The sequence below is a fragment of the Rhinolophus ferrumequinum genome, chromosome 4, assembly GCF_004115265.2.
Source record: "Rhinolophus ferrumequinum isolate MPI-CBG mRhiFer1 chromosome 4, mRhiFer1_v1.p, whole genome shotgun sequence".
NCBI lineage: Eukaryota > Metazoa > Chordata > Mammalia > Chiroptera > Rhinolophidae > Rhinolophus > Rhinolophus ferrumequinum.
In genome coordinates this window covers 41,193,859-41,252,510 of record NC_046287.1, presented here as the reverse complement: position 1 = coordinate 41,252,510, position 58,652 = coordinate 41,193,859, and the positions used below count along the sequence as shown (strand labels likewise).

The 58,652-nt window shown below is 38.5% G+C and overlaps 1 protein-coding gene and 2 non-coding genes across 6 annotated transcripts; 2 read left to right on the top strand and 1 right to left on the bottom strand.

Annotated features, from left to right (window-relative positions):
* Positions 1-2,911: 2,911 nt before the first annotated feature.
* On the top strand, positions 2,912-24,096 carry TGDS (TDP-glucose 4,6-dehydratase). 4 transcript variants are annotated; one of them, XM_033105067.1, is made up of 13 exons: positions 2,912-3,122; positions 5,241-5,307; positions 6,318-6,386; positions 7,643-7,733; positions 13,422-13,564; positions 15,827-15,925; positions 16,926-16,985; positions 18,316-18,359; positions 18,966-19,131; positions 20,522-20,580; positions 21,209-21,306; positions 21,555-21,590; positions 22,500-24,093. In XM_033105067.1, exons 1-13 carry the CDS (start codon positions 3,037-3,039, stop codon positions 22,583-22,585), a joined length of 1,104 nt encoding a protein of 367 aa, XP_032960958.1. In that variant the 5' UTR covers positions 2,912-3,036; the 3' UTR covers positions 22,586-24,093. The 4 variants fall into 4 exon arrangements, with proteins under 4 accessions (XP_032960958.1, XP_032960960.1, XP_032960959.1 ...); XM_033105070.1 differs by having other exon boundaries at positions 3,024-3,198; XM_033105069.1 differs by lacking the exon at positions 16,926-16,985 and having other exon boundaries at positions 22,500-24,096.
* LOC117021836 (U6 spliceosomal RNA) lies at positions 14,203-14,309 on the bottom strand. Its single transcript, XR_004422924.1, has one exon. It is a non-coding gene; the product is annotated as a U6 spliceosomal RNA (small nuclear RNA).
* Positions 24,097-43,620: 19,524 nt separating the features above from the next.
* On the top strand, positions 43,621-43,693 carry TRNAF-GAA (transfer RNA phenylalanine (anticodon GAA)). The gene has a single exon. It is a non-coding gene; the product is annotated as a tRNA-Phe (tRNA).
* Positions 43,694-58,652: the final 14,959 nt, after the last annotated feature.

Below are 58,652 nucleotides of genomic sequence, written 5' to 3'. Positions count from 1 at the left end.
CCCTTGCCTGCTTGGGAAGGGGAGTTGTTTGAAGAAGGGAACTTGTTTGAAGAAGGGAGCTGGCGCCTTCTAATGAAATTCGTCTACCAGGTTTGTTCTGCTTGCCCATCCTAAACAAATTACCAAAGTAACCCACTCTTTATCTATCAGATCTGCTCCATTTGTCAGGCCAAAATGAATTTTATGATTAATCTCAGGGCCTTGTTACATTGTCTTGGAGCGAAGGAGTGATTTCAAAACCTGAAGTTTTAGGATATGACTGTCTTTGTTTATTCCACCAGGGACCTCCCTGTCTATCTAGGGACATGCTAACTCTCCTGTATCAATAGCGACCCCAGATCCCTTACACTGCTACATCCAATCAACTCTATACAACAGATGTTTGTTAGCGCCTCTTCTGGGCTGGGATGGTAGGAAGCAGCAACCACTATCCTATCCAGGTCAACATGATATCATCTTACTTGGCCTATCTCAATTGACTTGGTACAGTCTCAATTTTCTCCAGTTGGCTACACACAACACTTCTCTACCGTAGAGCCACAGAAAGTTTTGGGAAAAGCAATTTGACCGCATCGCTTTTCTATAAAGAGTCTCTATTGCCTTTAGTACACAACCCAAACTCTTTAGAATATAGCTTTCAAATCTCTCAAAGTTCCATCTCTTGACTTTTTCTTTTTCTTTTTCTTTTTTTTAATCTCCATCCTTACTTAGCCACTGTCAGTTTGCTGAACACTTCAAGTTCTCCCCTCTGGGCCTATTGCACTTGCAGTTCCCTCTAGCAGGAATACTTGTCTTCCTCTACTACTCAGCCTCCACATCATCTTCCTTTTTCTACTTTACTCTTTTTCCCCCAGGCTCTTTTAGAAGCCTTTCTCAAACCCCCAAGTTAGTGTTAAGATGCCCGTGGAATGGGAATCCCTTACTTCTCTACCCAAGCACTTACCACAGGTATTGTAAATGTCTATTGATTTATGTGAATCCCCTACTATACTATAAGCTCCAGCTGGTCTGTCCCCATGGAGTAGAAGCTTACCATTATTTCATGAATAAATGCATATGAATTATTTTCACTAGACAACCAACCACCTTTTATTACATATAAGCATATTCTCGCAACACACCTCACCTTTTAGAAAAAAGCCTTGGGGGAATGCTTCCTATCAGATAGCCAGAATTTCCTGGCAGACCAGGAATAAACTGGAGGTATTAATTAATATTATGAGATTTTTAAAAACACATTATACTTTAATTACAAAAGCAATTCATGCAGCTTAGAAAAAATTCACAGTCAAAATATATGAAGTATACTTTCCCTGCCTATACCTGATACCCAAAGGTAATCCTTGTCCATAGTTTAGGATGGATCCCTGCAGACATGCATTTACAACATATGTGGTATTTGCAAACCAAAAACAGAAATAAAATTTGTCCTGGAAAAAAATCAGAACATGGGCCTTGAATGCTGTGAGAACTATTCCTGTCTCTTCTCTCTTCTTGTTATCAACTTTGTTTTTCCCTCTCATTGAAGACAGGCCTTTTGAGTCCTTCGTTCATTTGAATGAATATGGCCACCAGCAAGTCCAAAATTTGTAGATCCTAGAGTTCAAGAAGAGCAACCAGACTATTCTAGAATATCAGTCCAACTCCAAATCCCAGGAGAAGGCTTCAATTGGCCTAGGCTGAGTCAGATGCCCATACTGTGGCCTGCCTGGAGTGGGTCAACTTGGGAAGATGATAAAGGGTGGGAAAGTCTGGTCAGATAAAATCGTAAGTATCTACTACAATAAATTGGTTTTCATTTCAATGTTGGTACATTCTTTTAAAAGGCTATATATCAGCCCATTGTATTTAAAAAGTACAACGATATTAGTAGACATTTATATTGTGTCCAGTTTTTCATTACTACAAGCAATATAGCAATGAACAAATTTGTGTTTTTCTGTAATTATCTATATTATACATCATGGAATTTGGGGATTGCAGGGTATTTACATTTGAACTTTGCCTATATATTACCAATTTGCCAACCAAAATGTTGTAACAAATGACACTTCTACATATACTGGGTATTCCCATTCTTTTTAGGTTAAAAAAATTCCTATAAGGTATTTATTCATTTATACAACAATATTTACTGATGGTTTATCCTGTGCCAGGCTTGGTCCTAGGGCTTTGGGATTATATCAGGAAAGAAAGTCCCTTGCCTCATGGAGCAGGACAATGAGCAGGGAATTTAACATAAATGTTGATAATTGCTATGGAGAAAAATAAAGAAGGGTAAATTGGTTTGGCAGGGCTGGGTTAGAGTTTGCCATTTTAATTAGGGTGATAAAGGAATAGGGTGACATTCAAACCGAGAACTGCAGTAAACTAGGCAGACATCTGGGGAATGAGCATCCAGGCCTAAGGGAAGTAGCTTGTCAGGCCAATTTAAGGAAAAGCAAGGACAGTAGTTGGGGTAGATTGAGCAAGAGGAAGAATAGCAGGAAAAGATCTAACGGTAGGCTCTAGGGAACATCTTTACGACGATTGCAAGCAGCTTGTGCTGTCTGTGATAACAATAAGAGCAACAGCAAAAGATCATTTTGCAATTAATTCTAACGTCCCATCTCTATACTTTGCAAGAGAACTCCCCAGGAGTTCTAGCTCAACGGGTGCATAATCTGTGGAGATCGCTGTAGTACAAGAATAAAAAGAAAGTAATCATTCACCATCTGCATATCTGAGTAAAGCCTAATTCATGCTGGTGACACCTGCCGGGAAAACGTTCCGGACCCCACTTTCCGAGACGCACCCATTCATTCACCCCCAGCGAGCCAGGCGTTGGCTGAGAAGACCAGGGCCCGAGCCTGCGCAGCCGAGGGATCCGCCCAGCCCCCCGATGGGCGGGGATAAATCGGCGACACTCGCGAAGCCGCCACGGCCCGCCCCTGTGAACTCGTCGGGAGAGGGGCGCGTCGCAAAAAGTCGCGGCGGAACCTCCCTGCGGTGTACAGAGTTGTCGCTTTACGGTTCCAGGCGCCGCCGGGCTGGGAGATGTCGGCTGCGGGCTCTGGGGAGCCCCTGGGTCCTCCCCGCAGCTTTGCGAAGCGGGTCCTGGTGACCGGGGGTGCTGGTTTCATGTAGGTAACAGCGTCGCCGGCCGAGTAGTGGCTCCCCCGAAACTCCAACCTTTTCCTGCGGCTCTGCTTGCCCGTGGTAACTTGGGACCAGCTTTGGGTGTCTAATAAGGGGAGGGTCTTAATGCACGACCGGGCGCATCCTACCTTCTCGCCCCCCCCTCGGCCTGCGGAGACCTAGTTCCTTTGAAACGGCGACTTTTTTTTTTATAAAACGCCTTCCTCCCAAAGCAAAAGCGCTGCGGTACTGTCCGCCCTCCTGTGTCGCCTGAGATGCGCGTCGCTCTTGTGATTGTGCCCACGGTGGCTGTAAGCTGCTCACCACCTGCCTCAACCCCCTCCCCAGCACGACACACAGGCCTTGTACATATAGGCGCCAAAGAACGACGTTTGCACTATGACAAGGCGTTTATTTATTCAGCTGACTTAAATATCCTCTCTTGGTACTAAACTTTGGGTGCTTCTTTTCCTTCTCGCACGTACCACATTCAGTCAGCAAGTCCTCACTCCCTACTTCCAAAGTATGTGCTCCAGGCCACGTCTCGCCGCCCCCCCTCCCGGCTCCACCCTTGCCCAGGTCACTGGCTTTTGCCTAGACTGCTACTGTAGCCTCCTGATTGGTCACACGGCCTTGCACTCTTGTTCCCGTTTGTTGCTCAGACAGAAGTCAGTGTTTATTAAGTAAAACGACTTAGAGTTTACTCCAGTGGTTCTTGTCAGGCTTAGAATTAAACCCAAACATTTTACTGTATCTTGAAGACTCTCAAGAGCCCAAGCATTACTTTTCCAATCTGATCTCCTGCCATCCTACCCCTTGCTTTTTCTGTGCCTGCTACACTTACCCTCTTGCAGTTCCTGGAACACAGGAGCCTCCTTTCTCCTGTCTTGATGGCTTTGCACTTACTTCCCCTTTGCTGAGGCTGTTTTCATCACTCAATTCAGATGTTTACTTAGACCTCACTTCAGAGGGGACTTATCTATCTAAAATAGCCCCTCTCCCTACTAACGCTTATCACTACCTAAAATTATTTTGTGTTTTTGTGGTTAGCTGCTAATTGCCTGCATCCCCACTTTAGAATGTAACCTGAATGAAGGCAGAGTTCACTCAGCATCTGGAAAAATGTCTGACTCATTTTATAAAGGTCTTTAGTAATTGTTTAAATGCATGAGTACCAATAAGAAACTCTCCCAATGTCTAATGGAAGAAGAGGAACATGGGACTCTTCCCCCCTACCCCCAGCCCATTATTAGATTAAGTCACCTCTTGAGTAGAGGTGATCAGATCTGATCACCTCTACTGATGTGACAGTACCACGCAGGCAAGGTTCATTTAATGAGCATGAGCCTAAAAGGGCAGTCCTGGTGTGAGAGTGCTGGTCCAGAAAGGGTACTCTTTGACAGTGCTGTGAAAGGGCTGTCAAGTACACCGTTTAAGTTCATAATTTGGTCAAGGGTTGCCTTTGTTCCTGGGAGCCCAGTGTTTTTGTGTATATGATAAAATCTGCCGGATCATCTCATTAAGATACACCTCTGGTTCCACTTCAGGGTCCTCGGAAACCCATCCAACTCAGGATGGTTTCAGCTGTTTGTTATTAGCCTTGGAAACCTAGGTTTAGTCTAAGACACCCCCTCGCCCCCGCATTTATACCATCAAATTCTTGTGCCAAGAGATAACAATTGCTGTAGGGTTACTATGAACATAGACAGCTCTATGCTCATACTAAATTAATTTTTACATAATTATACCGGTAGTCTCTGAAAAGGCACGTTATAGTTGCAGCCCATTTGCACTGACTACCACACATTGCATCCTGCACACGCAAAGCATGCATAGACAGCATCATTTGGTTAAGCTAATTTTTTCTTATATCCTGGACCAGTAAATTTTCTCTTCTCCACAGTGTAAAGGGAGTGTAAAGCTTTGTATATCAATATGGTTGAGAAAGTTTGTGAAAAGTGTGGTGTGTGTATATCCAGTATAGGTATGTTATTCCTCTTCTCTTCAAAAATGTGAAGGTATTTTTTAATAGTTTCCTAATACTTGACAACTTAGGGTAACAATCAAGAATTTAGGGAAAAGGTTAAATTTTCTACTAACAAGTTATACTTTTTTTTTTGCAGTGCATCACATGTGATTGTCTCTTTAGTAGAAGACTATCCAAACTATATGATCATAAATCTAGACAAGGTAAGTTTTAAAACATGAGCTGCATGCACTGAAACTTATTTATATTTTTAAAAAGTGTTAGAATCCTGCCATGCTGACATTTTCATTTTTTTATTTAATTTTAGCAACTTACGGGCCTGTATAGTCATGTGTTCATGCCATATTTAATTGTACATAAAATCTTTTGAAACTTTTTTATTTATTGTTCTAGCCCTTAAAGTAAAGATTTTAAGTACAGTATTTTTATTAAAAAAAAAAATTTCCACCCTAAATTTATTTAGTATAATCTTGTGAATATTAACCTTTTTTGGAGTCAGGATACTCTGATCATTTGATTTTATTATTTTATAAATACTGCGTCATGGAAAATTACATATTTTTAAAATAAAAATGCAATTAATTTAGTTTTGAGAATTTTTCTATAATAATTGGAGTCTCTGGAGTCTGAAAGCGGTGATTGGTAATCACTGATATTTTGACTTTAAACACATGATGCAGTCAGTTACCTTCATTTCATAAAAGGTAATAGTAAAAATGCATAGTCAAAGAATAACCCATAAGTCTTACAAATTTTTACCTGCCTTACCATCACGGACAGTCATTTTTTTCCCCATCTTTATACTGACTTATCAACAGTTAATTCAGGAAAAAGTGTAATGAGTTAAAATATGTGTAGCACTGGTGTAATTGTTTTCCATGACTAATTCCTTTCCAGTAAGAAATGGTAAATTTTTCTAGCCACCAGGAGCTGGAGGCAAATCGGGGCAGGAAAATTTTTTAAAGGAGAGGTTTATAAAAAGTGATTTATTTATTTTATTTTTTTTGTATTTTAAAAAAGTAACAAGCTTACATGTTTTTTACTTTTAAGATAACAAACCTCTAAAAACACAAAGGGCACACACTTTAAGAAGACGTGTTTTTGTATTACAATAAGATCATCTATAGTCTTTAAAATAAATTGATATAGGAAAAACTATTACTCATTCGTTGTGTTGTATCTCCACCCTCCCTCCGTCTTTACTTATTTTAAGCTGGATTACTGTGCAAGCTTGAAGAATCTTGAAACCATTTCTAACAAACAAAACTACAAATTTATACAGGTATGAAAGTTTCTTATAATTATATAATTGTTATATTGTACCTCTTTAGTGATTCAGACATTATATCTTCCTACTTTACAAACATGTGAAATATGGGTTTGGAAAACATGCTAATTAAAGATCTTTTCAGTTTCCTGTAGTACCACATGATGTAGAGAATACTACTTTTATATTGATACCATATATAAAGTTCCATGTGATTTTTGTTGCCTTGGCAGATCTATGAGTAGCTGATTGAACTTACATACATGGTTTGTGATTTTTAGGTCCTCACTATCTTTCTTAATAAGGCCTTGCTGGGATTTAAAAGACTGGTATAAAGTGGGGTGTGACTCAGGCCAGCAACAGCCAAAAGGGCTACCATACAGCCCATGGGATAGTTTTCTCCCATGAAAGTTGATTGATTGGCTCTGGAAGACCAATTCTTACTAACCACCCTTAGAAGAGTTTAAAGTATAAACCAGAGAGCCAGGTTATTAATTTGCAAATGGAAATTTTAATGTCAACTATTTGTTTTATGATTTGTGGGTTTTTTTAAAAAAGTAATTCTAGAAACTCTCTTTTTAACCACAAATCTCAAAGAATATACTAAGCAAATATTTCATAATTCTCTTCTTCCATATGAAAGTGTTTCCTTCTGTCACCAAAGAATTGTTGAGAATACATATTTTTAGAAATAAATATACGTATAACATCAAAAGTACTCGTAAGTTTACTTAGTTGTGATTAAATACATTTTTCAAAATGTCATTCCAGTTCTTGCACTTACTTTAAATATATTTCAGTAATGGTTATCTCAAACTTTTAAAAATATGTTTAAAATTTTTCCTGTTAACATAGTGACCTTAGATTGTCAAGAATGTTGTCACTTTTTTCCTTCCGGTTTCTGTAAGTCCTTTATATATTCTGGATTCAAGCCTTTTGCCACTACCTTTTTTCAATCTGTGGTTTGCCTTTTCACTTTCTTAATGATATCTTTTAATCTTAGTAGTAGTTGGGGCTCAATAAAATACTGTTTCAGACATTTATTTGCAAAAAAATATTTTGAATTGGATATCTTTTATTCTTGGATGCTGGAGAAATTCATCATTACTGTATTTGACCCCTTGGTTGAATTTTCAAGATATTCTCTATTAAACTTGGGGCGGGGATTAATTCTTCTTGCCGCTTTTCGTTGTTGTTCATATAGTAAAATGGTACTTACAAATGGGAATACTCAATCAAACTTAGTTTTTTCATGTTTGCTTCTGATATAGGGTGACATATGTGATTCTCACTTTGTGAAACTGCTTTTTGAAACAGAGAAAATAGATATTGTACTGCATTTTGCTGCACAAACACATGTAGGTAAGCATTGTTTTATGTTACAGTTATGATGGGCAAATTTTTATTTCCAGTGGCTGACTAGCCTAAATCGAAGTCCAGTAATGGAGTTGAATGGGGTTGGTACTTAATATATGTCTTTAAAAGAGCATATACCATGCTCTACCAAAAAAACAAGCCTGTGGTCACTCTGTCATCAAAATACTTGGATCTTTTTGGGTCACTTTTAGTCGTGTGGGTTGAAATGTAACCTTGGATGCTGTTTTAAAATTTTGAGTTTAACCAAATTCAGAATAGTGATTTCTGCTTTCTTCTGGGGAGATGAATGTATTTAAAATGTATTTTTTATGTTGTTTTGCTTAAGCTGGCTTTTTGCTACAAGGTGGAACATTATATTATTCTATGTATTGTTTTGTCCATCTGATACTTTGTTTAACATTTTATATTGTGAAATATAACATATATTCAGAAGAATTTAGAAGTTAAATGAATGCTGATACTGTGAATACCCATGTAACCGTCACGTAAACAAAAGATAGAATGTTGCTGAACACTCTTTAGTAGCAGTAGTATTACTACTGCCTTAACCTAATTTTTTGTTTAAAGATTTTTTATTGGGGAAGGGTTACAGGACTTTATTGGGGAACAATGTGTACTTCCAGGACTTTTTTCCAAGTCAAGTTGCTGTCCTTTCAATCTTAGTTGTGGAGGGTGCCATTCAGCTTCAAGTTGTCCTTTCAGTCTTAGTTGTGGAGGGCGCAGCTCAGCTCCAGGTCCAGTTGCTGTTGTTAGTTGCAGGGAGCACAGCCCACCATCCCTTGTGGGACTTGAGGAATTGAACTGGCAACCTTGTGGTTGAGAGCCCACTGGCCCATGTGAGAATTGCACCGGTAGCCTTCGGAGTTAGGAGCATGGAGCTCTAACCGCCTGAGCCACCGGGCTAGCCCTCTTAACCTAATTTCAAAGTTACAATTTCCCTTGGTGTTCTCTACAGTTTTACTGTCTATATATAGTATTTATCCCTAAACAGTATAAGTTAGTTTTACCTGTTTTTAAATTTTATAAAAATGTATATATAACGTGTAGGTTTTTTGGTGTTGCTTTTCATCCATATAGATTCATCCATGTAGTTATAGGTATGATTTGTTCATTGTGACATACAATATTCCATTCCAAGTATATACCACAATTTGTGCAACAGTTTTACTCTTGATGGACATTTGGATTGTTTACACTGTAAGCACTTATGAACAACACTACCATGCACATTCTTACACATGTGTCATGGTACACATAAGCATACATTTCTCTGAGTATATTACTAGAATCATAAGAGTTGCACACTTCAACATTGAGATAACGTCCAACTATTTTCTAAAGTGATTGTGCCAGTTTCTACTTCTCTAGGGGTGTCAGAGACCTGTTGCTCCAGATCTCACCAAAGCTTAGTTTTCTCAGACTTTTCCATTTTTGTCAGTCTGTGTGTAGCGCTATCTCATTGTGGTTTTAATTTGATTTCTCTGATTACTATTGAAGCCGTGTACCTTTTCTATGTGTATTGGCAATTTAGATTTCTTCTTTTGTAACATGCTGTTGAAATCTTTTGCTCTTTTTAAAATTGGGTTACTTACTTTTTTTCTCTATGATTTGTAACAGTTTTGTGTATATATATATATATATATATATATATATATATATATATATATATATATATATATATGCTGGATTCCAGTCCTTTGTTTTGTGTGTTACATATATCTTCTCCCACTCTGTGGCTTATCTTTTCATGTTTTTTTATAGTGTGTTTTGATGAACAGGTGTTCTTAATTTTCATGTAGTTGAATTTATATATTAGGTTGGTGCAAAAATAATTGCAGTTTTGCAATTATTTTTAACCTTTCAAACTGCAATTACTTTTCCACCAAACTAATATCTTTTCCTTTATATTATGGTTAATGGTTCTTGGGTCTTAAGAAATTCTCTGTTGTCCCAAGGTCATGAAGAAAACCTTGATAGTTTTCCTTTTCACATTTAGATTTGTAATGCATCTGAAATTGATTTTTATATACAGTATGAGATAGGAGTCCAATTTCTCATCTGGAGTCAGACATGCTACCCTTGCGCCACGAGGTCCCTGATAGGAATCCAATTTCATTTTTTTCTGTTTGAATACCAGTTGGACCTCTACCACTTATGGAAAAGTTCGCCAGTTTCCACTGCCCAATCACATATCAAGTATCTTTATATGAGTATCTGTTGAGTCTTTATCTGTTTGTTTCTACCTGTGCTGATTATACAATTTATGGATTACTAATGTAGTGCTTTGAAATCTGGTAGAGCAAATCCATCTACTTGGTTGATGATAAAATAGTTGTACACTCCTTCTAGCAATTATGAACTGCTTACCAACGTTTGCTATTGTTAATATTTTGTGGTTTTGTTTTATTTTTCTCTGATTACTAGTGAGGTTAAAAACCTTGTTTATTGGACTATCCTCCCCCTTTTCTAATTGGTATGTTTTCTTTGGAAAGTTTCTATTTAAGTCTCTTTACCATTTTCTAGTGGGCTGTCATTTTTATCCTCAGAGTTTTTGTAAGTCCTTTAGGTATTCTGGGTTCAAGCCTTTTGCCATTACCTTTTTCCAATCCGTGGTTTGCCTTTTCACTTTTTTGGGGGGGAAAGGTATGGGGTGGGGAATAAAATCTTTATTGGCTCCATATGAAATTACGTAAACTCCACTCCCCTACATACTTAACAGCTTAATGTTCCTTATGTTTCATTTCTTCAAATACATCTTAAGTTGCTTATTTACACAATAAAAACAATGTCCCACATCAAAAGACATACTTCTCTAGTTTAAAACTATTGGAATTAGTCTCAGAAGAGCTCACTTAATTGAACTTGATATTAGATCTTTCTCAGATTATTCTGTGGCATCTCCCAATATTGCATGATGCTTGCAGTGCCCTTAAGCTGTCGATCAATTCTGGTCTTTATTTAAGGTCCAAAGAGAGAAGATGGAAATGGACTGAGATAAAAAGGATAGTTTTGTATATGTTCATGTAGTGGATACATTCAAGACATAAATGTGAGAGAAAAAGTATCTCTGCAACAAACTATCTCTGCTCTGGGTTATTAGCTCACCTCTCTGAGCCTTGATTTTCTTATCCCTAAGACAGACACATCCTAGAATCTTTCTGGCTCTCTTTTGATTCCAATGTTCTACAGTTTGGTTTTAATTTAAGATGCACAACCTGAAATACCTTTTCACTTTCCTAATGGTGTCTTTTATTCCATTGAAGTTATTCATTTCAATGAAGTAAAGCTTATCAACCTTTTTCTTTAGGATTAGTGCTCTTTCCTACCTCCAAGATCATGGAGATATTCTCTTTTACTCTCTTCATAAAAGTTACAGTTTTGTCTTTTACGTTCAGATTTCTTCTCCATATCAATATAAGTTTGACTCAACACCATTTATTGAAATACTCAACCTTCTCCCCAACCCCTTTGTTGTAGATGGAGTGCCCATTCACTCATGGTTCTATTTCTGGGCTCCTGTTTTGTTCCACTGGGTTTTGTCTGTCCTTACGCCATTAGCACACTGTCTTAGTTACTGTAACTTTATAATAATGCTTGATACAAGCAAAGCAAACCCACCTTTTTGTTGTTACAGAAAATATCTTTGACTTTGTTGATCTTTTCTATTGTATGCTTGTTTTCAACATAATGAATTTCTACTCAAAACTTTATTTTTTCATTATTTCTAGTTCATTCAGATTTTTTCTCTATCTTCTTGTGATAATATTTCACTTATTTTCAGCTTTTCTCTAATGAATACATTTTAGACTACAAATTTACTTCTAAATACCACTTTATCTGAATCCCACAAGTTTCATGTGCATTATTTTCATTTTTTTTTTAGGAATTGATTTCTTTTTCAATCCATGGGTTTTGTAGAAGTGTAAATCTTAATTTCCAAACACATATGAATTTTCTTGTTACCTTTTTATATTGATTTCTAGCTTAATTGTAATGCTTAGATAACATACTGTATGATTTCAGTTCTTTCTGCTGCAACTTGCTTTTTGGCTTACTGGATGGTCAATTTCTGTAAATAGTCCATGTGTATTGTAAAGAATGTGTACTCTGCAAATGTTGAGTATGTTGTTTTTTACACATCCATTAGATTAAATAAAGTTGGTTAATTGTGTTCTTTAAATCTCCTGTATGTTTCTGGTGAATTGAACCTTATGAAGTGATCTTTCTTCCTTGGTGAAGTGTGCTGCCTTGCAGTCCATTTTGTTTGACATTAATATAGCTGTATTATTTGGTTATTTTTATGATACGTCTTTTTCTGTAGTTTTATTTCCAACCTTTCCCTGGCTTTATGGTTTAGCTGTGTGTCTTATAAACAACTTGTGTTTGGAATTTTTTTTTTTTATCCAGTCTGACCATCCTTGATATTTACCCTAAACATTGAGTTTGTTGATATATTTGGATTTATTTCTACCATCTTACTATGTTGTTTCTATTTTTCTCACCTGTTCTGTTTCTTTAAAAACATTTTTTAAAAAAATTCTTTCTTGCCTTTTAAAAAAAGTCCTTTTTAAAAAATCCTTGCTTGCTTTTCTAAGGGCTTGACTAAAGAACTTTTCTTATTCCATTTTTCTTCTACTAGTTTGGAAGCTATATATTCTGTTTGTATTCTTTCAGTGGTTACCCTAGATATTATGACAAGCATAATTGGCTTATCAAAGTCTAAAGTCCACAAAACCATTGCCTTCTTCCAAAATGATTTCAAGGATCTTAGACACTTTAACTCCACTTATGTATTCCCAACTCTTTTTATCATAGTCTCACAATAGAATGTGTCAATTTTTGTTTTTTTAAGTTTTGCCAATCTAATAGGTAAGAAGTGGCATCTATGAGTTTCTAATTTGGATTTTTCTTATGATCAGGTTTAGCATCTTAAGCTTAAGGACCTTTGTATTTCTTGTCTAAACTATTTGTTTATGTCTCCTACCCATTTTACTATAGGGTTGTTCCTTTTTATTTTTTATAACTTCTTTATAGATTGACTATATTAACCCTTTGTTTCTGAAAAATTCAAATATTTTTCCGTTTGTCATTTGTCTTTTTACTTTGTAGTTTTTTCTGTGTAGTTTTCTTTTTTTTTTTTTTTTAACCCTGCAAGAACTTTTATGTAGTCAAATTTATCAATTTCTTTTCTTTCGCTTTTCTATTATGAGCCATAGTTAGGAAAGTTCCCTTCATTCCAAGATTTTATAGAATTGATTCTTTAAAGTGAATTTATTTTACAGTAATTTAACCAACAGTTATTATTGTTTTCAGCAATAACAGATTGAGCAAAAAGCCTAGCACCCTATTAGCAGAAACTGGAAGTTTCAAAATTTTTTAAATTTAGGAACATTTTAAATTTAGATATATCATTTGTTTTTTCCTTCATAGAATTAAAAGTGTTTCCTACAGATTTAGCACTGATAGTTTTCTAGATTCTAAGAATTTCCACGTACTATGTAATTTAGGCTTAAAGAAATCATAAATAGCAATATGTTTTTAGGTTATTTTAAAAACTATTGCAGTTGTGAATGAAGAGAAGTGAACAGAGCCTTCCTTAATCCTGAGTCTACCCTTAGGTATTTGTTTTGTCCCTTGGGTGGAATTGTTCTAGTTTTTTTCTCCTTTTTTTAGATCTTTCCTTTGTACGAGCCTTCGAATTTACGTATGTTAATGTTTATGGCACTCATGTTTTGGTAAGTGCCGCTCATGAAGCCAAAGTGGAGAAATTTATTTACGTTAGCACAGATGAAGTATACGGAGGCAGTCTTGATAAGGTAAGCTTTAAAAAAAATGTCTATTTCACTTACTTAACCATAGACCACGTAGCAAACCTGTCTTATTAAAACCAACTCTCGGCTTTTTTCATCCTCTGATTATACATACTTGGGGGACCTTCCAAAATGTTATTCTGTTGTGTCTTCTGTTCAGATCAAATAATGCCAACCCAAATGGCAACAACAACTTAGTCTCAGTACAGATTTACATGTAATTTGAGTGACAGTACTTTGCGAGAGCAGCAGATCTCATTTTTTTGTCCTCATCTTATATACATGATGCATGTCATTCCATGGGCCGAAGTATATGTCAGCACACTGCCCGCTCACCTTTCTTTTCTACTCAGAAAAGAACATCGGACTGTCAACGAGGGAGTGTGACATTATTGTAGAAACTGGAATCTGTTCTCCTTTGTTAATCAGTTGTAAATATTATACATTTTATGCAAAAAGATGGCTCTGAGTTCCAGTCTACATATATATTTTTTTGATTTATTGGGGTGACAATTGTTAGTAAAATTACATAGATTTCAGGTGTACAATTCTGTATTACATCATCTATAAATCCCATTGTGTGTTCACCACGCAGAGTCAGTTCTCCTTCCATCACCATATATTTGATCCCCCTGACCCTCATCAAAAATGTGGAACGCTTCACGAATTTGCGTGTCATCCTTGTGCAGGGGCCATGCTAATATTCTCTGTATCATTCCAATTTTAGTATATGTGCTGCCGAAGCGAACACCAGTCTGTATTTTTCATAGTCAGTGTTTGCAGTAACCTTATTCTGTTTTATTTATTTTTTTATTTTTACCAAACCACACACACAGTATAAAAAATCAAGTAGTTTGCAAGCAACTTACATTGAGGAAAAGCTGGCCCTGACCCCTTCTCTTCAATCTACAATCCCACTTCTGAGAAGCAACCATTTTCAATTCTCTTTGTCGTTTTTATGAGGTTAACTTCTTTCTTCTTGTACCCCTGTCACCCTTCTGTGTCAGACATGACACAGCCAGAGTGATTTTTAAAAACATTCCTGAGGCCTGCAGTCCCAGAAGCAGAGAATGCGTGCTGCAGAGGTCACACTGTGGGGAATATCTCTCCTCCCCATGTGATCAAGAAATTACAACCAACAAAAACATACTAGAGAGAGAAAACTGAAAAATGTAATCTGGAGAGTGAAACTATCCAGGAAGAATCTCTCTTTAGTTCTTTGGAAGAAGGTGGAAAAAAGAAACTTCTTTAAAAATGGCAGTGGTATCAATTCCTCAAGCAGTTCTGGTTTATTGAAAAAGAAGAGCAGCAATACCTTAAAACTGAAAGGAGAAAGGTGGCCCGGGTCCGCAGTGGGCTCCTATCCTGGCCACAATCCATCCTCCGATGTTGCTGCCATGCCTAAAACAGTAACAGATGGATAAAGGTGATCAAAGGTGTGAATGAAGTAACCATCACTGGCGTTCTGACTAGGAGAAACAATGCACACCGTCACCAGATCAAAGCAGCATATCTCCAGGAAAAAGGCAAGCCCCTGGATGAAGCTCTGAAGAAGGCCCTTCCAGGTCACCGCAAGGACTTTCCTTCGGCTCTACTAAATACTCCAGCCCCGTTGGATGCTCATGAACTTTGTGCTGCCTTGATTTACATGAAGTGAAAATAGAAATATCGTACGCATATGGAAAAATTAGGAATTCCAAGACAATTTCAGAAATAAGGATAAAAATAACAAAGTCTCTGTTTTGAGCTTCACAGACATAATGTAGGTGAACAGTATACAATGGGAACTTTTTTTGTTTGATACAATAGAAATTTCAGATATTCCCTCTCCCCCCAAACCCCACAAAAAAAATTTGAGATCATGAGATTATTCTTCGCAAAGCCTGTTAATGTGTGGACAGTGGCCCTGACATGTGGACAGGTTCCACATGTCTCTGGCCTTCCTCTGGCTCCTCAACCTCACCTCCCGTTTCTCTTCCCTCTCACGAAGCTTTTTGTAGTTCCTTTGAACACATTTCTGTCTCTGGGCCTTTGCACTTGCTGTTCCTCTCTGCCTCCTGCTTTAGAGGGTTGTTTTAAACTTTAAAGAAGTTACTACATATAGAGTGCTTAGAAAAATGCCAGGCACATAGTTGGGGTTCAATAAATGTTTTGATTTTTTAAATGTGGTGATAAAGATTTTAAGTTTGTAATGTTTTCTGACTTTTCTACTTAGAAAGTGCTATGCATAATACTTACTTTTTTTTAAATTTATCTTTTTTAAATTAGGAATTTGACGAATCTTCACCCAAACAACCTACAAATCCTTATGCATCATCTAAGGCAGCTGCTGAGTGTTTTGTACAGTCTTATTGGGAACGATATAAAGTAAGAACTGATTTTTAAAAAACTTGAGTCATTTTTCTTTGGACTTAGGTGTTAAAATTCCAAGTTAGCATTAGCTACATTTCATTTTTTTTGAGTAGAGGACATAGATTGAGAATAGTTATCTATTAAGGAATTAAAAAAACTGATTTCCTTTAGTGTGTGGACAATGTAGGACCTACTTCTTGTTCAGTTCATTTGAAGGAATGCTTTGTGTGGATATTTTTTCCTATTTCAGTAACATGTAGAGTGTTAAAGCTGTAGTGAGAAGCCCTATTGGAATATCCTGGTTCCCAGGAATTGTCTGAGTGAAGGAAGACAGGGAGGGCAGATTCCCTTGTCTGCTGGGCACTCCCCTCTGCACGAGTCAGCTCTTTTGACTCTCATGACTGGGAGGTAGACTTCCCCAGGTGGCTCCCACAGTGTCAGTGCGGGAGTCTTACCCAGCCTGACTCGTCACCTCGAATCCCCTGGAATTGGCTTCCCATTGATCTTCTTTTCGAGTTATTAGAGATTGGGTCAGAAAGCCCAGCCTAAGAATGACTTACGATTCTCTTGACTTTTGTGTTCCAGTAGCATCGGTCCTTTTCTCTTTCATTAAGTCTTTTTATTTGTAAGGATTGGTACAATAGAGAAAGCAAACTTGAAATTTAGCATCTAACCAAACCCAGAGCCCTAGAGGTGGTCTCTGAAATAATCAGGTGGAAATTTCCTTAATTTTCTTCTATCAAGCCTACAAACCTGCCTACATCTATTTTTATCCTCCTCTTCTCCCAATAAAGAAAAAATTCCTCTTCTTCCTTTTGGAGCCTCTGCCTTTATCTGAATCCCATGCTCTCCTTTCTTTTCAGAACTTTACATTAGAAAAAAAAATCCCTTTGCTTCTTTTCTTAAGGTGTGTGGAATTGTTTAACCAGAAGTGCCCATATTTTAAAACTGCTTATCTTTAGATAATCATTATTATTGGACCTTTCCATTGTCTTACTATCGAATACTCTTTAAGTTTCCAGTTGTCATCACAAGAAGCAGTAATGTTTATGGACCACATCAATATCCAGAAAAGGTACATTTTACTTCTGAATTTGTAGGATGTTTTCGTGATTGTGATTTATTATTTAAAATAATCTCTCTTCAGTTATTTGTCCAACGTTTATGTTGTAATTATACAAAATTTATAAATGCTATATTGGCCACAGGCAAATCTCTTCTGGTTTCGAGATTGAAGACTTGAGCTTACGTCTCAACCTGGTAATTCGCCAGCTGGCATGACCTTAGGCCCTTTCAGCATCATTTTTAAATTGAGGAGTAATGACAATATTAGGAAGGATTGTGAAGGATCCAGTGAGATGATATATGTGAAAATGCCTTGTCCTTTGCAGGATTCTCAGGCACTATGGAGTACTCCCTTCACTACTGTCACGCTGCAGTTTAGACTCCTGGTTTGCAGTCAGACCAGTATGTCAGACTATACAGAAATGTAAAAGCTAGTTAGAGAGTGATGCAGGAAGCTTGTGCAGAAATTTGTCTTACAGTCAGCTGGCTAATGGTTCCTTAGCTCCTCTTTATTGTTGCAGGCTTGAATGTCTTCCAGAAAGTAGTACAAGTAGTGAATAAAGAAATGCACTGAAAAGGCTGAAATTGCCTGTTGGTTGGTTCTATATCATTAAGCCTAGTTTTAAGTAACTATTTCTCTCTCTCTTTCTCTCTCTCTCTCTCTCTCTCTCTCTCTCTCTCTCTCTCTCTCTTTCTCTCTCTCTCTCTCTACCTAAATTTAGAGCCTGGGTTTTTCACTTCCCAGCTGGTTGCATTAATGTATTTGCCCAGTGGAAAATGGTATTGCTGGTATTAATATCTGCTGGTATTAATATCTACTGGTGATCTGCTGGTATTAATATCTACTTTGCTTAATTTTTTGGAATATCTTTAACAGGTTTATTATAAATGTAGTAACTTACCTTGCCCTGTTTAACATAAATTTTCTTTGAATCCAGTGGCACTGGAATTTGCTTTTTATTACTTTCACCAGCACTTGCTGGTTAGGTGTTATATGTAAAGCAATAAGTAAGATAAGATTCCTGTCCATATAAAATCAACACAAAGGTAAGATTTGTGATGAAAGCAAATTGTTCACAAAGACTTTTTCTGAATTTTCCCACTGTTTATATTGTTTTCATATTTTTTAGCAGATAACTTGTTTTTGTGAAATAGGAAGATATCTTAGAGTTCTTTTACTTATCAAAGTTCTAATAGGTTTTTTTTCTTGAAATCCTGATAAGAATTGGAATATATCCATATGTATATTTCTTAACAATAATAATGTAATCTTATAAGTTCAGATTCATATTAATGAGCAAAGTTCCAACATCTGAAATTGTATTTAAATATTCTTTTAGGTTATTCCAAAATTTATATCTCTACTGCAACACAACAGGAAGTGGTATGTTATTATTTACCTTTGTACCCATATGTTTTTCTGGTATGTTGATAGTATTTGGTGACAGTCTTTCTTGAACATCGTAAAGTCTTAGAGTTGGAGGCCTTAGAATTGAATGTCTCAACAAATGTAAGAACTCCTTGTATAATCAGTGTAACAGTTTTTAAAGTAATTATAATCTATTTCATCTTTATAATTTACTTACTAAGATAATTTTAATTCTTAAATGATTTATTCTAAAACTTTGAGATATAGCATGAAATTTACCATCTATCTTTATATAACTACTTTTTCAAAGGATTTATTTAATTCAAAGAACTATAAATATTTCCTCAAAATGAATTTAAGGTATAAAATTGATGAATTAAGTATTTCTCACTTACATGTCTGCCACGTTCCTACTGAGTACCTGCAGGAGGCTTGGAGATCATTCAGGAACTATGGATGAAATTTAGAAAAGTCATGAGAACTTGTGTTTTCAGTAAATATTTCTAGGGTTGCCATGGGAACTGGCTTCTCTGGAGTTGTACCCATTTGTTGTGTTACCCTGGCTTGGGAGAACTTACTTTTTTACATTTTATGATTCCCTTTTATTTAATCTTTTTAAAGCTGCATTCATGGATCAGGGCTTCAAACAAGAAATTTTCTTTATGCTACTGATGTAGTGGAAGCATTTCTCACTGTCCTTAAAAAGGGGAAACCAGGTGAAATTTATAACATTGGAACCAATTTTGAAATGTCAGTTCTCCAGCTTGCCAAAGAACTAATACAACTGGTATGTATATGTTGTGAAGGGATAGTATTTTCAAAATCATCACTAAATTAGTGACAGTCATCACTAATTTAGTCAAAGTTAACAATTTACAGTTTAGTGAATCAAAGTGAATGAGGAATAAATAAAATTCGTAATTATGTATACAATATATATGCCAAGATATGTCACTTGAAATTATATCACTCATTTAGTAACAGTTTTTCAGGAAAAAAATCCTAATACATTAAATGTACATACCTAATAAATGACATACCTCAATTTCAGAAATATAAAGTATGTCCAGAATCAAGGAACAATGATATATAAATAATTATAGTTATGAGTGTATGTATATAGTAGTGAACATCAATTACACATTCCAGGATTTAGTAGAAAGGGAGACTGAGTGTGTGAAAAAACTTTTGTTTTCCTTTATGCTACTCTCAGAATACTCTACTCCAAATGTGTGGATTTTCCACACCGAGCAATTCTCAGACACCAGCTGGGTGTCCCACAATTTAACTGAATTCTCACACTATCTACCTGGAGATAGCATCAGATCCCAGAGGTTAAGGGATCAGTCCCACAGACTGCCCTCGCTTCACATGCCAATTTTAAGACCTCATTACCTGTGCTTCTGACCAACCAGCTCTAAATCAGGTAATTTGCGAGAGTTGCTCACAGAACTCAGGGAACCAGTTTAATTTCCGAATTACCATAAACTGGTAATGGCAGCCCGATGGTATGAGGGAAGGGGTGTGGAGAGTCTGGGCCCTCTCCGGGCGCGCCATTCTCCCAGCACCTCCATGCGTTCAGCAGAAGTTCTCCAAACCATGTCCTCTTGGGTTTTGATGGAGGCTTCTCTAAGTAGACGTAATTGATGAACTCATTGGCCATTGGTGATTAATTCTACCTCCAGCCCCTCTCTCCTTTCCCCTCCCCGGCTCCCACATGATTAGTTCCCCTGTCAACCAGCCCCGATCCGTAGGGGCTTTGCAAAATCTCTAAACATAAACTCTGGTGTGGTTGAAAGGGGCTTGTTACATATAGCAAAAGACACCTTTGTCTCTCATCACTTAGGAAATTCCAAGGGTTTTAGGAGCTCAGCGCTAGGAACAGGAATGATGACTAAATATAGATCTTACTATACATCACAGTATCACAATGAGTAATAACCAAAAGCCAAAAAACTTATTTTCTGCCACAGTATACAATGTATATTCTTTTTGAGCTTCAGATAGAATTTGGGTTACATAGTATAGAACGTGTTACTAAAATGCTGTTCATTTTAGCTGTCTTCCCCACTTTGAGGAGGTTGGTTGTCTTATCTTTTGAATCAACTATTGAATGTCATTGTTATTCTCTGGTCCCATTTTATCATTTGACTCAAAAGCCTTCTCCATGTTGACAGATCAAAGAGACCAATTCAGAATCTGAAATGGAAAACTGGGTTGATTATGTTAATGATAGGTGAGTAACAAGTTAAAACACTGGGGAAAGATTGTAAAATCTTAGGTACTTATAAAATTATAAAATATATGGACTTAACAAGAAACTAGTTTATCAATTTTGAGTTTTCTGCGAAAATATTTTTTCTTAATTATAAATGTCATAAGAATAAAATGTAGCATTTTTATTTACTAGCTGTGTGACTTAAAGTTATTGACCCTTTCCAAGGCTGAGGCATCTTTGAGAAATAATATCTTGCTTTTAAAAAGTATTTTATGGTTTAACTGTAATGCATATAAAGTACCCAGCCCAGGGTGTAGAGCACAAGAGTCTTAATAAGTTTATGTGTATTCATTCATTCATTCATTGAACATTTAGGTGTGATGTGCTGCATTCATACCTTGATTGTGGCTGAAATAAGAAAAGGATAAACCACACAGAGGGTTCGGCATCTGGGATGATAGATGATTTTTTTTTTTTTAATATACACTTTATTTTATAAATTTTCTGTAATCATGTTGTCAGGGAGAATTTTTTAAAGGAAAATTTGAATTATGGTAAAGATGAATGGACACACATTTTTTTCCTAGTATTTAAATCTATAAATAGGTATCCACAATGTTGTTTTAAATCTATTTTGTTTTCCAAGACCTACCAATGATATGAGATATCCAATGAAGTCAGAAAAAATACATGGCTTAGGATGGAGACCTAAAGTGCCTTGGGAAGAAGGAATAAAGAAAACAAGTATGTCGTGAATTGGTCATTTGGGAGGGGGTTCAGAAAAAGTTAAAGAACACTTTTTATTTTCAGAACACTACAAATTCAGCAGAATAATGTGATGAATCATTTTTACTTTTCAAATTGTTATATTTAATATATTTCTAGCAATAGTAATATATTTCCTAAGCATCTTGAATTTCATAGACTAACTTCTGATCAGCCTTCCTATATCTTATTAGCATTTATCAGATACCTATTTCATTTATTCTCAGGTGCACATTTTTTTACTCTTTTCATATCCTTGAAAGGTATGTGTTTTACAATCACTAGTATCTTAAAATTTTATGCAGCTTTATTCTTTTTTAGTGGTATGTTAAATAATAATCCATCTTAAGATCAGTGGCATCTTAGATACGATGAAATATAGACAGTTTCAGTCTTTGAGTGTCTTGAGTCTTTTTATATTGAAACAAACAAGTAGAAAGCAAACTGACTATATACAGAAATATTTATTAAAATAAGTGTCTGTACAGTCTCTGTATCTGTTAAAATTCTATTTAGAAATGTATTAATGAGAAAAAATATGCCCAAACATAGAAAAAAAGTCCTGATTCAGAGCTTAAAATATAAAATACTAATGTTGAATTTTAAAAAGCATATTCAAAGATAATTTATATTTGATTTTTCAAATAAAATAATTTCACGTTAACAGAAGGAAACACATCATCTCACTATGCCTATAATGCAGTATTGCTACATTTACATGAATAAAATATTACACTTAATTTTCTATAACTTTAAAACCAGTGCAAATCCTTTCCCCCTAAATTCCTTAAAATCAGAATGTCTTTTTTTTAATTTTTTTTTTTAAATTGGGAAATATTGGGGAACAGTGTGTCTTTCCAGAACCCATCAGCTCTATGTCAAGTTGTTTTCAATCTAGTTGTGGAGGGTACAGCTCACTGGCCCATGTGGGAATCAAACTGGTGACCTTGGTGTTATGAGCACTGAGCTTTATTTAGCACTGAGCCAACCAGCTGCCCTAAAATCAGAATGTCTTAAATACTTATACTAGCAAATTCAACATTAAAACATTTATACTAACAAATTCAATATGAAAAAGAAAAAACAGTTGATTTTTAAATCTGAATTAAAATTTAATTAACTGATGTTTAGTGTTTTATTTTTGATTTTTGTCTTTTGTTTTTTCCTTTTAGTTGAATGGTATAGAGAGAATTTTCACAACTGGAAGAATGTGGAAAAAGCATTAGAACCCTTTCCAGTACAGCCATCATTTGTATAGTCAGGACAGTTTTTGGAAAAAGAAGAAAATTTTCCTACCTCGACAAGTGATGTATCATCAAGGGACCAAATGAAGTGTCTTTTCATTTGGAATTACATTTGTGACTTTTTGTACAAAATCTAAATGCAATATGCCTCAATATTTAGAAGAGTTTTAGTATTGGCATAGAATTTAAATGTCAAAATTCTTTCAAAAACCTTTTCTCCTAACAATGTGGAACCAGTAGAGATAGAAAGACTCTTCCATAGGAGTAGACCGGGAAGGGGGAATCTTCTGGTTCTCAGAACAAGGACAAATAGCTCTGGGCAGCTGACAGCTTTGCTGGCATTGAACTCAGCTTCCCAACCTTTCCCGTTGCCTGGAAGGTCTGTAAGTTTTCATTTTTAGGCAACATAGGAAGAGCCTTATGCCCTAATTCATCTTTTTTGAAGGTATGGTATTATGCTACAATTGCTTTAAAAATGGAACAAAGTCAAAGCACTTTTTAACTTTTGATAATTTTGTAAAACCTATTAAGTTAAATTTTTTTTAAAGAAGGACATTGTTTTTGTATTTTCAAAATCAGTCATTTAACTATGTATAACCTCGTATCAGAGAAATTCCATCATGTATTTGCTGTTTAAAATGATTTTATTTATAAAATTATCAGTATTTTAATGTATTTAATATAGATTATGGCTTTTTTTAATAATGTGTGTTTTTATTTCACTGTAGAAAAAGTTTTAAAATACTTGATTATATAGTTTGAATTCCTCTTTCCCTTAAAGAGTTTAAGACGATTTGAAAAAGTAACTGATTGGATACTGCGTTGAGAAAGGTAAAAGAGACAAAGATTATGTCCAGCTTTCTGGCTTCAGCGCATGACTGATGGCTTGTTTTCTCTGTAAAGTAGGAAGCAAGGTCAGTAACTCAGAGGTGGTTGAGGGAGGGGATAGCAGTACAGTAAGGATCTTGAGGCTGTGGAGATTGGGAAAAGAGTAAGCAGATCCAAAATTAGAGGATGTGCCAAACAGGAATGAAGCACAAACTGAACTTGAACACTATGACTTCAAAATTCTGAGATGTGTAAAAGTAGTTAGATTGAGCTAGAATTGGACATAGTGTGCATCAGGAGGGACTAGCGAGTGAGATTAACGAAAACGATGCTCCGTTGGTCTTAGTTGTATAGGGAAGAAAATGCCTCTTGGAGGTAGCCTGTAGCTCTAGAGAAAATGGAGACAGGGAGTGGGCATAAGGGAGGGGAGGTGAGAGCTCCTGGAGGCTAGGGAGTTATAGGCAGAAAATGGGACCAACTGAGAGCAAATGGTCTTTGGTGGAATTTGGTCATTGAGGTTAGATGACAAAATAAAAACACTCTATGTCATTTGTTCTGTGTCATATTTTGGGGTACACTTTTATTTCCAATTTTAATATACTGTATGACTTACCTTTACTGTTAGTCTGATCTCAGGAGATGATCTTGACAGGCATTAGGAACATATGGACAACCAGTTTGTTAAAAAAAACAACAAAAACAACAACTTTATGCAAAAAAAATATATATAAAAATAATGCTCCACAGGGAAATGTAAATTAGAACAACAGTGAGATACCACTACACACCTATTAGGAAAGCCAAAATCTGGAACACTGACACCACCAAATGCTGAAAAGAATGTACAGCAACAGGAATTCACATGCATTGCTGGTGGGAATGCAAAATGGTACAGCCACTTTAGAAGACAGTTTGGCAAGTTTTCACAAAGCTAAACATGCCATACAATCCAGCAATTGCATGCCTTGCTATGTACCTAAAGGAGTTGAAACTTATGTCCACACAAAAACCTGCACAAAGATACTTATAGCAGCTTTATTCATAATTGCCAAAATTGGAAGCAACCAAGATGTCCTTCAGTAGGTGAATGGATAAATAAACTGGTCCATCCAGACAGTAGAGTACTTACTAAGCTCTGAAAAGAAATGAGCTGTCAAGCCATGAAAAGACAAGAAGGAAATGTAAATGCATATTACTTAGTGGAAGAAGCCAATCTGAAAAAGCTATTTACTGTGTGATTCCAATACTCTAGACAAGGCAAAACTATGGAGACAATAAAAAGATCAGGGGTGGCCAGGGGTGGGGAGGGAAGATGAAGAGATAGGGCACAAAGGAATGTTAGGGCAGTGAAAATACCCTGTATGATGATATAATGATGGATGTATATCATCATACATGTGTCCAAGCCCATAGAGTGTACAACACCAAAAATGAACCCTAATGTAAACTATGAACTTGGGGTGATTATGATGTGTCAATGTGGGATCATACTTGGTAAAAAAAAAAAAAGTACCACCCTTTTGAGTGATGATAATGAGGGAATCTATGAATGTGTGGGGACAGGGAATATATGGGAAATCTCTATCTCCCTTTCAATTTAGTGGTAAACCTCAAACTGCTCTTAAAAAATAGTTTAAAAATTAACAGCAACCTTAGAAATAAAGAAGGTTGAGTTATAGTGAAAGTTTTGGTCTCAAAGAGGCCTTTGAAAGCTAGCTCTCTCCTCACTTGCTTTATACTCAACTTGCTGCTATATGGCTTCCATTCCACCTCTACTGCAGGAGTTCTCCCTATTGTCACCAGTGTCAAAGACCTGTCCTGAGAAATGTCATCTAATACCAGGGCTTCAGTTACCACCTTTTTTTTTTTTTTAATTTCAATTTTCTTTTTAATCTCCAGCCAAGATCTCTTTTCTGAGCTGATCTCCAGTTTATCCAATATATCCAATAGCCTACTCGATATTTGCAAATTGATGCCTTTGGAACACTTCAATCTGAATATGATTCTAACCCCTGGTGGTTCCTGTTTTAATAAGTGAAACCTGGTAGTCTTTTTTGGTATTTTCCTCTTCTTCATATCCTTTTTCTTCCATTATCCTATCCCCCTACCCCCATTCTGGCATATCTTTTTGTTTTTAAATGGCACGCTTGTGTTGCTTTTATTATAAACTTCTTGTAATAGATGAGGATTTAGCTCTTTTGCATACCCCCTCAACTTTCCGTTCTCTTCCAATACTCCCAAAGCATTTAAACATCACTTAATTTTAATTAATTAACAGTATTTTATGTTTTTTGCATTATAGAGTCAAGAAGTGTGCTATGATTATAATTCCTATCTCGTAAAATTTTGTTTTTTCCTGGAGTTAGTAACTGTCTCATTTTTCTTTTCACTGTTTTATGGGCTATCCTTAATTTTTCCATCAGGTCTCTCATATTATTACATTCCTTCCTAAAGGCTCAGATATTTCAGATAATCTATGGATTTCATTTTATTCTTAGGGGCTTAACTCTTAGAGCCTTATATCCTCCAGTCTGACTGATCAAATTTAATTGATACCAACCTCCACACTTCTTCACTATTCAACATTTCTGAAATCAGGAAATCTATAATGTTTTAGGATAATTTTTAGTGTGTTTTTCCTTTGGTGGTTTGTAAAATAATTGTACTGCTTCAAACTGATGGTGTCATATATTTGATAGAATATAGCAGTTGCATTTTAGGCCTGGTGTAGAGCTGTTACGTAACCAGCATATCATTAGTGCCACAAAATCCCACACCGGACAGAAATGTCAGGTGCCCGTTTGTGCTCAGTCATGTGCTGAAGGCTGCTCAGAAAGAACCTAGGTGAATCCTGAAGACTCTGCAGGCAGAAGCTGTGAGTTAACTGCACTCTTGGCAGGTGAATGGCAAGCTCAATCTTGAAGGGGAAATCCAAGTGGTGGGACCTCTATAGCTTCCACTTGGCTGTTTGCCATGGGGGAGGGGGTATTGGGGCTCATCAGCTCCTTGTACAGACTTCAGACCAAATCACTTGCTTTTCATCTAATGTCTCACTCTCCCCACTCCCCTGGCCCACCTTCCATAGATGCACCTGGTGCTGCAGGGGCTGAGCCTCTTAGGGCTTCTGGGAGATCAACTAGCCCAACCTAGAGGTTCTGAGAAGACTTTTCTGGAGATGACATTTGAATTGTGTCTTATACGGTGAGCCAGAGTAAGCAGAGGAAACAGGACGATTCCAGGTAGAGAGAATAGCAGAGTGAAAGCACCAAGTTTTAAATAATACTGTGTGTTCAGGGCACTACAGGTCATTATTATTACTTTAGTCATTCTCACAATGTGTCCCCAGCCTGTTAGGGAAATGCAAATAAAAACTATAATGAGATACCACTTCACACCATTAGGATGACTATTATTTTAAAAAGTAGAAAATAACAAGTGTTGGTAAGGATGTGGACAAACTGAAACCCTCATGCATTTCTGGGAGGAATACAAAATGATGCAGCCACTGTGGAAAACAGTATGGCGGGTCCTCAAAAAGTTAAACATAGAATTACCATATGATCCAGCAATTCCACTTCTAGATATGTACCCCCCAAAAATTGAGAGCAGGATTTCAAACAGATTCTTGTACAGCAGTGTTCATAGTAGTGTTATTCATAATAGCCAGGAGGTGGAAACAACCCAAATGTACGTGTACAGATAGCTAAGATGTGGTATGTACAAACAACGGAATGGTTAGATTCCACTTACATGCGTTTCCTAGAGTAGGGAAATTCATAGACTCAGAAAGTAGACTGGAGGTTTACCAGGGGGCGGCTGGAAGCGGGCAGGGGGAGTTACTGTTTAATGGGTACAAAGTTTGGGATGATGAAAAAATTCTGAAAGTCATGTGATAGTTGCACAACATTGTGAATGTACCTAATGCCACTGAATAGTACACTTAAAAATAGTTAACATGGTCAGTTTTTTGTTATGTACATTTTTTCACAATAATAACTTTTAAAAATGTGTCCCCAGACCAAGAGCATTGGCATCAGTTGTTAGAAATGCAAATTCCTGGACCCCACCCCAGACTTACAGAATCAGAAACTTGGGTGGGGCTCACGGGTGCGGATGCACCCTAAAGTTTGAGAACCACTGCTCTCTAACACCCAACTGGGAGATTAAGGTAGAGAGGAATGTGGTAGCCAGGTTATGGAGGGCCTTGTCCACCGTGAAAAAAAAATGCTTGGACTTCGTCCTGCCAGCAGAGAGCTACCTCAAGATTGTACAGAAGAAATTGATATTGTTAGATTTGTGGGTTTTATCTATTTCCGGATTTCAATAATAATATGTGCGCATTGAAGGATGCCTGGAAAACTAAATCAATTAAAAAAAGAAAATCACCTACGATCTACCACTGGAAGATAACCCCTATGAATATTTAGACGGATGTTCTTCATTTCATTTCTTGGCACATATACATACATTTTAAAAAACCAATTATGGGATCATAATGCGCATACTCTTTTAGAGTTTGCTTTTTTTCACTAAACAATATATCGTCAATGTTTTTAAAGGTTATGAGATCTTTTGCCATTTTTATTGACTGAATTTAAGGAAGATGAATTTAAGGAAGGCAAGAATGAGCTCCCGCAGGGATCCAAGTTATGAAACTGTTGCAGTCAATCAGGCTGTTGATGATAAGGCCTAAAGCACAGCAGTGCAAAAAAGGGCAGTATCGGGGACAGATGTGAGAACTCTTTAGATTAAAGAACTTTGATTATACGTGGGAGGTGAGCTTTCTTGACTTGGGTGGTATTTTAAGGTTTCAAATGCTGCATTGGAAAGAGTGGAGAAGGGTAAATTACATTTGGGAGATATTGAGCATTAGAAATCTGTGGGATACCCAAGGGAGACATCTAACAACAGTCAAACATATGAGTCTGAAGCTCAAATTGGGAGCACGGCTCAAAATCTTCAGATACACATGTAGGAGTTAAATATGGCTATTAAATAATGGCTATTAAAATCCTGAGAGTGGATTAAAAGCTTCCAAATATCACCCAAAATGACATCGTTGATGGTGGGTGTCATGATTCACAGACAAGCCATGAGAAACGCCAAGGTGTAAGTTCCAGGCAGAAGAGCCAGGGGGAAGTTTAAGAAGGAATGTTGTTTGTTTGTTCTTTTTAAAATGGTCAGAAGGATGAAAGAGAACTGTAGGGGGAAATAATACCACAGCAGCCAAAAGGATAGACATTCAATAACAAGCAGGTGGCCCGCTGAAGTTCAGTAAGTGAAAGATTTTAAAAGCATCTGTTGGTTTTGGCAATATCCAGGCAAAGTTTCTAGAACCATTTTAGTGGAGTGTGGGGGAGAAAGAGAGCATCTGCATAATAAAGTTTGAGTAGGGCTTAGGGATCTAGAAATGAAATGCGGACAAAAACAGGGGCCACGTACTAAACCTGACAAGCTCCGAGAAGGCCAGCATCGTGGGTCTTACAAGCTCAGAGGCTGACAGTAACCACATAGGATGGTCTGAACATGAAAATTCCTAACTAAAAGTGGGTCATGGCAGGTAGTCACATCCTGCGTCTGTAGCTTCCTTGACAGAGGTCAATCTTTGCCTTAAGTGAGCCTGTCTGTTGTCTTTCTGCATCTAAGATAACATACCTTTGGAATGTCAGAGTAATCTTCTTTTCCAGACCCCTCATGTCACAACTGCCTAAACAGCACAAGCAACCACAAACCCCTCACTGTTATTTTTTCCCTACATCCCATCTCTATGTGGTATAAATGTTAATTATTAACTATACTGTACCCTCCAATGGAAAATAAGTGTTTTTCTATTTTGCCTTTTTATCCAATCCTAGAGGTCCCCCCTACCTTAGCTTTCTCCCGCCCCTTTAATCTACCACCAGTGGATTTCATGTAACCCTCCTTATGTCTCTTCCTTTGATTTTAATATATAAAATAAGCTGTAAAATTGCCATTCTCTGGGGCATTTTCTTAATCTGTTGAGATTTTGCTTTCTGGAAAGGGTCATAGGTTTGGCTCAAATAAACTCATTCAAATTCTCTACAGGTTTGAACGTTTCTTATATCAACACTTCTAAATTGAAGACTGGGCAATAGAGAAGGGAAGATTGATGATGGTCAGGGTGGGTCCTGGAAAGTCCTAGCTTGGGGGGAATGGAATGGGTAAGGTTCACCTCATCCTCTTGGACCAACAAAGGCAGGAACTGGGATGAGTTTGGATATAGAGACTTTGGGGAAGGAACATGAAGGAATTCACCATGGCCTCAATTTCTTCTTGAGTGGTGGGGGTGACAACTGAGGAGGAAGTGAGAGTTTTGAAGAGTCACAGAGGAATATGAAAGCAAAACTTTACTACTGCCAAAGTGCAGACACAACCAAGCCTGAAGGCCATGAAGTAATAGTGGCACCTGTTACAGCTATTGAAAAAAACTGCTGCATCGAACGTCTCTGAATGTACCTAGCTGCACATTCGTGCAGATCTGTGTTTCCCCCTGCTAAGTTTCTCTACACCCTGGAGAAATTCCTTTAGCATTTCTTATAGAGCAGATCTACTGACTATGCATTCTCTTGGTTTTCCTTTGTTTGAGAATCTCCTTATTTCATCTTCATTCCTGAAGGATATTTTTGTTTGAGATACAATTCTGGGTTGATAGTCATGTTCTTTCAGTACTTTAAAGATATTGCTGCTATCTTCTTGCTTCTCTGGTTTCCGACGAGGAATCTGTAGTCATTTCACTTTCACTTTTCTGTGTTTAATTTGTCAGTTTGCTCTAGATGTTTCAAGATTTTTCCCCCTTATCTTTGGTTTTCAGCAGTTTTGTTATGATGTCTCAAAGTGTGGTTTTCTTTGTGTTTATCCTTTTTGGGGATACTGATCTTTCTTGGGGGTCGGAACATGGATCTTGAATCTATAAATTTATGTTTTCACCCAGTATGGGAATTTTTCAGCTATTATTTCTTCAAATATTTTTTCTGCTCCATTCCCTTTCCTTTGTTTATCTTGAACTCCAATTACATGTTAGACCTTTTATTATTGTCCCTCAGGTTTTTGGTGCTCTTTTTTTTAAATCTTTTTTTTCTGTATCTTCTTTGGAAGGGATAATTTCTAGTGTTCTATATTTATCTATATAATTCCTTTGTCATTTCCATTCTGTTGCTGAGCCCATTACTGAAGTTCTTTTTTCAGATATTATTTTTTTCTGTTTAAATTTTTTTCCTTTTGGTCTTTCTTTTCTTTTTCAAATAGTTTCCACTTCTCTGGGAAGAATTCTTATGCTTTGTTTATTTCAAATGTATTTTACCTCATGGAACACAGTTATGATAACTATTTTAAAGTCTTCAATAATTCCAACATTTGGATCATATTTCTGAGGGATTGATATCCAGAAATGCTATTTCTGGGGCTAAAAGCACATGCACTTAAAATTGGGAAGATGTGGATGAAACTACCTGCGCCGTAAACAGTTATGGATCTTAATAGCCCCCGTAATCTGTGCCAGTTTGAAAGATGCAAATATTCTATGGTATTTTTACTTTTCTATAAGTTTTAGCTAGCTTAAGTCTCTCTGTGTATGTTTACTAATATCGGCCACTTGTGTTTCTTTATCTCTGAATTGCCTGTTTATACTGTTGCTGGTTTTTTAACTGGGGTGTTTGAAGCAGATCTTTTTAATAACATGATTAAACATTAATTGGAGCATCCCCTTTGATGTTATCTCCCCCAAAATGAGCTCCAGGGTCCATCCAGTCTACTTCCACCTAGGGCCCCAATCAGATCAGGCTCAATGGTCTATCTCTCCTCATTCTCAACTTGGCTTCACTACTCTTCCTATTCATTCTGGACCTCAATGGTCCGAAAAGGTACACACTTATCACCTGTACTCTTAATTCTGCTACCCACTCTCTTGGTGATTCATTCGTTCGTTCATTCATTCATTCATTCATCATTCATTCATTCTACATTATTGACTACCTACTGTGTTGCAAGCGCTATCCTTACCTAGCCCAACCTTAAATGAACCTAACCTTTCCCTTTCTCTGATTCTGTGTATATATTATAGAATATTGCTGAAGAAAATTTCAATGGTTTGTATATTGGTACCACCAACATAAACAGGCTCTTAAAACTGTAAGCAATGCTTTCACTTGTTCCTGCTTAGCTCCCTTTTATATGCCACAGGGAAAGAACTCTGAATTTTTTTTTTTTTTTATCACACTGTTAAGGGCCTGACTCCACTCTGGTCTCACTCACTCTCAGTCCATTCTCCTGCCAACTATTATAGGAGGTGAAAGGATGTAATGATTAAAAAACCGAGCACCGGAGTTGTGTTTGCTGGGCCAAAGCAAACGTGAAAACTAGTGCTCACCTTTGAAAATTCTTGACCAAACCCTTCAGTAGATGTGCTCATGGTTACAAAATCCTAGATCCCTAGATCCCTAGGTCCTATGGATTTCTACCATTCCCTGACTGAGGAGATTCCAGAAGAGGATCAGCTAAGACAAGTACCATCACAACCACATCCAGATAGACTTCCTGCCAGCCTGTCTCTTGCTTGGAGAGACTGAGCAAGGAGTTAATCACCCAGAATACTACAGCTGGTGATTTCTTCCAGAAGTATAAACCCACCTTTCTTAACCTAGAATGGACAGCTAGAGGGACCTAGTATGACTTTTCAGCCTCTTGCTGAGAATGAATAAAAAGTGATTATGGGATCAGTTAACATTATAAGCCTACTGGGACCGGTTTTTCCAAATTTGGAGGCTGCTTTTGGCCCTCAGGCTGGGCAGCAGCAGCATCTGCACAGGGCCACCACGATTCACCCTCATAACACTTCAAGTCCAAAGCCCAGTTCATCACTTTCTGCCTTATGATCTTTACAGGTCTCCAACTGGGACTCAATATCCTTCTTTGTAAAATGAGAACTGTAGTTACTGTGAATTTTAAATAAACTGATGTATGTAAAGCATTCAGACAGTGCCTGGTTCATAAATAATACACGTTCAATAAATGCTAGTTTGTTTTTATTTCACAGGAAAAAAAAATAAAGAAAACAATAGTCTCCTCACCTTAAACACAAAATTATTCCTTACCTCTTGTCTCTTTCATCTATTTACCAACAAACTCTTGAGAGAGTGTCCCATTCAGTGTCCCATGTCCTCACCAACCGATCTCTCAGCACCTTGTTATAACCTGGTTAACCAGACTTCTGCCTGGTTTTTTACTAAGTCTGTTTTCACTGCTGTCATTCATAGTCTCCTAAATGCGAAAGCCAAAGGCCAATTTTCTTCCTCATTCCCCGGTAGCATTTGATCCTGGTCATGCCCTATTTGTTAAATTGTTTTCTTCCCTTGCCTTCTCTTTCCCATCTCACTCACCATTTCTGCCTCCACACCTCCACACCCGCCACGCCCCTTGCTGGCTTCTTATTCGTCTGCCCATTTCCTAAATGGACATTTAGGGCTGGATGATTCTTGGTTGTAGGGGACTGTCCTGTGCATTGCAGAAGCTTTAATGGCATCCGTGGCCTCTATCCCCTCCCCCAGTCGTGACAACTAAAAGTGCCTGCAGCCTTTCCAAATGTCACTGGGGAGCAAAACAGGCTCCAGTTGAGAACCACGACCCTAAGCGATGATGGTCTTCCCAGCATTCCAGCCTCCCTTACTCACATGCTTTCTCTCGGTGATCTCATTCATTCCTGTATCCGTAACTCCCATCTTCATGAGGACCATAAGGTGAAACCCATATTTCACCTTCCCAGCACCTCCCTTTTCTTTCTGTATTCTAGACTCCAGGTGCCTATTGCACACTGGGACTGCTCACCTACATTCCAAAAGATGCCTCAACTTTTATAGATATGTAACAGGACTCATCTCCTCCACAGCCCCAAATTACCGTGCTTCCTGTATTCTCATTCTTGAGGAAGATTTTATCGTCCACCCTTTCCGAAGCTGGCCACTTTGTGGTCATTCTTGACTCTTCTTTCTCTGTTTGCCCAGATCTGTTTTATGAAACCTTACGGATTCCTCCCTAACCATCTCTGAAATCTGGAATCTTCTTCAGTCCTTACTGCCACTGTCTTAGTAATTATTGTGACATCCTTCCGCCAGTTTCCCTGCCTCCAGACCCTCTCCACTCAGATATTTCTTTCATATTTTCCAGGACTTATATTTTTATAAATCAAACAACTCCCTGACATAAGAAATACATTTTGGTTCCCTGTTGCCTAATGCGTCATACTATAAAAGGTGACCCATACCCAGGTTCCCTCCTTCCTTTCAGTTCCATCCACAGCTGCCTTTACATACAGGCACCCTGGCCTTCTCAGTACACCAGGCCCTTCCAGGACTTTTGAAGAAACTCTACCTCTGCACAGTTGTTCATCTTGCCAGAAATGCACTTCCTCTTCTTTGTCTGAAGAACTCCTGGTCAACCTTCAAAACCCAACCCAAATGTCACTTATTCACCAAAGTTGTGCTCACCTACCGATGTTGAGATTCTGCCCTCTATATTACCATCCCACTTTACTCGTGTGATTCATCTATTTATAGGTTTGTGTGCCCCACTGGACTTGCTGCTCCTGGGAGTGTAATCCTCTCTCTACCCCAGGACCTAGACACTCAGCATCTCTATTCATTTGTGGGGTTTTAAAGCAGCAGATTCTTTGTTGCTGTCTTTTTGTCTCTCTGGGTTTCTCTCTGCCCATCTCTCCATACACACATCTGCTCTCCACCCCACCTCAGGCAGAACTTGCTTTTTCACACACCACTGACCACATACATCACACCTTCTTCCTTGAACCTCACACTTTAAGAAAGAAGTTAAACCAGTTTTGCAAGTCTTGTGCTTGTTACTGATTTCACTTAACTTTTTGTTGTTGTAGAAGAGCTGATCTTTAATCCTCACTTTGGTGCTTCTTTGTAGAAAGTTCTTTGAATAATTGTTCTTTGATCTTTTCTTACTTTAATAGTCAGTGTTCCTAATATTGGTATGTTTATAGCTAAACTCACTACGTTTAATTGAAACACTCTTAAAAAATTAAGTTTTACCCAATGGTGGAAACTATCTTATTTTACCAATGTAATCTTTCTATCCTAAATCCAGAAAGTAGGAAGCCCCCTTTTTATCATCCTGATTTTATTAGGTTAATTTTGTGGAGTAAAAGAAGCAATTCTAATTCATGGGCTTCTTCTCGGCCCTAAATTGCTAGAAAACCCTGCATTGAAATATATGTTCTAAAAACAGTTCTATGCTTAATCTTTCATCATTAACTTGGAATGAAAATGTTGCTCACTTAATAGTTGTTGATAGTTGAAGATAGTTGTGAGAACAAACTGTAGGAGTAGGAGAGGAGGGAAAGCACATTTTCAGGTTAATGTGATGAATAAAAATTATAGAGATAAGAAATATTAAATAAAATAAGCCCAATAAGCCCTTGAGAAACATCTATATATTTCTAGCAAATTTAGAAATTTTGACTAATGCTTCTGCAGTTCTGCCTTTCACATTTTCTTTTAATAGAAAAACTTAGGTGAAAATATAAAGCAATTTTTCTTTGCTCAGAAAAAAGCCTCCGCAGTAAAATGTTCATTATAGATTATTTGGATGTTACATATCAAGTGAAAATTCCGTGTGTTAATATTTAGAAAATACACATTTCCCTAAGATTAATTTGCTAATCTTCAGGTTTTCCTTTTGCTCTCGTAACATTATAAATAAATATGCTGTCTCTGACTTACCCTGCAAATATTGCAGTTATTATAAAAAATAAATAGTGTACCACATAGCTAAAATTAAATCAGTTTAAAATTCTCAGGAATTGAAATTGTGGTTGCTTAAGTTAACGGACTAATCAAACCATAGTTTTAAATGGTGTTTCTGCAATATTCTAATTACTGCAATCTGATTTTCCTTAGTAATTGTGAAGGTCAAAACTGAAAGCCTGATTCAAAAAGGAAATTAAAAGTTGAGAATAAAAGACAAGGAAGACATTTCATTCCCAACATATGTCATAATAGATTATTAAGTTGACCTTGTAAAGTTAAAGAAAGATTTTGCTGTAAATCACATTGAAGTTGATTGACTACAACGTATGGAAATTGTGTTCCAAATCTTCTTGAAACAGCATGCTTTCATTTAATTGTGTTATTTTTCCATAAAGCGGATTCATTATATATTAAACAAGCAAAAATCATATCTACACACATTTTGATTTTTATGACTTGTAAGGCTTTCATGTGAGCAAAAACAGAAGTAAGGAACAACATCATTTGTCAGACCGCCTGTCCTGATTTAGTGATTCTAAAAATATGGTATGTAAAGGACAAACCTTAGCAATAGACAAAGGGACGACTTAGAGTGGTTATCGATTTGGGGAAGAACCTCTCTATTCTCACAAAATATATCCCTAGTCACATTCTGATGCCTAAAAACACATCGATAAGGTAAAATGTTCTTCAATCTTTAGTGAAAAATAGCATTAAAATCCAGAAATTTCTAGGGTCTGTAAGATAAGACTAATGTTTATCTTTTTTCAAATTTTTTAATATGAAAAAAATTAAAACATACAGAAAAATGGAGAGATGTAGTTCTCCACCTAAATTCAACAATTGTTAACATATTGCTATATTAATTTTATTTGTATGTATATGTGTATGTGTGTATGTTTGAGACATTTGAAAATAAGTTGTTGACATCATGATGCTTTGACACCAAACACTTAAGCATAAATCTCCTAAAAGCCATAGCATTCTTCTACATAATTACAGTACCATTTTCATACTTAAGAAGACTAATAGTCATTTCCTAATTATATATATGTGTATATACATTATATATACGTATATATGTATACATATATATGTGTGTGTGTGTGTGTGTGTGTGTATATATATATGTATATATATGTATATATATTTAAATTACTCAATATTTTCCTGAAAGTTAACAGAATATGTCACCCTAAACACTTTGACATAAGGGTTATTTTGAGCTGAAGGCAACTGAGAAGAAGATACCAGAAAAGCTCTCTGCCTTCCCCTAGTTGCCTAAAAGCAGGAGATAAATTTGTAAAGGTGTCCTCCCTCTCTTCTCTACCAGAGTGAAGAGCAGTCCCTCACCAGAGACAACTGTACACTCTGATCAGCTCACAAATGGCAACAGAGGAATCTATGTAACACACTTTACTAACTAGCCCTCATTAGTTTCTCCGTATATTTATCTTCCCACAATTTGCCACCCTAGAAACTGTCTTTTCCCTTTGTCTTGACACTTCTCTACAAATTTATTGTTCTTTTGTAAGATGCTATATAAGCCCAAGTTCTAAGCCCCACTGAGTTACTTATCACTAAGAACTTCCACATGTATGTGCAATGCACAGGTTAATAAATATCTGCTTGTTTTTCTCTTGCTAATCTGTCTTTTGTCAGTCTAGACTATAGGCCCCCAGCCAGAGAAACTAAGATGGGTAGAAGGAAAACAGATTTTCCTCTCTAATATACCCCCCTCCAAATCTCTTATTTATTATAGCTTTTTAATTTTATTCTAAAACCAGAATCCAATAAGGGTTCACATATTGGAACCCTTTTGTTGTAACTTTTTAGTCTCTTAAATATAGAGCTGTCTTCTCATCTCTTAGATGTTTTTATTTAGATGTTTTTTCCATGACATTGATATTTTGAGGGACAGATGACTTTGAGAATGTCTCACTCTGGACTTGTCTAGTTATTTCTTCATGGTGTCACCTAACTTATCTCTCCATTTTCTAAATTTCATATAAACTGGAAGTTAGGTCTACCTAGAGACCAGAGTGGTGCCAGGCCAAACACTTTTAGCAACGAGCCTTCATAGGTGATGTTATGCACGTTATGTTACAGACCCATAAAAATGGTTGAAAGGACTCTATTTACACTGAAGTTAAATGATTCCTAGCAGGTCCTTTTCTCAACCCAGATTTTTATTAGAGGGAGTGAATTGAAATTAGCTAGGCCTCAAGGTTCTAGGAGCAACATTGGCATAAAGTTTCTTCATGTGCTAGGGGATTGAGCCAGGTTTGTGTAAGCAGCAAGATTCCGTGCTGAGTGAGGTCAAAACACCATTTGCCTCAAAACTTGAGGTCCCCAAAGTGCATGTGGATCACAGATTTAAAGGAACTGCTGTGTTTCAATAAGGCTGGTCTAATACCGGGACAAGCGTGGTGTACCGTGATGGCTCTGGCCTGAGAGCTGAGACCTAAGTCCTAGTCCCATATTTGTCTCTAAAGAACTGTGTGACACTGGGAATCGTTCACTACTCTGGCCTTTCATTGACTGACACATGGTGTACAGGCCACTGTCCCAGCTACTCAGAGGTCGTTTTATAAATATTACATGGGCACCGATGCGATTGAATGTCAGTGTTTACTACTTATTGAAACAACACTCTGATTTTATTTTTTGCATTCCTTATGGGGCAAGCAGGGAAGCATTAGTCATTCCCAAATCAAAGCATTTCTCCTTATGCAATCATTCAGACAATCATTAAGAGGGGAATATGTGCAGGCTGAACAGGGAGCTCCTGCCTGCCTATCAGGGAAGTGGGCTATCAACACAAAAGGATGTGGAATGATGGGGTAGAGCTGCAGCCTCTTCTGAATCACATGCAGCCTACATGGTTGGGGAAAACTGGGTGGAGTTAGCTTTTTCAATTGCTAATGGTAGGAATGGGTTGGAGAGCCAAGCAGAAGAATCTGGGATCAGGGCTCTGCTTTCTGTCCCTCTTGTTTAGGAGAACCCTGGAAATGTGCCCTGACAGTCTCAACTGCAGGACAGAAGAAATCCAGTCTGATGAGGTTTCTGCCTCACACTGCGGAGTCCTGCCTGAGTCCTGACCATAGGAAGCCGCGAAGCTCCACTACCGCTTCCTCTCACCCCTTCCGTCCACTAAAGTCCTCCAGAAAAACTGTGGCCAACGTGTGCAAGGAAGACAGGCAGGAAGGGTAGAGAAGAGCAGACTTGTCACCAAGGCTATTTAGTAAAAATGAGGTAGGTCACGAATTGGCCAATGGTGCGTAGAGTTGAGGGTGTAAGATACCAAAACAACAACAACAACAACAAAACACACACAAAAAAAACAGGACTAGAAAGCTGGATGAAAGCAATGAAGACTCAAGAATTCAAGGCTCCTGGGAAGTTGGAGGGGACTCGGGGCCTAGTAGCACAGGTGCTTCTTTGTCCTGGCCTCCTTTTCTGAGTCTCTGGTCATTTAACACCATCTTGGGCATCTTCACTGGGGCAAAGGAAGAGACTGATTTACTTCTTGTTTCTGGCATAAAAAATATTATCAAGGGTATAGGAAGCTCTTGTGATAAATTTACTTTGTGTTATTTTTTTTTGCTGAATAATCAGGCCTTATCCCTTATGCAATTGGGAGGCTGGCCCACTTCAACAAAAAAGAGAGACAAGTAATTAAGCTGACAAGTATGTAAAGAGTGCACAAGCCTCTGAAACTCAAGCTCTGGAATCCAAGTTTTCTGGCCTTTAGGCCATTGTGCAAAATCCACATGGTTAGTTAGACGTTTGCTTGATGGATGTGGGAGGATTGGATTAGAACATATGAAATACCGGTAGGTTGTTCTTGAGTATAATTTACTTAATTGTTTCTGGCCTGGTAAGTATACCCAGAGGCTTTATAGTGACGTATGTGATTCAACAAAAACAAAAAACAATAAAGTCTTTATTGACTTGTGGTTTAATGGCTTTAAATAAATTAACTTCTTTTGGATCAATTCAGCACACTGATGATTTTGCAATCTATTAACTTTTTATACTTCTCCTCTAAGTTACAATTTTAGTACATAACTTTGGAGAAATAGCTTTATATCCATCAAGCAAAGGCATTATTTTCTACACAGAGAACTTCAAAATGCATAGACATGCCCATAAAAAAAAGATCTACAAGAAAAAGCTGACACTAGATTCCAGTTATGGATTTAGACTTTCATGCCAATTTTTAATTGAAATAAGGTCTTTATTTAAAAAAAAATGCATATTAAGAGCATTTGGTGCAAGCTAAAGTATATGTTCTATACGTTAGCAGTCAGTTCTGCTCCAAATTGTGTCACTGTGTGGACTGAATTGTGCCCCCCCCACCCCCCACTGATTGATATGTTGAAGCCCTAATTCCCAATGTGACTGTATTGGAGCTAGAGCTTTTAGCAGGTAATAAAGGTTAAGGAGGTCATAAGGACAGGGTTCTAATCTGATAGGGTTGGTGGCTTAATAAGAAGAGGGAGAGAGAGAGAGAATCTCTTTCCATGCACATGCACCAAGGAAAGGCCGTGTGAGCAGACAGTGAGAAGACAGCCATCTGCAAGCCAGGAGAGAGTTCTCACAAGGAGCCTAATCAGCTGGCACCTTGATCTTGGACTTCCCAGCCTCCAAACTGTGACAAAATAAATTTTTGTTCTTTAAGCACCGCCCTCCCCTCCTCCAAACATTTACGGTGCTTTGTTACGGCAGCCCAAGCAGACTAAGACAGTAACGTTAAGCAAGTTATTTACAGTATCTCTGGGCCTCAGTTTCCTGATATGTAAAATTTGTGGGTCAGGCTAAATAAACCCTAAATTCTCTTCCATTTCTAGCGTTACTTTGATTCTAACTGAAATTGTCGGGTTCCAGAAGAGCATCAAAATTTTTGTTTTAAATTCCGACTTTCCAATTTTCATAAAAGTTACATAAAATGGTACAGAGAAGTCCTATACACCCAGTCTTTTACCCAGATTCACCAATTTTTGATATTCTTTCCATTTACTTTTTCTTATTCTCTCTTTGTCTTTCTCTTTGTGTATTTGCACACACATTGTTTTATTTTTCTGAACCACTTGAGAGTAGATTGCAGATATGATATCTCTCTATCCTTGAATATTCCAGTATGTATTTCCTAAACACAAGGACATTTTCTTACCTAACTATGGTTGCCAGCTTCAGGAAATTTAACACTGACAGCCCATATTCTAATTTCTTCAATTGTCCCAACCATATTCTTTAAAGCATGTACTCTCCCAAATAGAAACCAGTCCAGGATCACATATTGCACTTAGCTGTCATGTCTCTTTAGCCTCCTTCCATCTGGAACAATTCCTCAGCTCTTTGTTTTTACGACTTTAATGGTTTTGAGCATACAGGACAGTCATTTACTAGCATGACCTTTATTTTGGATTGTTTAATGTTGTCTCCTGATTAAATTCAGGTTATGCATCTATGTCCCCCACTACATAAGGGACAAGGTGTGTCCTTTCCAGAGAATCACATTAGGAGGCACATGATGTCTGAGTGTCCTTCATTTGTGATGTTAATCTTGATGACCAGGTTAAGGTTTTGTCCTGTTTCTCTACTGTATGGATTCTATTAATATTTCCTCCCTTGCAACTATTAAGTAATCTGTGGAGAGACACTTTGAGACCATGCAATGATCCTGTTCGTTACACAACTTTCCCCTCAGAGTTAGCATCCACTGATGATTCTTGACTGAGCCAGTCTTTACTTTGATGCTTTGAAAATGGTGATTTCCAATGCCCCAGGCCCTCCACTGGTATCCGTGGGTGCAAGTCACTCACCTATAAGCCGAAATCCTAATGTCCCTCTCTCTAGTGTTGTACTCACGAAGTTTTATTTTATTCAAGGGGTAAAGAATCTATTGCTCTTCTTATTTATTTTGATGCTCAGATTGTTCCAGATTTGGCCAGTGGAAGCACCTTCAAACTGGCTCCTATTTTCTTTTCATAGTCCCATCGCTTTTAACATTTTTGAGAAGTACTGATTAAAGTCAGAGGCAAATCAAAAGAAGTGCTATTTTTTTGTGCTGTGGGGTTTCAGAAGCAAAGTTAAGGACAGATTATCAGTCGACAGCCGTTCAAAACTTTACTAGATGTTATAACGACATACAACATATTCTCTTTAGTTGTTTTATTCTTAGGTCTTCTCATAATTAGTTTTCATAGTTATCATAGGTAATTAGACTGGAGTTGGCCAAAATCCATGGACTAATTTGGAAGACAGGGCTGCAGCCTACACAAAACTTCTTTTGAACGTAGTCTTCAACATCATTCTCCTCATTTGAATGCCAACTTCAACATCTGCTCCTTACTGTGACTTGTGTGCAGATTTTCACTTCACTTTAGCCTTTGGCACAGGGCCTCTGTTGGTGTTTGGATGGTTCTTCTTGCCTCTGCAATCTTACTGAGCAAAGCCGTATTTTCTCCCAAGCTCAGTAGTAATTTTCATTTCTGTTATCAACACTAAGGCACCAAGCTAGAGGTTTATAAATGTTCTCTGTTTATAATGCTCTTGGTGTCTCAATAATTTTTTCCAATGCCCTAGGCCAAAAGAAATACCGAACAGTTCCTTTTAGGCAGTGCTCAGGCCCAAACAATGTATTAAGTATTTATGGCCAACAACTTTGTAACTTTGGAAAAAATTATACACATAAATTGAAAGAGAGAGAAGTTCTATTTTTATTTCATTCATAAACACTCATCATTACTTATGAGTGGGATGTGTGCACCTGTTGGGTAGTGCACAATTTCTCAAATCTTTGAAGCACACTGGACACTGCCATTCTTATTTCCTGTTACAAATTTATTGTCACGGGCAATTGCTTTTTATGACAACGGTTGAAAACCTAGCCTCGCAAAGAGGTGATGTCACTGAAAGAAATATGTAGTGATCTATTGCTGAAACTATGAACTACCTAGTAGTTTGTGCCGTGTCCCACAGATGTTCAATATCACTGTTTCCTTCAAAAAATATAAATATTCAACACTGCAGTCCCACAGCACTTAGTTGCACCACTTTGGGAACTATGACACTAAACTAAGTCTGGGAAACTTTCGGTCCCCTTTGTAAAACAGCAACAACAAATATTGAGCTGATGCTAAAAATCTTTTCACTAATGGTGAAACTAGTGGAGTTCATCGTGTAGCACCAAGCTGTGGCTCTTTTCCACAGCTTCTAAATTGGGGGATCACATTGTTTATTTCCCAGTCATTCCAGGATACTTTTAAGAGTGAAGCGGTACTACAACGACAGGATTCTGAGACAACAGAGGCAAACAAGGAGTGTCCTGGGCAAACGAGGCTGTGGGGCCACCCCGTTAATCAATGATATACATCACAACACTTAAATGCTGAAAGCCACCTTTACTCGACAAATGATCACTATTACAATAAGTTTCTATTGTCTTGTAATTTGCCAAAGGATCTTATCACATTAAACTGTGAGACACGAAGTAAGTTGGTTGTATCCTTCCTTCTCTTATCTCTCCTATCCTTTTTCCTCCATTTCCCTTCAGACCCTGGACCTTTTCTTCTCCTCCTACCCCCATTCCAAACACCATCAAAATTTACTTGCCACTTTCCTAGTCACTCAGTTTCAAGTCTTTCTTGCGGTGTTTTGAGAATGTGAAAGGAGAATGTGCTATTCACGACACACAAGAAAGCCTGTAAAAGTCCTCTTTTCTCGTCTCTTTCTTTATATGTGACCCGCACAAGGCAGATGCTTCAAATTTCTCCTTCTTCCACTCCAAACCCCCCAAAGCCTTCATAGATCAATATCTACCCTCAAGTTCTCCTTGGTCTCTTTCCTCTCCTTAGTCAATGACTTTTTTTTAAATCTCCAGCTTTTTGTTATCTGGATTTGATACAACAAAGGAACTCAGAAAATGACTTTCCACCTTAGCGATTGCAAACACTTGCAAATATTCAGTCTTTTTTTTTTTCACGTTCAAATGCATACATACATCCGTCCACCCCTATAAATTGGCTGTGAAATATGTACTTAAATGCAAAGCTCTAAGGAGCAAGCTGAAAGGGCAGTAAGACAATCATCCTTGCCTTCAGAGAATTACAATTTAATTGGACAGAGAGAAAAAAAAGGATGTTTGGGCACTGCAGAATGTCTGTGCCTGGCGCGTAGCAGATGTTTCAAAAACATTTGTCTACTGGTATGGGAAGTAGTATTGACGATGGATAATTGTCCTTAATGAGCACGCCAAGCTTTTACCGAGCTCCTGAAGTGTGCCAGGCTGGCTCTGAGCATAGTGGGGTAGGTTAACGGGGTATTTCGAGGACCCAGGGTCACAAGGTGGCTGGATAAACAATTAAGAAAGGACAGAATGGGCGGACAAGAGGAGTTCGGTAATATCATACTCTAAAAGGAGACAAAAAGGCGCCGAAATAGCTCAGTTGGGAGAGCGTTAGACTGAAGATCTAAAGGTCCCTGGTTCGATCCCGGGTTTCGGCAGGGCTTCCTTCTTTTTCTTAATTCGAAGGGATTCCAATTTCGTAGGATCCCCTGTCATCAATAAACTGGCTCATTAATGCCTGCTCGGGTGAAAACTAGGACTTGGAAGGTGAGAGACGAGTGGAAACCGCCATTCTCAGTCATTTTTAGGGAGGTAGTCGCTAAGCACAGCCACGTCCGGAGTCACTCCCGGGCGGTGACAGAGGCGCTGCTGCGCGTGCGCAGTGCGGAGCTTGTGGGCTGGAGAAGCCCGGCTCCACCCCAGGGGCGGAGAAGTCCAGCGGTCTCCGGTCCCACCCACGTCCTGAGGGTCCCTCCAGGTGATGAGAAGGTGCAGCGTGCTGGTAGCCTGAGCAGCACCACCTTGAGGGCTACTGTGAGAAAGAAGTCGATCTGTCTGGGGTTGGGAGGCGAGAGAGACAACTATATCCCAAATTTCCTTCCCTAAAGCATCCCAATTTGAAAAGCAAAAACCCTGCTGTTTAATCAGATGGCTCCCATTTGGCCTGGAGGGTGTAGGGAATCGGATGGTTGGGTATTTCTGGTTAGAGGAGCGCGCAGGGCAGCTCAGGTGGCATAGCCAGGGTTACTTGCCTAAAGGCGTGGCAGCTATACAGCTATGTAAAATTAATCAGTTTGCCCTTAAAGAAATTTATTTTGCCTCTGAAACAGTGGTTCTCAAAGTGTGGTCCGGGAACCAGGATCCTCATTTTCACCTGGTTAGAGATGTAAATTCTGAACCCTACCCCAGACTTACTGAATCAGAAACTCTTGTTTCCAACACTAAGTGTTTTAACAAGCCCTCCAAGTGGGATTCCAAGCAACTGAAATTTGAGATCCATCCACTTATCTAGACATTCCTTTCTATTTCTAAAAGGGCCCTTTATTAAGACTGTTTTTGTGAACAAGCTTTTTCTTCTGCTTTCTTTCGTTCAGCAAGTGTGTTGTAAAACTTTGACGTGATCAAAATCAATTTTTCTGAGAATTTTTGCCTTCATGGTGTGTGCGTGTGTGTGCGTGCGTGCGTGTGTGTGTGTGTGTGTGTGTGTTAGGGGTGGGATATGTAGGGGCATCACCTTTCCTACCTACTTGTGGAAGCCCACCCTGCACCTAAATTAGGTAGTATGGAGTAAAGGAAATGGAGGCCTAAGTGCTGATCTATTTTGTGTGGCTCTTGGTTGCTGAGTCAGGACTCAGGGGGTAGAAGTTGCAGGGATGTAGATTTGAATTAAAGGAGGAACAAATTTCAATCTATTAGAGTCACTAGAAAATGGAATATACAGTTTAGTGCGGTGGTGAGTTGCTCTTCTCCAGATGAAAGACAGCCACTTGTTGGATTTCTGCATTCAGTCTTGTAGATCTCCTATTTCTATTGGTTTGAGAGGGAAAGGCAACTCACATTTATGAACTACTGTGTGCTGTCAGGTTATTAATTGATTCAACTATTGGACATTAATTATCGACCTCTCACTATGTGCCAGGCATTATTTGATCTTTATAACTACCTTATGAAGTATATATCATTATCTTCTTTTACAATTAACAGTTCTTGTAGTATTGCAAGGATTAAATATTGTGTATGTTAGGTATCTAACATCTATTATCTCCTAAAGGTTACTATATGTGAATACAGTATTTGTTGAAATGTTTGGTTAAGACATGTGCATAAAAATAAAAGTGATTGGAGGAGGACACTAAAAACATTTGCTGGTTAATCAGAAACAGCTCCATGAGGAAGTAGGTCTTGAGTGGGCTCTCAGAGGAAGATTTCTTGGCTAGGGAGAAAGTGCCTCCAGTGCTGGGGGACTTGGGTGGGGGCGGGGCACAGTGGAGCTCACCAGGCCAATCAGGTTCAGATTTGGCCATGGTGGGGGCGGGCTCAACCCAGTTAAGATGGCGCCTGCCTGCCTGCCAGCTGCACGGGAGAAGGTCCCCACACACAGGTCCTCCAGCGCTAGCCTTGAAACTTCACACCTTAGTCTGCCTCACCTTATGCTTGGATGCCCCTCAAGTCACCGTTCCTCTGCCAGAGCTCTGGGTGAGTGTCAGTGAGTCTTTGCTTGGGCCCTTTAAGAGGATTTCCCACAGCCTTTTGTCCCACCCAGATGGTTATAATCCCCACTGTTCTTCACAACCAGATGTTGTGTAGGGCTCATCTTCCAGGCACCAGTACTCCAGGCTGGGGAGGCTGGTGTGGGACTGGGGTCCCTCGCTTCTCTGGGGGGAACCTCTGTTGCCAAGATGTCCCTCCTGATTTTCAACCATCACAGGAAGGTTTGGTGCGAGCCCTTTTTGTGTCTCCACCCCTCCTACCAGGATCGATGTGGCTTCTTTATATTTTTAATTATAAAACTTTTGTTCAGATGGTTCTCCAGGTTGATTTTTCTATAATTTAGTTATAATTTTTATGTGTTCATGGAAGGAAGCATGCACAGTGTTTATCTACTCTGCCATCTTGGATCTAGGCATTTTGTTCAGTTTTGATTAACTCAAGAAGAAAGGGTTAGCAAAGAACAAAAACATGATAAAGAACGAAATTTATTTTAAAAACAACAATAAAAGAATATGAAATAAATTTGTTAAGATAAAAGAAAGCTAAGGGTAGGGTAACTTCCAATTTTAGTATATGTGCTGCCAAAGCGAGCACAAGCTAAGCGTAACTTGATTACTGTCTTTAAATTATTGTTTCTGAGGACTATGTAATTTCCAGGGAGATGGCACAAGAAGAAATGGGTTTAGATGAACGCAGAAGAGATTTCTGTTAGATAAAGAGAAGAGTTGTGATAAAATATTTGACTTAGTTTTGTGCTAGAGAAGCATCTGGCCAACATTGGGTAATCCAGAGAATTGCTGTTAAATAGATTTGTCTGTGTTAAGAGGAGACTATCCAACTTTGGTATATAGGGGAGGAGGAAACTTTTCCCCACTAACTTCTCCTAGGTTCTTGGTTGGGGCCTTGTAAATTAGACTGACAAAAGGCAGATTAACAAGAGAAAAATGAAGTTTATTAACACGTGCACCATGGATACACATGGGCATACTCAGTGATGAGGGTGGTTAGAATTTGGGCTTATACAGCATCTTAACAAAAGAAAATTAAATTGGTAGAGAAGTGACACGACAAAGGAAAAGGACTTTTTATTTCTAGGGTGACAATAATGGGAAGGAAGATATATGGAGGGAAATAATGGAAAATAAAGGCTCGTTAGTCACGTTTGTTATGTAGATTTCTCTGGTGCCATCTCTGGGCTGATTAGGGTCTAGAGTTTTCTCTGGTAATTAACTTCTGTCCTTTCTGGTAGAGAGAGGAGAGGGAACACATTTACAAAATTATGTTCTGCTTTTAGGCAAACAGGGGAGGGCAGAGAGCTTTTCTTATATCTGCTTCTTCTCAATTGCCTTGAGCTCAAAATAAACCTTACATGAAAGGAGCATGTTTGGGTTGGCATATTCTGCCACCCTTCAGACACTTCCAAAAAATCTACTACTTTGTGGTTTCTTTGTGGTTGTTACTGCTGACAGTTTTGGAAGGAAGGGGGTAGGATAGTGTGGGGTGTGGACATTGCTGGTAGAAACCATAAAAAGGGTGATTGGGATGGATTCTATTATTTCTTAACATTAAGTATGTCTAGAAGGCATCTGACCCTGTGTCTGTGATGAATTAGTGTGCATGTCAGAATTATGAAAGAAAACATTTTCAAAAGCACTCTGCCTCCTGAGACAAACCGAGACAGCCCCTTCCCCCAGAGGAGCCCCATGTCTAGTTTGCGTCCTCCTAATCAATGAAGACATGAGCCTTTCCTGAAAGTTAATTACTTTGCATCAAAGATAATTTTATCCATGATAATTTCAATGTTGATATCTGAAGATATGTGGTGACTTTTGAAGATAAAAATACTGCGGCAAAATTGCTGTTTTCCCACCATGAACAGACTAACTGTAAACTTGGTAATGTTACTCATCTTGTGTGTAGATTGTGGGTGTGTTTGATTTTTGGAGGGTTTATTTCAGCGTTTCTTGTACTTTTAAAACTTGGACTTCCTTATTAAATGTCTTTGCAAGTAAATGATTTTAGTTTTCTAAATACTTTTCTCAGAGCAAATGTCTGCTTAAAGATGGACTGAATGTTAGAAAAGTGAAAAATCTGGGTCTTTCAGTAGAGTTTCAGGCAAATTGAAATGTGTGGAGGTGAATACATGAAGCAGTATATGCTAAGAATTCAGAAAATTGCCATTCCATTCTTGATGGCCTTGAATGAAGGGAAGAGAATAGGTATGTAAAGATGGAATGCCCAAGAATTCTTGGTCAGTGTGAAGACCTGACTTAAGGTTTAAAATGCTTACACAGTAATGCACACACTTAAATGGCACTGATGTGTCCTGTTAAAGGGGAGGCGAGCATCCTGTCAGTCTGCTTCATGTAAGTTTCATGTTACCTGCAGGGAAATTTGATAGGTAAGCAGTATTCTATGCAGTTAATTATCTAGGAAATGAACATTGATATAGTTATATACATTTACTTGTGTGAAGGCAAATATAGGGGCAGGTGATTTCCTAAAATCCAGAGTCCGGCCTCTGGAGTACCTACACAGTGCAATGGCCCATGTGTAGAGACAGGGCAGAGCCCCGTTCTTTCCACATTAGTGTGGTTCTCTTTGAAATCTGAATCTTCCCAGAGTCTTTCTCATTTCACAAAGTCTACGTCGCCATTGACTCTACTTTTCTATTGGTCTCTTATCTGGGGAGCCCAGTCCCAGGGAAATTGTCCTATAAACAAGAGGCCAATGTGACCAGTTTTGTTTTCGTTCTGCATCCCTTAGTTTCCAGAGCATAGCATCTATTCCACAACTTCTGTTTCCTTTTATTCTTCGCATACTGTCTTCTTTTTCACTCCCTCTCTCCCAACTCAGAGAGTCTATTCTCACATTTAAGAAGTTGAAATTTGAGAAAATGTTAAAAATTTTTAAATTTCTTTTTTAGAATTGATAAATGAAACACATGGTGAAAAATTCAAATAGAGAAAGAAGTATACAATGAAAAGTACGTTTCTATTTTAGTTCTGTGCCTAGTTACCCTCTACAGAGATGGCCATTGTTTGTAGCTTCGAGTGTATTCTTTGGTCAATAATTTTTGTATAAACACACACGTATGTCTATATATCTCATTTTATACAAATAGTATTGTTATTATGCACACTGTCATAAATTTTTTTCTAAAGATGTACATTCTTCTTTTCACACACCATACTTTCCTTTTTTCCTTTAACTGATTATAAACCTGAGCTGAACTTTTAAACCATGTTTAGGGTCCTGTAAAGTATTGAGAGATAAACTCGCCCAACAAGGTTTACATTCCCTAATTGAATCAGAGTCTAAAGATGTGATTGTAAAGGACTTGAATATTAAATCTATAAACTGTACCTAAATTTGAATGGTCTGATCTCCTATTCTAGGAATAATTATTAACAGAAATATGTGATTTTATTCTGTTTGCAAAATGAAGGCCTGATTTGTTGAGTAGGTTCAGCTATTGACAAGAATGAAATACAGATATACAAGAGCATAAAAACATTTCCCTTTTCAGCATTTTCTTATGTCAAGTTGGTAAATTGCTCAGAGAAAAATAAAATCAGATGCCTGTTTATTTCACATCTTATTCCTTTAGTGTCTCTTCAATTCACACCCATCATTCAAGTTCTCTCTCAAGTTTTGCCTCCTCATGAAACCTTCTCCCATACTTTAAACTAATATTGATCTCTACCCATTTTGACCTCCCAAAGAGCTCACTACTATGCATTGGGCACGTGATTCTGTCCCATCTTTCATTTTGTTTTGAATGTGTGTTTTTTCCTGTGGTAAAATGCTACCTCCTCAGAAAAGGTGGCATTGGCTTTAGGGAAGGTACTTCAGAGTTTCCAGGGTCTAGCGGAAAAAAAAAAAAAAAGCAAGTATTATTGAATATTGGTGCACTGAAAGAGATCATGTGACCTGGAATAGCTAGAGGGGTGTGGACTAAAGACCGCTTGAAGGTGGAATAGTGCTTGGGCTCTCAGAACAAAAGGAAAAGGGCAAAGACAGCAAGGAAAAGAAAACCGGCAGGCAGGAAGGAGCAGGGGCAGTCAGACCCTTTCCCCTGCAGTGGTAGGGGTGAGAGTGGAGAAGCAGAGGGGAGGCTAGGACAATTGACCTAGCTGTTAAGGCGGGAATCCTCAGAAAAGGGTTTTTATCCCAGACATAGAGAGCAATTTCAAGAGAGTCTTAATGTAACTTAATTTCTTTTAAATCTAAATTCTCATTTGCTTTCGTGACAGGCAGTGGAGTGCCTGTAACCCTCAGTCAATCTGGCTGAAGAATCTGAGGTGAGGCTCATTGCAACAAGTTCAAGTTTATAGCCTTGAACTCACGTTGTAAAAAACAACAACAAAAAAAAACAAAACAAAACTAGGGAGGGTGCAAAAAAGCCATGCGATTTTTAGACTGCAGTGGACGAAGAGGAGGAAATTCGGGACAGCAGGGGGCTGCGAAGGTGCCATTGCTACGCGTAGACATGCGCATACGGCATGGGGCGTGGTCAGGAGCCGAGCCCTGGCGGCGGCTGCTGGAGCTGAGCTCTGACTCCCCCTACTGGCTGTGTGATGATCGTAAATTTTGTAGCCTCAGTTTCAGTCTTTTAATCTGTAAAAGGGAGAAGAGGAAAAATACTTATTTTATAGAGCTATTGTGAGAATTAACCGAGAGAATCTGTGAAACGTGCTCAGCGTGTCATGTCAGGCACATAACTGCGAGCTCGGGAAGTGCCCCGGGCACGCTGCTCTCTTCCTTCAGGATGCAGTTTAAGTATCAGTTGCTCCTGGCTCCCCAGGAACGCTTGGATGTTCCCTCCACGCTGTGACTCCTGCCCTTTGTTCACATGTCCATCTAGATAATATTTGCTTGTATTTCACAGGTCCTTCTTCATGACTGGCTGCTCTTATCTCCTTAAGATCATGACCACGCGCATGGCAGAGCGCACAAGTACACGCTCGACTCGTATTTAGTGGATGAATAATAATACATTGCCTCCCTTTGAGCCTCCTGGGGTGGCTCCCCTCCGTGTCATAGACCCTGGCTGTGCTTCCTTTTAGTACATTCTTTCTCTAACAAGACAATTATTAACTCTTCGGAGGGTGTAGACTGAGATTCCTATTCCTTTTCTATGCAGTACGTCACATAGCCCTGTGCCAGAAACATTTTAGGTCCTCAGGAAATACTTCACATCTGTTGATTTCAAAATAAGCTACACTTTCAGAAGAACCGAAAGGATTGTACGGCTAATTTAAGATTATAGATGATTTTCACTGTTTTCTTTTTGTCTGTATTTAAAATTTTTTCTCACCTGCATAATTAAAAAAAAAAGAGGGGAGAAAAAAGGTTCTAGATCTTCTTCAACATAGCAGAACAGGAGAGCAGGGCGTTGAATCTCTTTGTTACTGCTCCACAAAGAGCATGGGTCTATCTTAGTCTGACAGAGACAAGTTGAGTCATTTTGGGGTCCAGGATCTGCCAGGGCACTAACCCAGGTGAATTTAGGTCATAAACTTATGAGCTAGGATCATAGTCACACGTTACATGGCAGACGTTCAATAAATGTCTTCACAACAACAAAAATACTCTCTCCACCTTTCAAGTTACTTAAGATGTTCTGACTGCTATTTTTAAATGTAAGATTTAAATAACTTTCTAGATAAACAGGTTTTAGAAAACCTTCCAGATGTAACTGAGCGATTAAAAATTAAGTAAAAGTTTTGTGTTCAGAGGGATAAACAGAAAGCAAACAGTACAACAGAAATAGAAACATGTCTTAATAATGTAAACATTTTACCTACTCTATCAATTATAAGTTCATTCATTCACTGTGCAGGTGTTGGTCTTCAGTAGGCATGCTTGGGAGGTCCCCTTGGAAGAACAACTGCTGGACATCACAGGCCCTGGCAGCCTCTAGTGCATCATTCTGTCCAATGTCAATGTTAAATCATCAGGTCCACGCCTTGTCGTACGAGGCATCCTTGAGGGTTAAACTTATCTACCCTGGTTCCTAGATTGTATCCACCACTGGCCCTTGGTAGCTGCCATATTCCTGTACACATTCTTTGGTCCAATGGGCCTTAAATGAAAGGGTTCACTTTGTCTAGATGTGGAAGGGTTTTGTGTCACTTACTTGCTTCTGAGCTGCTTCTTGAGACCATTTTGGAAGCACAGCCCAACTTTTCCCTGAGGGTTATACTATTTCCAGCTAACACTTTTTTGAGATGTCTGATGAGGAGCTGGAATGACTTCAGTTGTCTGCAGAGCCTCTGTGGGATGGCGGGAGGTGTTTTCCTTTTAAGAGGGCAACCTGGGCTGGGCAATGCCATTTCAAAGCACTGATATATTACTAGTGCTTATTTGCGATTCACTATGCCCTACCAACCTTAGGGTATAGATGTGGTCATGGTATTAGTATTAACTCAGAGTTTTCTGACTTTTTTGTCCCAACTATTTATTGAGGACCTCAGCAACTGGAAAGAATCTCACCTACACCTTCCAGGGGTGTTTCATGTATTTTCACAAAGCAGTCTCAGCATGCCAGACACCACCATTGGACCTCTGGTGTACCAGGCTTCTCTCTATTCCTTCTTGGCGTCATGGGCGCTGACACGTATACATTAATGCCCTGGATACATTGATGACACGGATACATTAAGGTGTTGAGTGTCTCTGTGTTCTGCATAGGAGAGATGCTGGGGGCTCTTGAAATGCCCTTGTCTGATAGATCTTTATAAAAACAGCTCCTTCAGTTTCTGCCAGAGTCCTTTTCCATGGGGATGAGTGGAGTGACAGACACTATTTTCATTTCAATTCTCTATATTATCTTCCTAGGACTCATAGCTATAATGCTTCCTCCTTATTTAAGCCAAAGACCTAAATTTCCTTTGTGATTCTTCTCATGCAAATGACTTGCCTTGGGTCTGTTCTACCACTTAATCAAGCACCTCCATATATCCTTAACCTCAGTAATATATATAACTAAAATTGTCTGCTTAAAAACAGGTACAAAGAATGTGTTCTAGATTGTATGTATCGAAAAGCTGAAGCCAAGTCCTCTAAGTAGAGTCAGACATTGGAGCATTCCAGGCAGCTTAATAATGTGAGGAGGATCTGGGCCCTTCAAAATGCTGTTTTAAAATATTTATTCAACATTTATTTGGATGACAGGGGGGAAAGATGGTGGATGTGACAGTAAATGGCAACTCCCAGCTTTGATCTTGGACAGATTATCTTCTCCCTTCAAATTTTCCTAACTCACTCAAATAAGAGCGTTTAAATTAATTCTACCCATAACCCTTAGAAGGTACTTCAGCAGCTTTCAGATGTTGTTCGAGAATGTTCTTTGAAGATCTCACTTCCACACCCAGAGCAGCTATTGCAGTATAGTCGAAACTGTCTTGATAGACGTCCACTTATCTGGTTAGCCTATGCTTTCCACTACTTTGAAACAAATCACCTGATGACCACGGCCCATGAAAAACTCATGGCCAGTTGGTTACTCTCTAGTATTCCAGTGTTTTCTCCGACCAGTTGAGTTATATACTTGCCAAAAGTCATTTTATTGCTGTTCTTGTTCCCACGTGTGTTCATGACAGTTGTCCTTATTACTACATAGTGTGAAAAGCAAAAGACAAAGAACTAATTGATGTTTCTAAAGAAAATGAAGTTGAATTCTTTTGAAAAATTTAATAAAATCAAGTCACCATCTGAAAGACATCATAAGCCTGTAAGGCTCCACCCCCCCGACCTGTTGTCATTTCCATTCAATTTGACCTGAGAACTTAACAATTGTTCCTTTAAGGAGACACCAGCCTTCGACTTAAAGGGAAACTTATTCTATTACCTTGTCTTTGTTGGAGAGCTGGGCATTATGGGGTGGCTGATAAAGAGAGATAAATTAAAAGATCGGGGCAAATTGTGAATATAGACAGAGGTTACATTCAACTTGTTTCGTAAGAATTATGATGGCCTCACTCCACTGGAAATCATGGGTGATGCGTCACGGTGTAACGAATGTAAGAAAGTTAATCAGCCAGCTTATATTCAAAGAAGGTATACATGCATCAAAAGATTAGTACATGAATGAATGGTTAAGTGTTTTAAGGGAAAATAAGGTGTTTTGGGTGTCTATGTTCTTTTTTCATGATTCCCTACTTTAATCAACTTTTTCAGTGACTCAACCAACTGACCAGCTCCCGTTCAATTGAGAAGAGGACATGTACTCATTTCTTTCAACCAGGGTATTCTCTTGTAAGATGTAGTAATCACAGTTTTCTCCCCATGGTCACCTTTCCAGTGGTGCTTGGCCTGCCTCAGGGGATTGGCACTGCCTGCTTAGCACATCCCATAATACTGCCTGCACCTGAGATTAAAAAAAAAATTCCCAGTAAATATTTTAGGTAAGATGTTAATAAGTATTCTTTGAAGACAGAGATTTCCATAGTCTAATAACTTTGAAAATAGCTGGGTCAAACAAATAAAATCCTTCTTTGTTTGTTTATTTTTTTCCTGCCAACTTTTCAGATCCGTTTGTGCTATAATTGGGAGAGAGGGAAGGGGTTTGGGGAGATGGTCCATAGCATTTATCATTTCCCAAACTTAGTTTGCCATGGAGGCCCTTTTCCGAGCATTGCCTTTTAAATATCTCAGAATAATGGTGTTACTCACACAAAGTTAAGGACATTCTTTGTGCTGGATTTTTAATGTCTTTCATCTGGATTTTTAATTCCTTGAGGATAGGAATTCTGCGATATTCGTTGTTGCATTCCCAGGGCCTCCCACAGAGCCTGACTCACGTGTTACCTCAGTAAATGTGTGCTAGCTAAAGGAGTGAGTACAGAGCGAGTGCCCCATTTGGTTCTTGCCACGACAGTTCTCGCAGTCGGGACCCACAAACCACATGCCCCATAGTTCTGTCAAGTTATGAACAGGTCGTCGTGCTCCGCGAGCCACGTGAGCCTTGAAGACGGTACATGTGGCCAGAATTTAGTGCCAACGTTAAGTTGCACTGGGAACGAAAGTGAGCTGACCTCTCATAGCTATAATCGTCACAGCCTTTAGGTTCAGGTTAAGAGGAGTTTACAGAGGCGACAAGTTTACATGGCAAGCTAAGCATTTGCAGCGTCACCTGAGCAGACACAAGCTCCTGGGTAGCAGGATTCATGGCCTCATGATCCTAGGGTATCCCAGAAGCTGGGTCTTTCCCTACATAAAGGGAGTCATTCTAAACTTGAGGATTCTGGGAAGAAGAAAGCACATTTGTAAAGCTATACAAAAAGTGTACAGGCTGAGAACAACGCCTGGCAAGCAGAGAGTGTGTGGAGACACTTGGGGTGCAGCGAGGCACACACAGCTGTGGTGCAGCCACACCCAGGAGCCCCAATTCTGCAAGTCCTGTGGCATAAAATTACCCACTGGGGCTGGAATGGATATGTGCCATTATCTCATTTCCAGAACACTGGGCTGCCCCCTAGGGGACAGGGACTACTGCCACCTAGAATGATGAGCCATACTCAAAACCCACACTAAGACTACTCATTTTGCTTGCGAGATGCCATCTAGTGTAGTGGTTCAGAGCATAGATTCTGCTGCCAGACTGCAGCCTGGCTTTGAACCTGGTTCTGTTACTGACCTGGTGGGAATCATTCAGTTTCTTCTTGCCTCAGTTTCCTCACCTGTAAAATGGCGGGGTGGGGAGTGATGAGAATATTAGGTTGGTGCAAAAGTCATCGCAGTTTAAAAGGTTAAAAACAATTTCAAAAACTGCACTTACTTTTGCACCATCCTAATAGTATCTCCCTCATAGGATTTTTGTGATCATTAAATTGCTAATCTATGTAAGCAAAACAGAGTCTGCCATATATTGAACACTAAAAAGGTGTTTGCTGTATTACTGTGTCAATTATTTGCCATATGAAAATATTCTCATCTTCTTGAAAATGCAGTACAAAGAGGTAAATGAGTGAATTTATTAAAAGGAAACATCTTTTTAGTATTCTCAGCTGTGTGCAGGTCCCTAGAATTGCATTTAATGTAACACACTCCTCCTTGGCACAAAGTCCTGGGAAAGGAAAGTGAGCGCCGCTCCCCTTGAAGTGAGGCCACAGTGAAAAAGTTAGGTCTCCCTGTGACATGAAGGAAGGCTGTGAGATGAGACGTAATTCCAAAAACGGAGGGAAGAAGCCTGTATTAGTTTGCTAGGGCTTCTGTAATAATGCACCACAAACTTGGTGGCTATTGTCTCAGTTCTAGAGGCTAGAAGCCCAAGATCAAGGTGTTTGCACTGTTGGCTCCTTCTGAAGGCTCTGAGGGAGATTCTGTTCCGTGCCTTTCACCCAGCGACGATTGCGGCGTACTGGCAATCGTCGGTGTTCCTAGGGGTGTAGAAGCCTGCATCTTCACAGAGCATTTTCCCTGTGTGCGTCTGTGTCTACTCTTCTCCTTTTTACAAGGACACCAGTCATTGGGGTAGGGCCCACCCTAATGACTCCATCTTAACTAATTACATCTACAACAACCCTTTTTCCAACCTAAGCCACATTCTGAGGTACTGGAAGATAGGACTTCAACATAATGAATTTGGGGGGAACACAATTCAATCCATAACAAAGCCCTGCTGGGGTTCTCCAGAAGCAACTGCTGAGGATGAACCAAGAGAAGGTTCTATTATTTCTCAGAGGGAGAAAGCAAGTGACTCTGCATAGGAGCTTAACATGGAACAAAATCTTTCTCTCTTCACCAAAGGAAAAGGTCAACGCAGTACTGCTGGCTCAGCTTGTACTGTTCCAACTCAGTGCACAGGACTCTGAGTCTACCTGCCTGAGGGGTCCCAAGGCCAGCGGCAAATGGCACCAGTGAGGGTCCAGGCTGATGGGGGATGGCTGAGAGCTGGCAGGCCTTGCTGATGGTCAAATTCTCTGAGGTCACACATCCTTCCCCTCTGAGCAGACAGAAGGTCATACAAACAGCGGCTCCCTGGCATCCCTACCATGTTTTGCCTGATGTTGCTTTTTAATTATGGAGCCATTCTGAGGGCGCTATAGCCCACTGAGCTTTCTGGTGAGGAGCTTTGCTGGGTGGATCACAGCTTCTGAGAAAAGTGGAGCCACTGACAATTCTCCAGTGCAGATTCCAACCTTATATGCCCCAGTCACAGCTGATTTTGAGTTTTGCAGCTGAGGGTCTTTCCTGGATGGAACAGTCTGGAAGGAGATCATCTTGTCCACATATAAAAGGAACGGTATTAGCTCATTATACTGAATTTAAATCCACTGATGGACTCTGAAACCCTTTTCTTTCTCTCCCTCCCCCTCTCCTAAAGTTTTTCAGATATTGTATACACATCTGTACATATACATACTAGAGCTAGGTACATAAATGGTTACTGTAAATAAATCACTTTGATTTGGACTTGGGAGAAATGAAAAATGATTAAAAAATTAAGTTCTCAGAACGTCTCTGAAAACTAGATTAATTTGGGGTCATTTCTCTTAGCCCAGGGAGCAGGAAAATTTAAGTAATAAGAGGGAACAGGCTATTTTATATGTTTGCAGAAAGGCGTAGAGGGTTCAACTAGAGGATTAAATACAGAAAAAGGAACTGATCTCTCCCCCATGAGGCTAGGGCAAAGTGTGTCTGATCACAACGGTGCTGCTGAGGAATGGTGTAGTTGTGAAACCTCAAATAGGGGCTTAGCCAGGGGGATACGACCGTAGAACATTTAACAGAGAAACTGGTTTGCTTCCTCAGGAATGGGTCAACTCCAGCAGAAGCAAATACTTTTGCTTTGAAGTTGGTAACCAAGATCCCTTACCTCCAGTTATCTAGTTGCTGGGGACTGCATTTTAGGGGCAAACAGAGGTCACAGAAAAGAGCTGTTATCTCCTCTCAGCTCACTCCAAGACACAAAATGTGTATCTTAGTGCTGTGGATTTTCACATACTCTTTACTGTAGATTTTCACACATCATCAATTGTATCAGGAAAAATATGGGACTTGACTCAGAAGGTCTGAGTTTGAGTCTCAGCTCTGATGGTAACTGCATGGCTATGTAATCGTTGCTAAAACTGCTAGCTTCCTTGAACTCATCCATAAAATGTAAAACTACCCACCACCCAGGGTTGTTGTGAGCTGCAAATAAAGTCACTCGTATTCAAATGAAATCATGTACGTAAACACTCCCAGAAGACTAGAAAGCACCTCTATGTGGATGAAGGTTGGTAGTAGGTGTTATTATGCTTTTATTATGTAGCATTGAATTTACAATTAATTACTCTACCAAGGGAGCATAGCAGTGAATAAGCAAAATGTAGTATACCCATACAGTAGAACATTATTCAACCATAAAAATGAATAGAGTCCTGATATAGGCTATAGCATGTATAAACCTTGAAAACATTATAGAAAGTAAGATAATGTATTACTCAAAATAGGTAAATCTATAGAGACAGAAAGTCGATTACAGGTTGCCTAGGGCTGGGAGAAACAGAGAGATTGGGGAATGATAGCTAATGGATATGGTTTTTTTTTTTAAATATTCTAAAATTGATTGGGGTGATGGTCGCACAACTCTGTGAATATATTAAAAACCGTTGAAGGGGACATTTTAAATGGGTTAATTGTATAGTATGGGAATTATATCTTAATAAATCTGTTACCCGAAAAACAAACAGCAGCAATTGGAATTACCAAAGTGTTCTTAAAATGAAACAGTATCTTTCTCACTTTGTGTTCATTAAAGATATTTGGGTTCCTCTATTGACGATAATAATTTTAAGCATTTGTGAAGTGCCAGGGACTGTGCTAAGCATGTTATAAGTATTCTGTTTCATTCTCACAGCACAGATTTTTGTTCCCATTTTAGAGATACATAACCAAAGCTCAGAGAAGTTAAGT

Coding starts and splice junctions, on each gene's coding strand:
- TGDS (XM_033105067.1), top strand. CDS start 3,037: ATGTCGGCTGCGGGCTCTGGGGAGCCCCTGGGTCCTCCCCGCAGCTTT. Junction 6,387..7,642: donor AAAACTACAAATTTATACAG/GTATGAAAGTTT, acceptor CTTCTGATATAG/GGTGACATATGTGATTCTCA. Junction 21,591..22,499: donor TCTTTTCATATCCTTGAAAG/GTATGTGTTTTA, acceptor TTTTCCTTTTAG/TTGAATGGTATAGAGAGAAT.